General features: G+C 36.2%; 1 protein-coding gene across 2 annotated transcripts; it reads left to right on the top strand.

The window, feature by feature from the left end:
• Positions 1-18,923: 18,923 nt before the first annotated feature.
• LOC145680773 (uncharacterized) lies at positions 18,924-66,212 on the top strand. 2 transcript variants are annotated; one of them, XM_081751766.1, is made up of 4 exons: positions 18,924-19,065; positions 31,790-31,956; positions 51,425-52,289; positions 63,686-66,212. In XM_081751766.1, the coding sequence occupies exons 2-4, from the start codon at positions 31,796-31,798 to the stop codon at positions 63,986-63,988; spliced, it is 1,329 nt and encodes a 442-aa protein (XP_081607892.1). In that variant the 5' UTR covers positions 18,924-19,065; positions 31,790-31,795; the 3' UTR covers positions 63,989-66,212. The 2 variants fall into 2 exon arrangements, with proteins under 2 accessions (XP_081607892.1, XP_081607893.1); XM_081751767.1 differs by lacking the exon at positions 18,924-19,065 and adding an exon at positions 19,359-19,377.
• Positions 66,213-72,089: the final 5,877 nt, after the last annotated feature.

Below are 72,089 nucleotides of genomic sequence, written 5' to 3'. Positions count from 1 at the left end.
AAAGCCAAGTAGTACGTCCTATTGCTATTATTAAAATTTCAAATATCAATATCCAAAAGTGCGTGAAGTTTCTTTTTGACAGATATACTCATCTCAGGTATAATAATAATAATAATAATAATAATAATAATAATAATAATAATAATAATAATAATAATAATAATAATAATAATAATAATAATAAATAAAAAGGAAGAAAAATGACGGCCTTAAAAGTAAAACGCAGACAAATTCACCAGTACTCAGAAGATACTGTCTACAATGCACTAAGAAAAGTGGGTCGGTGAGTTCCAGTGAGTCGGTGGGTTAGGGTGGATAATGTGTAGCAAGTTGGTCACGTTCTGTTGACCCACGATCCACTCACTCACTCACAAATCTTGACCCACTTCATCTCTGCTACACAGTGAAACTTATAGATTTGTGGTGTTAGGATAAAGGTAACCAAGAAAGTTCTGTCGCTTTTTACCCACGACCTTTGAACATCGGTATGTCACCTAAGACATACCTGGAAGATCAAAAATACTCCCCGTCAGCATCGACGAACTTCTGCCAACGTTCTGGAAGGCCATGGATTCCATCGCAGTAGAACTTGGTGGGCCGTGAAGCGAAGAAAGTATCAAGTGAATTTTGCACCTCTACTAGTGATTTGAATTGGCGCCCTCTAAGGTGGTTGTCCAAGGAATGGAACAAGTGATAATCGGAAGTGCAACGTCTGGGGAGTATGGCGGTTACAATTGTCTACCATCCATACGGTATCCCGGGTCATCATAGCCACGTGGGGCTTAGCGTTGTTCTGTAACAGGAGAACCCCGTTGCGATTCAAAATGCTGGATCCAGAGCTTTTTCCTTGAACACGGCTCAACTACTAACACTACACAATTGCATTGATGCTCTGAGCAGCTGGTAGCAGTTCCAGATGCACGATGTCGCAAGCAGTCCACCAAATACACAGGAATAATTTCTTTTGGTGCAGTGGAGGTTTCCACTGTTTTGGAATCTGTTTATGGGATGCTAACCAATGATGACCGCGCCGTGGAGCTTCGTACAGGACCCACTTCTCATCACATATGAACGCTCTCTCCAGAAATGGCTCCTTCCTCAGACGAGATAGCAAAGAAACACAGGTGTCTGCTGGCGTTGCCTTCTGGCCCCAGAGTCAAAACATGTGGATGTAAGACCCATGGACCCAACTTGTAGTGCCTCCCAAGTTGATGGAGGTGCTGCCGAGTGGTTTCTCGACTCACACTGAATTGTAGTCCCAGTTCCTCACATGTCTGCCCACTGTTCGCCTCAATTGCTGCCTGAAGTTCTTAATTTTGTACATGTGTTGGTCTTGCGGCACGTGGTGCGTCTTCGAGGGTTTTGTTACCGTCTTTAAACTTCTTGAATCACCACTGCACTGTCCGCATAGTCACAACACTTTCACCAATAGTCTGGCATATCTTCTGCCCCGCTGCAGCGGCGTTTGAGCCCAGTTTGAACTCGCACAGCATATACGCCCTTATGACGCTCTGTGGAGATCCCATATTAACTCTGTCCTTAGGCAATTTCCCGATATAACTTAACTTCCACAACCAGTTAACCAGGTAGTATGTTTGATATTCCCACACCAGCAACTGACCTTCGCCTTATCTTCATTCGCATTCAACTTACGGCGTGGGGGCCAATCGAACACAGACTTCCACAAAAAGCGACAGAACTTTCTGGTTACCTCTATACATCTATGTGTACATACGTTACTTCACTCGAGAACTCTTGAGCGGATTCGATTTTTTCAATTCTGTTTTTCGCAGTAGCTAGCTAGAATGAGTAGTTTGGTAGATCCGTTAACAATTAGTGCGTAACATTGGCTTAATTGTTGCTATATATGTCCCACATCCAGGGCCAGATTTAACGTTTTGCCATCTCTAGTCCGAAAGATGTTTGCCGTTTCTCACCCTGACGTACAAATTTTTCACATAACACGATTTTTTCTAAAAATAAACTTGTTTTGCATACCTTTGTTGGAAAATGTATAAATTTTAATGAATTTTGAATATTGTGATAGGATGTTGTGAGCCGTGCACCAGTACAACAGCGTCATCATTCTTGCCATAGACCTCCTACTTTAAATACAACGTTAAAGTTCCGCTCAACTTAAACTACCAGACTTAAGCCAGGTGTCCTTAAAGCAATTATTACCTGGAGGGCGTTTACTCTGGCTTTAATCATTTTTATTATTATTACTCGTATTATTATATTATTCAACTTTCCATCTTTTTAGCCTTCCTTATTAAGTTCTCTCTAGTTATTGCTTTCCTAGGACCGGTCTTAGTGGTAAATTCGGCCCTGCCCATATGCAAGGGCCCCAACCCCCATATATTTTTATGAATAAGTAATTTTTATTGTTATTTGAATTTCTTATGAATATAACATATTTGGCATAATTTAAATTCAATTTGTCTTAAAATTCTCATATATGCCTTCTTAGACCATCTGAATGGTCTACCACCAAACACACATCTGAATGAGCCTCCCAAAACTAGAGAGAAATTGGCACCCTTGCCCATAACTCATACATAAAACCGAATTCTTGATTATTTTTTCTTTTCTTTCTTTCTTACTTTCTTTCTTTCTTTTTTTCTTTTCTTTTTTTTTGCAATAGATATCTAGAACAACTATTGCAATCGATTCTTGCGCATTGTCTGCTTTGAATCAAACCTTTTCAGTAATTCATAATATTATTTTCTTCTTAAAATACAAAGAAAATACCACCCATAGTTTAAACGTTAATAAATGCCCTTCATTGTGTTCATATAATCCCTTTTTCTATTTCTAGTTTTTATCCTATTTACCATTTAATTCAGTTTCTGAGATATAAGACTTCGGTGAACTAGGGGGTTATTCTGTGCCGGCCTTCGCAAAATTTAAGAGGCATAACGCAACACAAAGTGTGCTAAAATCAATTATAACTGCTATGCCAATTACTGAAAACTAAAACCAGATTTTGCGTTGTGCTGACGCGAACTACTACGGAATGGGGCTCTTAATATTGTCCACGTGACTTGAGACATATCTCGTCTCGTCTCGAATTTGAACATGTTCTCCTTGTTTCGGTTCTCGTCTAATTTCCGAGACGAGACGAGACGTACCCCTGCCCTCATGGGCGCCCGAAGAGGAGGGCAGGGTGGGACTCGGGCCCCCCTCTGGCTCACGAAAATTTATACGCAATATAGCAAAGCATGCATATTAAATACCAGACGTAATATAGCAACTATGTAGATGGACCCCTCGCTAGAAAATTTTCTTCGGGCGCCACTGCCTGCCCTCCAAGTCAAGTTTAGACACAACATTCGAAATAATTGTTAAAAAACTATAATTCTTTGAGTATTTTCCTTCTCGTAGCCATTCAATAGGTTTGCATTTGGTGACTTGACAATACTCCACTTATTACAGATGAAGTTTAACGCTGAAAATTTTCAATCCTTGTCAATTTACGTATAAATATAGCGTCCAAACACGTGACATAAACCGTACAATGCAAGAACATAAACCAATCTGTATTAGGTGATCACTGAAAAACACGAATTGTATCTGAGCCGGAACAGTGCTTCGTTGGTGATTCCACGCGTTAGCGCGGCGAAGTGTCCAAGTAGAGAAGGAGCGTTAGCGACTTTGGATATATGTGTAAGCAATGGCTGTGGGAAGATGTAGGTTTTATCAGTGATAGGCCCTACAATTCCCGACAGCGCTTGTAATTGTTTCACAAAACGAACGCTACACTTGTAAACAAAAATACACTTTTTGTCTACTGTGCAGAAATACTCCTCCGACAGAAAATAGGTGCTAATAGAGTTATCTTTCATATGCATCAATTTTTTTTGTAACCGTTATTAAGCACTAGTAACCATACGCTTCTAAACATAAAATTCAGCTGTATTACTTAGTATTTAATTCTGCCGTCTATAGCAATTTATTACTTATAAACGTCTTTCCATGAAGAGTATTGAATTTTATCTGTAAATTTTGTAAAATGTGTATGCCTAAAGTTGACGAGCCCTCTCCTTGTTATGGGACGGCATAATCCATTGTCATTTTGAATCTTGCGGTGAATTATAATATTGATTTGCATGATCGCAGTGCAATATTTGCAAGAAACGGCGTTAAATACAGGGTGTCCAGAATGGGACTGACGGTAGTAGATGGGCGGCACCTGACCTACACTATCCTAAAAATCGCCCTTTTGTCAGGGCCTCCTGAGAGCAAGAACTCAATTTTCCAGTGTCGCACAATACGTAATGCCACGCGTATCGCCCAGTTATGGAAACGGCCTTTTTTCAGGGGATACTCGTTCCCTTTTATGAGCACTTTTTTCAATCCCTATTTTAACATACCAGATATTACTAAATACCTTACCAACTGGCGCTACAGCTCTTAGATATTACTAAATAAAATGAAAATATAATCCAATCAGAAAGTACACAGAGACTACGAACAACAGGCATGCAACATAGCAGAGCTAATAAAAGACTATCGACACATTTTCCAACCCTTATGTAACAACAAAAACTATATAAGACTAGGAACACGTAGCAGGGCTAATAAGAGAGTTTGGGTTATTTTTCCACCCCAATTTAAAATAGCAAGAGTTACATAAGACTATGAGCACATTTTCTAACCCTTATGTAACATAACAGAAATTACATAAGAATATGAACCAATAGCCGGGGTGTACACGTTCTCTTTTTCAACCCATATTTAAACATAGCAAGAGTTACATAAGACAGTAAACACAGAGACTACGAACTCATATTTTAGCAGCCTCCTTCGTAACTTAGCAAAGACTACTAACATAACAGAGAATAATGGAGGTGTATTCGTACTCTTTTATGACCATTTTTCAACCCCTATATACATAGGAGAAATTACATAAGACAGTGAACACAGATGCTACGAGCAACTATTTTCGCAACCCCTCATGTATAAAGGAGTATGTCCTATTTTTAACCACTATTTAACATAGCACAGATTACAACCCTTATTTAATACAGGAGAGAATATGAACCAATAGCAGGAGTGTACTCGTTCCCTTTTATCAACCCCTATGTAACATAGCAGAAATTACACAAGTATTCATCTAGTACTACATGTCCTAAAAGTACTGACCATCGAGGTCAAAGGTCAAATATTTAAACCTGAATAACTCGTAAACGGAGCCACAGATTGAGGTGAGTTTCCACATTTAGTAATAAGTCATCAAGTACTACATGCATCAAAAGTGCTGATCATCGAGGTCAAAGGTCAAATATTTAAATTCGAATAACTCGTAAACAGAGCCACAGATTGAGGTGCAATTTCCACATTTAGTAATAGGTCATCTAGCACTACAAATCCCAAAAGTACTGACCATCGAGCTCAAAGGTCATATATTTAAGCCTTAATAACTTCTAAGCAGAGCGACGGATACATTTGTGTGACCTATTCAGTTTTGTACCAAGCACAAAAAAGTGAAGAATGAATAAATTTGGGTATCCTATTTACTTCTGGACCAAACAGGAAAAAGCAAAGATGTGCCATTTTAACTAACTGAGAACTTTATATCATCTTGTGTTATTTAAACAAACGAAGGGATAAATTTGAGTGACGTATTCAATTTTGTACCAACGAGGAATGCCATTTTAACTAGCTCAGAATTTATGTACCTTTTCTACTACTCAAATAAACGAAAGAATAAATTTGGGTGTTCTACTGTTTTGTACCAACGAGAAATACCATTTTAACTAGGTGAATATTTTGTACCATTTTCTACTATTTAAATAAACAAAGGAATAAGTTTGTAGACACCACAGAAAGCGGAAAAGGACCATTTTTAAGTAGCTCAGAATTTATGTATCATTTGTAGTACTCGAATGAACAAAGGAATAAATTTGGGTGCTCTATTTTATGTGTCAACCAGAAGAAGGTCCATTTTAACTAAACTTAGAATTTCTATACCATTTTGTACCATTCAAATAAACGAAGAAATAAATTTCAGTAACATGTTTACTTTTTTACCAACGACAAAAAGAGAAAAAATGCTATTTTAACTAGCTCAGTAGTTCTGTACCAGTTTGTACTACTCAGATAAACGTAGGAATAAATTTAGCTGGATTATTCAATTTTGGACCAAGCAGAAAAAAGCAAAGAAATATCATTTTAACTAACTCAGAATTTCTATACCATTTTGTGTTATTCAAATAAACGAAGAGATAAGTTTGAGGGAGCTATTTAATTTTGTAACAACCAGAAGAAAACAAAAGAAGGACCATTTTAAGTAGCTCAAAAAACAGGAATGAATTTGTACTAACCAGAAAAGGTAAAAACGGACCATTTTTAACTAGCCCAAAATTTAGGTACCATTTTTACTGCTGAAATATACAAAGGAATAAATTTGAGTGCTCTGTTTTTTGTGTCAACCAGAAGAAGGTTCATTTCAACTAACTCAGAATTTCTATACCATTTTGTACCATTCAAATAAACGAAGAAATAAATTTGGATGGAGTATTAGGTTTGGACGAACCAGAAAAAGTGAAGAATGAATAAATTTGGTGGACTATTTGCTTTTGTGCCAACTGGAAAAAGTGAAGTGCCATTATAGCTTTTGCACTATTCAAATAAACGAAGGAATAAATTTAGGTTTCCTATTTTTTGTACCAACGAGAAATGCCATTTAACTAGCTAAGATTTTCTATACCTTCTTCGTACAAATAAAGGGAGAAATAAATTCGGGTGGAGTATTTAGAACCAGAAAAAGTGAATAAAGAGTAAAATTTGGGTGGAGTATTTTGTTTTGTACAAACTGGAAAAAGTGAATGGCCATTATAACTTTTGTACTACTCAAATAAACGAAGGAATAAATTTGAGTGACCTATTGGATTTTCTATCACGCAGAAAAAGTGAAGAAGGTTCATTTTAACTAACTCAGCATGTTATACCTTTATGTACCATGTAAATAAACTGAGGATAATTTGGGTGGTCTATTTAGTTTTGTATTAACCAGAAAAAACAAAGAAGGGCAATTTTAAATAACTCCAATTTTATATCATTTTGTAGTACTCAAATAAACGAAGTAATAAATTTGAGTGGGATATTTAATTTTGTAAAAAGAAAAACGAAGAAGGTCCATTCTAACCAGCTCAGAATTTTATACCCTCTGTACTCTTTAAACAGACGAAGGAATAAATTTGCATAACCTAAAAAAGGGCGAAGAAGGACCATTTTAACTAGCTGAGCATTTTATACAGTTTTGGGGGTTTCAAATAAACGGAGGAATAAATTTGAGTGGCCTATTTAGTTGTGGTGCTAGATTTTGCATTATTTTGTATATTTTTGTGTCACCCAGAGAAAAGGCCACTTTGAAGTTTTGCAGACAAATTTTTGTACAACGAGAGCCTTATTACTATGTTTGTGCACTTTTTGTATACCATTCAAAATAATTGAAGAATTGTCAATTTTTAAATTCGAATCTTTTGTACCAACAGAAAAAATATTCCGTTTTAAATAAGCAACACACTATTGTGATATATCGTGTGTGGTAAAACTGTAGGGTCATAGAACAAAATGCTAAACAAGTTGCATTGTGAAATAAATTTTAATTGCCTCTCCAGTCACATATAAAAATGCACCATATAGGAAGCTTCTGCACAATGAAAGTATACTATAAAAATAATGTTAATAGGCGTTTGTCTTCCATCCTAATAAGGCGCCTTATGTTATATAAAGAAACGAATTTGCGGACCCCCACTATACTAACAATACAAAGGTTAGGTAACACATTCGTAACGTTTCTTTGTTTTATTATTTTATTTAAAGTGTATTAATATTGTGATGACAGTAGTACAAAATGGTATGAAATACTTAGATAGTTCAAATGAACCTTCTTCACTTTTTCGGTTTGGTACAAAATTGAATAGGTAACTCAAATTTATTCCTTCGTTTATTTAAATAGTACAAAAGCTATAATGGAACTTCACTTTTTCCATTTGGTTCAAAACTAAATACTTCACATGAACCTTCTTCTAGTTGACACAAAACATACAGAACTCAAATTTATTCCTTTGTTTATTTGAGTAGTACAAACGGTAAATTGTTTCTTTGTTGTTTATTTAAATAGTTCAAAATGGTATAAAATACTCAGCTAGTTAAAAATGGTCCTTTTTATCTTTTCTAGTTAGTACAAATTTATTCCTTTGTTTTTTGAGCTACTTAAAGTGGCCCTTCTTCCGTTTTTCCTGGTTGTTACAAAATTAAATAGCCCCCTCGAACTTATTTCTTCGTGTATTTGAATAGCACAAAATGGTATAAAAATTCTGAGTTAGCTAAAATATCATTTCTTTGTTTTTTCTTGTTGGTCCAAAATTGAATAGTCCAGCTAAATTTATTCCTACGTTTATTTGAGTAGTACAAAATGGTATAGAAATTCTACGTTAGTTAAAATGGACCTTCTTCTGGTTGACACATAAAATAGAGCACCCAAATTTATTCCTTTGTTCATTTGAGAACTACAAATGGTACATAAATTCTGAGCTAGTTAAAAATGGTCCTTTTCCGCTTTCTGTGGTGTCTACAAAATTATTCCTTTGTTTATTTAAATAGTAGGAAATGATACAAAATGCTCACCTAGTTAAAGTGGCATTTCTCGTTGGTACAAAAAGTAGAACACCCAAATTTATTCTTTCGTTTATTTGAGTAGTAGAAAAGGTACATAAATTCTGAGCTAGTTAAAATTGCATTTTTCGTTGGTACAAAATTGAATAGGTCACTCAAATTTATCCCTTCGTTTGTTTAAATAATACAAGATAATATAAAGTTCTCATCTAGTTAAAATGACATATCTTTGTTTTTTCCTGTTTGGTCCAGAAGTAAATAGGATACCCAAATTTATTCATTCTTCACTTTTTTGTGCTTGGTACAAAACTGAATAGGTCACACAAATGTATCCGTCGCTCCGCTTACAAGTTATTAAGGCTTAAATATATTACCTTTGAGCTCGATGGTCAGTACTTTTGGTACATGTAGTACTAGATGAATGCTTGTGTAATTTCTGCTATGTTACATAAGGGTTTCATAGTTTTTTGTTAGTTCTGCTATGTTGCATACTTGTGTTCGTAATCTCTGAGCACTTTCTGATTGGATTATATGTTCATTGTATTAAGTAATTTCTGCTATGTTAAAATGGGGGTTGAAAAATTGCTCATAAAATGGAGCAAGTATACTCCTATAAAGGGGTCGTAAAAGGGAGAGAGTTTTCGGAGTGTTCGATATTCCGTAGCTGGGCGATACGAATGGTATTGCGTATCCTGTGATACTGGAAAATTGAGTCGTTGCTCTCAGGAAACCGTGAAAAAGGCGAATTTTAGCGTAGTGTAGGTCACGTGCCGCCCATCTTCTGACGGTTTTTAAAGTGTATAGTTTTAATATGGTGAGAAATCAGAAGTAAAACATGCATTTGAAAGGGAAACTCAGTTTATTTGGTCTTACTTACAAATCATTCTAACTCAGCGTAACCCCAAGTGAGCAACTCTTGCAAAATCTAGCCTGAACTCAATCTCTCTCCACGTATTCTGTAACATCTGAGGGGTTACTGAAGCAATCGCGTTCGTAATACGGTTCTTCAGTTCATGTGGTTACGCACCTTTTCAGCAAAATACACGATGTCTTTCACATACCCCCACAGGAAGAGGTCCAGGGGTAACATCAGGACAGCGTGGAGGCCACCTAATTGGCCCATCACGGCCTATCCGACGGCCAGGAAATTCACTATCAATTTACTCCCTAACTTGTAGGCTCCAATGTGACGGGGCACCATCCTATTGGACTATCACTTGAGGTTGTAAATGTTGTAACTGGGGAACAGCGAAGTGTTGAAGCAGGTCTAAGAATACATTTCCTGTTATGGTTTGCTCTATGAAAAAGAAGGGCCATATAACAGCATGTTCTGTTAAAGCACATTCAATTTGGGACTGTCTCTAGAATGTTCTATGTACGCATGCGGATTCTCAGATCCCCATATACTAACATTGTTTCTGTTAACACAGCCAAGCAAGTGAAAAGTTGCCTCATCAGGGAAAACAACGTTCAATAGGAAATTATGGTCATAATCAATCTTTCCAGAATTTCAGTAGCAAATGCTGCTCTCTGTGGCTTATCACTGGGCTTAATTTCCTTCAACAATTGAACCTTGCGCGCGCGCGCGCAAACGTAATTATTTGTGTACTACATCGTGCATTGTTGACTTTGGAATTGCCAATTGCCTGCTCGCTGCGCAAATTGACTTCCTCGGGCTACGTGAGAAACACTCTCTTATTGCTTTTACATTTTCTTGTGACCCACGCGATTTTCCACCGCTGTGTTGTTTCACTACACTGCCCGTTGATAAAAATTGATCCTTCCACGCCTGGATACTGTTGCGTGTTGGAGGATCCTTGTGGTAAACACGTCGAAATTTTCATTGAATTTGAACAATATTTTTTGTCTCTGCAAACCATCACACGCATTGCGCCTTCGTTTATCGATGATATTAGCGCCGTCACCGGTAGTTGTTCAAGTATGAAAATTTCCTGAACAAAACTTTTTGAGTTTTCTCTCAAATTGATTTTTCTTCTGTATCTCTGACCGTAGTAAAAATATACTCTTTAAAAAACCGTCATTCCAATTTCGGACACCCTGTATATTTTTTCGGAATTTGCGTAGTGACATCAGTCGTAAGATTTTGCGATCTTGAAGCAAAATTTTCTATTATATTGAAGTTTTTGAATTCAAATTTTTGTACAAAATATCTGAAGAAAAATACCATCTACTTTGTGATATTTGTTTGCAAAAAGCAAGAAAAGAGCTAAAACTGATGCATTATGCAATCAAGAACTCCATAAAAGAACACGATGTTCCAGAGATCGTGCAGATTTAAAATATGAACACCACTTAACTAACGTATTTTACGTCACATTTGCTTTAAGTAATATTTCAATATATTTTAAAGTTTTAGGTTCTTGGCACATGTGCAAATAACGGCCTACAAATTTATAATATGCAGGCAAATTGATATGCCAAAAAAGAAGTAGGGGAGACCGGGACTGGTTCTCACAGTTTTTGGTTTTTGGAATGTAACTTCGCAGGAAAGAAAGTTATGAAAGTATCAATTGTTCTGTGTTAACTTTGGTACCTCTTTCATACAATAACATTGTTTTATTGATAAATGTTTTTTATTTTATTTTATTTATTTATTTATTTATTTTTTTTTTAGAAAGAGGCATTTTTGAAGTTTGAAAGGTGTCTTCCATATGTGGCAACCTACCCCGTCTCTGGGTTGGTTGTCTCACTGAACAGGGTTGGTTGTCTCGCTAAACAGAGTTGCTTGTCCCTGCTAATTTAAAAAGAAAATACAGTAAATTTAACTTCAACCAAAATAATTTATTTCAAAAGTGCACCAAAGAAAACTCAGAAAATTGCTCATCTGTAAGAAATTTAAAACTATAAAACAATACAAAATACGCACTTTGTGCAAGGTCAGTTGTTTCAGATGTTAGAGATCTTAAAATTGAACTTAATCTTTATTATTGCAATAATGGAAAAATGTGCTTCGAGGAAACAAAAAATTGTAGGCCTATAATAATAATAAATATGAATTACACATAATATAGAACTACAAATAATGCATATTAGAATTTAAAGGCAAAATAACTTGGTGTTACCTTATTCATAGGCCTACTAACGTAACTGAAATATACGGATGAAAGGCTGTGATTTAGCCCATTCGTCAGATTCTGCGCAAGAAATAGAGAACTCACAGTTAAGAGAAACATAAGTACTAGACCCTGGATCAAGGATACACTGGTCGTGCGAACATTCTTTACATTTAATGAATTGTACCCAACCTTCTTTGGGCAAACTATTTGAAAATGGTTCTAGAAAACTAAACAACATTCTTCTTCATCACTTTCAGAGTCAATGTCATTGCCATGTATGGGTTTGTCCTTCTAGGTCTACCTCGTCTGCCTGAAGTGGCTGCAGATTTACGTATATGAACGTTCATTTTCAGAAAACAACTGTTTTTTTTTAACGCCGTTGTAAAGTTATAGCCATTCTTTCTTTGATTTATTTTCCTTATTCATTGAAGATGTATAATTTCAATCCTTTTATTTTTGTGTTCTCTTTTCTTTTGTTCATCTTCCAATTTTCTTTTCACTGGAGTGTCTGTCAAGATAGCGGTTTCTATTTTGCGAGTTTTTTCTTTGTACTACGTTGGTCTACTTTTTGCAGTGACCAAATCGTTTCAGGGCAAATTTTTATTTGTTGGCTAAATTACATTATTAGGGCTTCCAACTGCACTGGTTACCTTAGGACAAATTACATCAGACTGTAGGCCTATGTATTTCAGACTTGTTCGTAGGTTGAGGTTGATCTTTAGGATATGCCTGGATGTCAGGGTTGTCATCAGTTGAAAAATCAGGATTAGATTCAACGTCAAAATCAATTTGGTAGGAAGTATTATGAGGTAACTTCATTTGTGATTGAGGTCGATCAGTAACATGCGGTGGAGGGAATTCGGCTTCAGGAAAAAATATGTTCATTATAAGGGTAAATGCCAGTGCATTGAAAACCAGATTGAATGTTTACTGGTGTCAAAGCAACGGGATAAAAAGTAGCCATTATTTTAGGTATGTCATAAACAGTCGTCGCCTTACAAGGACTGTTGAGCATCCGAGAATCTCATGCAGAAGTAATGTATTTTTTTAGTGGTCCAAACACAGTTCTGTCCAAGGACTGTAGGCGGTGGGAACAATGTGGAAGGAACGATAACATGTTTACATCGTATTCCTTTGCGAAGCCAAGATTTTCAATGTTTAGGGGAAAGTGTGGTTGTCCAGGAGCAACAAAATTGGTTTCTCACTTGAGCATCGAACTATAGAATCAAAGTTAAAGAAATGTAAAAGAGCAGTCAAAGAGCTTCTTCAAAAGAGCAGTCAACCAATCCGCACAAGCCATTTTATTTTCATGCCAATTTGAAGGCATTTCAAGGTTATTTGCTTCAGCAACTTGAAATGCCAATTTACAAACTTCTCTTGTGCTCAATCTAAAAGTAAATACCGGCGGTACGTAGCAAGTATTAAGTTAATTGTTCTGCAACATCTGAAAAAACTTAGCGGTTTTTATGTATACAGTGGGTATTGTTGGTGCCAATACATTCTTATCACAAAGATTACTGTCGGGGATTTTCCGTACGTATTGAGCCAAAGTCCTATAATTCACATTAGTCTCTGGCAGCCTGTCGAATTGAACATCCTTCAAATTGAACACTTCTAGCTGCTGTTAACATCAGGCGGAACTTCTCCTTTGTTAGTTGATTTTTTGCAATCCGAATCATTGTGCTCTGAAAAGAGTCACATGAAACAACCAAACCCATTCACAACCAACGCAATTCAGTACGTGACAACCAAGCCCACTTTCCATGTTTATTTTTTGTACGACCTCCATGGAACATAGAACGATATCCAAAAAATATAAATTATTAAAATTATAGCATTATAAACAAATATTTATAATACCTTATTGAAACTTCAAAGCTTCTTAGGTGAAAAGCAAAATACAACTCGCAATTTAAGCCACAAAAATTACTTGAACACTCTCAAAACACTTTTTCTCGTCTCACTCAAATACTTTTGGCGTCTTCCTGCCACAAATAACTCACAATGCACTTTGGGCAGTTACAAGCACCGAAAAAGTGACACAGATTCATGCGCCATCTATGAACTGAATAATTGCTGTTGTGACTAACAACCCGTGTGACAACCAGTCCCCGCCCTCCCCTATTATCACTTTCCATAATGTGATAGGTGATTTCAAAAGCAAGACTTTTATCTAAACCGGTTTATGGCAGGATTAAACTGGCAAGTCTACGTTTGTAGGGAGCAGGCATGTCTGCTATGCACATGATTTCTTTCTTAGTTTCTTTCTTTTCGTTTCAGTCAAAATACAAAAGAAAAATGCTTGCAAATTAGTTGTACATCTAAACTTACATAAGAATAGTAAATGAATCTGGAATTTTTAATTTTTTCTACATTCTGCAACTACTACTACAGCTATTATAGTAAATGTCTAGACGTGATGTTTCCTTGTATGCAAAACTTGGAAAACTCAAAATTTTAATCTTCCTGAACTTAAATGGATTTTTCTTTCAATTTACTCTTCGTCTTCTGTTTCTCTATTGACTTAAATGGAATTCTCTACTTAAAATCGAAATAAGCAACCAAAATAGAGGAAAGAAAAAATATATCTCATTGTGAAACAAAATGAAAGGGGTGCTGTGTACAAACAGGGATATTGAGTAACATTTAGATTTTTTCTAAATCAGGAGTGGGATGTTAACAAATTATCTTCTAGGACATAGTAAGTAAATCAACCACGTGATGTATCTGATGCAACGACGAAGGAGCATGCGACATCTTTTTCCAAACCACCTACTACGAGAAAGCCATCATTGTTAATCGACTCTCATAATCAGATGGATAGATCCGTCATTGGATGCAACAACGTTTCTCCGTCAATAGTCATGAGATAGCAGATAGAAGAGACCTTTTTATATGAACGAGACCACCTCATATACTCTAAAATTCTTCGGTATAGTCTCTCCTTTTTTTTCCTGGAAAGGAGCTCTGATGAGTTCAGTACTATATTCTGTGCATCGTCATTTTCTGATCTGTTTTGTGTCCTGTTATGTCTAATACAGATTGTGTAATACATCTCTTGTGAATCCAGTTTCTGCAACGAAGAAAGAACTGCCCTAAACACAATTCAATTTGGTCTTAAAATACTCAGTCATATACGGCAGATATCATATTCGTCTCTTGTAACTGGATGGACTTTTATTCCTAGAAGATGGTTTAACACTATCCGCTCAACAAAGCTCAAGAGCTCAACAGGTCCATAATTAACTATAACACAACCATCTGACAAAATCCAGATCAATGAGAAGAGCGGATGTCCCACTCCAGTCCTTTCCAAATACAGCAACACTGTTTGAGGCAGGATCATGATACACTTCCAGTTGATTGCAAAAGACATACGGTAACCTTTGGTCATCAAACTGTTCTGGGGAGAAGGATGGCAATACGGAAAGATTGCCCATTGTCTTCATAGCAGGGGCGTCATTTAGAGGGGCAGGGAGGGTCAATTGCCCCCCTGAGTTTGATATTTCTATAGATTTTATCAATAAAATAGTAGTAAATCAGTGAAATACGCAAAATTTTACTTATATCAAGAAGTTTTTGCCCCCCCCTCCAAGCAAAATCTGAAATGACGCTCCTGCTTCATAGCATTGCTTCTCCAAAAAATGTTATCAAGCGATAGGAAGAACATAAACTCTGGTGTACAAAAGACCATCTCAAAATATCTATTTTCTTCTTCCATAATTTTCTTCGTTCTCTAGCCACCAGAAGGTTATTTAGTGAGAAACTACATTCTAGTGGTTCTGAGATCACTGTTAGCTTTCGAATTCATGTCATGATTTACTACAAGCGTAGATCTTCTACTAGCATTTTCTTGCTCCTTCATAGCTTCGTCGACCAAAAACTTCGCGTTCTCACTCGGAGGCAACGAGTACGAGTGAAAATCCAACTACATAGTATTTCATATTCATTCGCAGATCTGTTGAGGTTCCCCATATGAGTTGCAGTTGTAGATTTATCAGAATTCAAACGTATGTGAGATTCAGTTGGGTGTAAACATGTAAGTGCTTATATAGGACGAACCAACAAGGAGTCACGAGGTAGCATCTCTGAAAGTTGTGGGTTAAAAGATGTGCTTGGAAGTCATTTGCAGTTTCAGTCTTTTAAAAACACGTCCACTTTAAAAGACTCCGTTCGCTCATCTGTTGCTTGGAGATTTTGATTTTACGAACTATAACAATTCACTATTGCTTCTACTGTATTAATTATTGGTAAAGAAATAGTAAGTAATAGTCAAGTTGCGAACAGTTCAATCTTTATTGTTGATGTGTCACACATTGTTACATCTCGTTAAACGAAAACTATTTAAAAAATATACACTAGTTTATTTATGACAAAGTAAACAACAGTGAACGTACATCATTACAGTCTTGGACACCGATTCTGGGGATGCCGAGGGGGCTCGGGCTGTGTGAAGTTTGATTGGGCTATACACATATATTAAAACCCTTATTGATGTCTTGTTAGATGATATTTGACAAACCAGAATTGACCTCCAAAAGGTATAAGAAATCGCGATCTACAATGTTCAAAACCAACAATAGGATTGAAAACGATATAACACATCATAAAGCATATAACATCCAAATTCAATATTAAATTATATTTAACACAGGGAACAATATTAAAAGACAAAATTTCTAAATTAGAATTCTTCTTTACACGTCTTTCCTTGATTTCAGCTCACTCTGCCTTTTACCTACTACGTGCCTCATTGTCCATGCCAAGGCTGCTATACTTTCTTCGCTGTGCTCCTTCTTGGCGGGATGCTAATCTACTGGAATGCTATGACACCACCTTGAAAACCGGTCTAGAATCTATCCTGAATTGTTCACTCAACAATAACTCTTGGTTGCAGGCGTCCCTTCCTGTTAACCACGGAGGTCTCGGCATTTGTCGCGCCATGGATCTGGCTAGTTCATCCTTCCTGTCTTCATTCTATGGCGCTAAGCCATTGATCGAGACCATTCTCCAACAAGATCTTAGCCTAGTATCGGATTCGCATGTCAACGATAGCATTGCTAAGTGGTCATCTATAGTGGGATCAGATCTACCTGACCTTGATAAGATAGGACTACAATCCTCTTGGGACGATCCTCTTATAAGTCATCACTTTTCAGCTCTACTTCAGTCATCCGATAACCCAGAAGATAAGGCCAGACTTCTAGCTACATCATCTCCAGAAGCAGGCGCTTGGCTTCATGCTATCCCGTCACCTTCTTTAGGATTACATCTTCCCAATGACAGTTTTCGAATTGCCAGTGCAATGCGTTTGGGAGCAGATGTTTGCGAGCAACACAGATGTCCTGCCTGTAGAAGTGTCGTAGACAAGAAGGGCCTTCATGGATTCTCCTGTGCCAATAGTGCGGGCAGACATTCACGCCACTCCAGCGTGAATGACATTATCATGAGGGCACTAATTTCAGCAGGCGTTCCTTCTATATGTGAACCGTTGGGATGCAGTCGTGCAGACGGCAAGAGGCCAGATGGTATGACCCTAATACTGTGGAAGAAAGGAAAAAGCACTTCTATGGGATTTTACTTATTCCGACACCTTCGCCCCTTCAAATTTACATTCTTCCTCAGCACAAGCTGGCAACGTGGCTGCTCGCCGAGAAACAGAAAAACGCAGGAAGTATAGCAATTTACTCGACAAATATCATTTTGTCGCTATAGCTATTGAATCGGGTGGTTCATGGGGTCCCGAAGGCCTTAACTTTATAAAAGAAGTTGGTCACCGCATTTCTTTATCGTCAGGAGATGCTAGAGCAACCTCTTTTCTACTGCAACGCATCAGCATGGCAGTACAAAGAGGGAACGTTGCATCAGTTTTGGGAACGCTACCCTCTGGTAAGGAACTGGAGAAAGATCTTTTGTCTGTAATCTCGGCGAAGGTTTGAGGATGCTGTTGCGAGGCTTATCACAATAACGTGTAAAAAAAAAAAAAAAAAAGATTAATGATCTTTGTGTAACATGAGATAATCGTGCTATATGTCAATCAGATAACCCACACAAGAAGAATTTGGAAGTTTCCAGATCTTTTTAATGCAGTTCTTTTCATTTGTGTGTGTGTCTGGGTAGTGTGGTGTTGGAAAAACAGAAGTGGATTTTGAATAATTTCAGTTTTTAAGCGAAGTGTTTTTAAATCAAATAATGGGACTGATTTGTGCATTTACAATTATCATAAGATTTTCTTTTCTTTTTAATGTAACTGTTTTTCGTTTGTATAGCCTATATGTAATTACCCAAATGTAGTGTTGAAATATTAGAGCTATCTACATCATTTTTCCATATGTATTGTTTATATAATTTAAAATTATATAATAAACAATACTAGCATCACATCCAAATCCCGACAATAATAAAATATTTTCACAATCCATATCGTTGATGGATGATGGTAATTAAGAAAAGTAAAGTTCAGCACTTTTCTATTGCAATCCCACAATATTTAAGGCTTTTAACGATAAAAAGAATGTCGAAAGTTCAGGCATGTAAATGAAATTTAATTTTTATATTAACGTCCATCTGTTATGCAGCGACGCAAATACGCTAGTTGTGACCCGGGGCAAGAACTTGCCTTAGCGCCTCCTGAGCAACCAAACCAAAACGCTCCCCCTAAGATTTGCACAATTTTGCGCTCTCTCAATCCGGCGCCAGGGGCAAAAGCCCCGCTTGCCCCCTAGTTACGTTACTGCTGTTATGCCCTTTAAACTAAAGGAGACGGATGATTAATGAGACTAGATCGTTATGAAATTAAATTTTCGTACTTTCCCTTAGGAATCGAACCCAGGACTACGTGAACGAAAAAGACACATTAGCGGGAAAGGCTAGGATCAGAGACATTTACCAATAAAATGAAAGATGTGATATTTCTGCTTAACTTAATAATTATTCCCTTTAGGTTAGGGAAGACGGCCAATTTACCAATTAAAATAGATCTCAGTAGACAACATGACATTCGTTACTGCAGTATAGCTCGTGTGTATTTTTATTTGAGCAATTTGAGAAAAAAAAAATATTTTGTAAACATAAAAATTGATAATGAGCGAAACTCAAGCAGTCCATTAATGTGAGACTGATACTGAAGTATACCTTCTTGAACCTATTCATTATGATATAAGCATATGGTTAATGAGATCTGTGGGCCTTATGTCATTGTTAGTAGGTACTTTCCGATGTTTAGTAAGTTTCTGGTAAGTTATTGGAAAACTTTAATGATCGACTGGCAGCACTGAAATTGTCTTGTTTTAACAAGTACAGGGAATTTCAAAATACGTAGTGAAAGTGCTTGTATATTTGATGATAATTGAGTAAAAGAAAAGTATGTATGTTACATTCATAATGTTACTTAATAGTATTTTTATTATAGTTTTGTTTTTGGTATGCCTAGAGTTGGATTTAAAATTGAAAACTTCTGTACAACTCTCCGTGTTTCATGTTCAATATCAGGGCAGGGATTCTTTTGACACTGGCTACGTTAATTCTAACCGTTCATGTTTGCGGTAATAGAGTCTATTATAATTTATAATCAATTTGAAATTTATTTCTATCGCTGTTATACAACCGGCTACTAGTAGATTATCGAACACAATTTTTGTTAATTTTGGCGACCTACATTTTTTACCCGTTAACGGTAGGTCCAAGTTGATTTTAGACCTCAAGGAATTTAGTAAGTTTACAATTAAAATTTGTTGCATAGGTGAAAGCTATATATGTATCGTTATCATTCCATTAGCATATAAATTTACTTCATGAATATAAAGTGATAATAAGTATAGAGATTAATTCTAATTATGGGGGCCAGATTTTGTTTCCATAACTATAACCTAATTTTGGTTAGGTTAGGAGTGCTGGTGTAATTGTAGCATCCTTATTTCGTAAGATCTACAGGTAAAATTCAATACTTTGAATAAAAAGACGTTTTTAAGGAATAAATTTCTGCAGGCGACATAAATACAAAGTAATAAGCTGTATTTCAGGCTTAGAAATGTAGGGTTGATAGTGTAAAATCGTAACAAGTGTTTTACGATGGATAAAATAAGTAAGATCCTATTTTCTACCGGCGATATATTTCTGCACATTGTACAGAATCTGTATTTTAAGTTTACAAATACAGCGTTACTAGTATGAAACCATGACAATTGCTATTGAAACTAGAATCATTACCAAAACCCACTTCTTTTCATTACCTTCCCTCACGCGCCAGCTCCCTTCGGACGCAGCCTCGCGCGGGCCCTCATGATTAGCCCTAGCCTGACTTTGTTAGATAGCATTCGTGCTTTTCACTGGCCACCTAGCGCATGCTGGTTTGTTTTTTCCAATGGAGGTTTTATGCCGCACGTCCGTAAGCTGTATTTATACGCAAATCTCAAAAGGATTGTAAATTTGCAACAATACTTCCGGTGGCACCCTTGAATTTTATCTATATCAAGGTAGATATTTTCATTTCTCCAAGCGAAAACATTTTGCTGGACAATAACAAGGAAATCAGTGAAAAAAAAAATTGGGTTCACTCGAACAGACGGTTCTACGAAATATAAAATTTATAGGTAAAATACGTCCTGAAATATTTTTTTTTTTTTTTTGAAGGAATGAGAGTGTGAATATAAGTAATTACTATCAGTACCCAGCATATTGAAATTAGTTTTGAGTGGTAGTGACAGTTTTGTACGTGTAAATGTGCTTTTCGAGTATCCTTGTTTATGCGTACATTCTCCGTCGGCGACGCGCCTGCTCCCTACGGACACACCCCCTCGCTTACGCTGCGCTCCTGCCGTAACTCAGATTAAAATGGCGTTTTTTTCTTTGTGGCCACGTAGTACAAGTTTGTTCGTGTTTTATGAGCTGTAGTTTTTATTCCATACGCCCACACTGTATTTATATTAACCCTTCCTAAAGTCAATCTACAAGTAGTAATTAGCTCATTTACTGTATGGTCTGCTAAAAGAAATACAAAGCTCTAACCTAACCTGAACATGTAAGAAATGTGTTATAATTGGGTAGAACTGTCTGCTCGAGTAATGCAAAAAAAAAAAAAAAAAAAAAAAAAAAATCAACAATTCTTCCTAGTAATTCGCCAAAAGTAAGTCAGTACGAGGTTAGGTTAGGTTAAGTTTGGTTACATTACGTTCTACTTACCTATATGATTTGTATAGATCGACAGAGGCTTTCAAAAGGGTGTGCACTATGCTCTCTTGTTTCCATATTGTTTCTCCATTTCATACACTGTATTTCTATTCCATTTACTTACGTTTCACTACCAACAACTTATTTCTTCTCTAAAATGTATGTTCTTTTAGCTACTTTTGTACCCCCGCGATTAGAATTAACCCTGAGTACAGTTATGATGTCGTATGTGGTGGAAGGGGAATGTATTCGTATCAGGATGATTTAGATAAGTTTACTTTAATATGAAGTTTACGGCTGTATGGAAAATGCTGGTCATATGTTGAAGTACTTAAAAGAAAATTTAGAGTTAGCCAGATACTCTGAAATAAGCCGTCAACATTACACAGATAGAATTTGATATACAGACCTGTATGTTTTTGGCCTTAAATTATAGTTATTGATAGTGTGAATTTATTCAAATCACTTAATTTTTTTAAAAAAAATAAAAATCGTTGATTAAAGTGAAAATAAGTAAAATCCCATTTCTGTTCGGTTATTTCGAATATGGAAGGTGATAATCATAATAGAATGAGACTCAAATGTACAGCACAATATGAAAATGAGTGTCGTGCAGAGGACGATTAGGGAAAATCCCGTTTTGAAGTTGATCGTCCCTCTGGTTTTCGACAAAAGGCGTAAGATTAGCTTATGCCAGAGATAAATGAGCATGCTGACAAAATATTAGCTTCTTTGCTGTACGTGACGTTTGGGCGCGAAGCCATTTGGGCCCCAGACGTTTGGGCGTGAGTTAAATTAAAAAGTCATTATGTTAGGCGCTGAGTACTAAGTTCGAGTCAAGATATCACAAGGTGTCTACTGTAGTGGAATTCCTTGAATTATGCGGAATTTTGTTTTACATACTAGAAATACTGGAATTTGAAAATTCTAAAAACTGAATTAACAATTAAATTTTGTAAATTTAAGTTTCAACCAAAGTTAAGTGTGCTTTTTATTTCATAACTTTTCAAGCCAAAGGTAAGTAGACCAGACTAGATATGATTGACTGCATTACGTACATAGCAGGGTGGAAAGAAATCATGATTTTTTAAAAAAAATCATTTTTGTTGATTTTTTTGATTTAAATCGATTTTTTTGATTTAAATCAAATCTTTCTCCTCGTATAATACAAGTCGCGAACTGAAGAAAAAGCATTAGGAATTAGTATTAAATGCTAATTATGCCATTTAAGTGAAAGTATTGGGGTTGCATTTTGAATATCCCCAATCGTTAACCTATATCAATCCAAAACAATGTTTCTTAACAATTTTAAATTATGGCTCTTTTTAAAGGTAAATTATAGACTTTCAGTCAAACAGCTACAGCACCATCCCTATTTATCCTAGGATCATGGTACATACATCACTCTCTTTAGAATAGAACAGCTTCTGAAACGGTAACATTCGCATTTCCTTATGTCCCTGAAGCGGGAAATTTTGAGAGTAATCGGCATATTTTTTTAAACTTTTTTTTTTAATTTTGATCCCCTCGGGATACCCCTGTGTTATCGCACAGATCTCAAAATTAACTGGGAAATAGTAAGGGGTGTACTAAATTTCAAGCTTCTATCTTCAGTAGTAAGGGTGAGGAAACTATTTAACAATGAGCTACGAGCATTCCCACAATGCCCCAGATGACCCGGATGTAATATAAAAATTTCCTCAGACATCCCTATTTATCCTAGGATAATGATTTGTACATTATTCTCTTCAGAATAAAACAAATTTTCAAACGGTACCCTTCAAATGCCTCCATCATGTATCTGGGGCGGGTAAATCACGAAAAAAAAAAAAGGAATTTTCTGTTAAAAATATTTTTTTTTTTTAATTTTTACCTCTGTGGACTCCTCCCCGTGTTTTAAAGCAGATATCTGAAACAAATCTGAAAAATACTGAAAGGTTCACTGAGTAAATGTGCGAAATTTCAATCTTGTCGGTGCAAAAGTAAGCCCACGAAAAATTATATTCTCCAAATACCTCAGATTCCCGGATAAAACAGAATCTCAGGTAACAGTTTTCTGAGACATCCCTATTTATCCTAGGAGCATAGTACGTACATCATTTTCTTGAGAATAAAACAGCCTTTCAAATGGTACCATTCATACTACTCCATCTGAGACGGGAAAATCACGAAAAAAGCTATTTTTTGTTAAAAATATCATTTTCTTTAAAACATTTTTGCCCCTCTGGACCCCGCTGTTTCCACGAAGAGATCTAACAACATCTGAAAATTATTAAGGGATACACTGAACGAGTGTGCAAAATTTCAGTCTTCTGAATGCAAAATGTAACCCGCCAAAAAGTAATAATACGCATACCAAAAAATATATTTTTAAATTTATGACGTCATCACACACTATGCCTCAACGCAGAAAGGCGTGAAAGCATATGTAACGTGTTCTAAAATGCCTGCAGTCTTGAAAAAAACCAAGTAAAGAGCCTTATTGGTACTTTTTTAATCGAATAATGAAGATTCTACCCTATCACCTAAAAACAGGTTATATAATTTAAAAGGTTAAGCATTACGGAAAAAGTACAGCAACATTTATCAAAATGACACTTTTTATCACGAAAGTTACTGATATTTGGCAGGGGCCTATTTTTAAAAACTCAGAACTAGCTTGCGGCATGAAATACATAAATTTCGCCTAAAATTATAAAATGAACAAAGAAAAGTGGAGAGGGAATAGGACCCTTCTAAATACGCCCTATTATCTGGCAACAAACAAACGGACACGCACAAAAAAGAATTTTCGTCTTAAATGTCGATGGTGATTTCCCCGTTGGAATAGTTAACGATTTTAAAACCCAAACCCAATGTTACGAAAAGAAGAAAGCAGAACTACTCAGTTACCTGTTCAAAACGGGATTTTCCCTAATCATCCTCTGCATGACACTTGTTTTCATGCTATACTGTACATTTGAGTCTCATTGTATTATGATTATTAACTTCCATAATCGAAATAACAGAACAGAAACGGGATTTTACTTATTTTCACTTTAAATTAATTTATTTCGGAATTCGATTTAAATCAACGATTTTTATTAAAAAAATCAAGTGATTTAAATCTTGATTTAAATCGTGATTTAAATCAGACTGATTTAAATCAATCCACCCTGGTACATAGTGAGCCTATTCCATTAAAAAACTTACAGCAGAACTTCTACTGTAGTTATGCAATAAGTGTGAATGTCAAACACATTTCTAGTGGCTAAGGACCAATATATGTACACTTAACTATTATTTTTCACGTTGAAATCGTTCTTTTTTTCCTTTCGCCACTTTCTTTAGTGCAGATTAAATGCTTAAAATGGGACGAAAAAAAAAGTGTGTTAAGTTTTGATTTTTATATTGGAATGTTAATAAAAAAAAGTGATACCAGAAATACGGCATACTACAGTTCCTAAACTCAATGTCTTAGACATCCTGTATTAACATCTTTCCCACAACTCGATTAGCATTTTTAGATTTCTGGGCTCTCGGCATCTAAGGCTATTTAGCCCGTCACGTTTGAGGGGGCACACTATCCGGGGAAAGGGAAGGAAGGAAGCGGCCTGGACCTATAAATTAGGTACCACCTCGGCATTTGCCTGGTGTGAATGAGGAAAACCTCATTCAGGGTGGCTGGCATGAAAGAGCGTGTTACACTTTTTCGACCCAGTGCCCCTACCGGGAATAGAACCCGGGACCGAAGGCGAGAGCGTTAGCGACTACGCTACGCGGGGCCACTTCTCAACTATAGTGCGCGGAAATCTTTTATTGGTAGATTTTTATTGGACTTAAGGAAGAGAAGAGTTTGGCAAACGTAATACGAAAGAAAACAAATTTTAATATTCATAAGTATGTAATTACTACCTTTTTCAAAAAAAATACAAAAATTAAATCATTATCTTTTAATTAACATTAAGAAAATTATTATTAGTTCGTGTTTCCTTCATTTCCTAGCTTTCTTATATAATACAAAAATTAGATCAACATTAGATCAGAAGTACAAGAATCGTGAACAACCGAAATATCAATCCATGACGAGGTTAGGCAACAAGTGTCACAAACGCATTAAACTATTTAATTTAGATGAATAAATAAGATAGAAAATAGATAGATAAATGAGGTGAGATAAAGATAGAAGTGTAGGAAATGTATATGTATCTTGATTCGCGCTTAGTTTTCAGTACCTAGCTTACTTTACATTTCGTAAATTGTGATTTTTACTATGCACCTCGCGCCCAAACGTCCTGTCCCGCTTCTTTGCTGTCTTCCGCCAGTAGCACCTTTCACCGTGTGACTTACCGCTAAATTGAAAACTTTCTCCACGTTTCTTTAGGTACTTGCTTACCGCACTTCGTGTACTTTGTTGTTAGATTTATTAATCCATGAGTTTCATACATTTTTAAAAAATTATACTCATTATCACTGCTTGATAACATTTACTCATATTACAAACCATCTAGAAAAGTATTTTCTACATATGTATAGGATATGTGTGAATAGTTCAAAGCCAAAGTCATCTGAAACAATTCATTTCTTATATATATTGATACGGCATGCAAACTGAATTAAATCGCTGTATTTCTGATTCAGTACACTAACTTGGATTAAATTAAATCCAGTGTACTCTGTAATTTTTTTTTTTCTTTTTGGAATTGTCCATTTGTTTTAGTAATGTGCGTAAGTCTCCAATGATATGTATGCAGTTGAGTATCTTTTTGTCCTTCTCAAATGACTCTTAAAATGGTTACAAGCAGGGTGCATTGATTTAAATCAGTCTGATTTAAATCGAATTCCGAAATAAATTAATTTAAAGTGAAAATAAGTAAAATTCCGTTTCTGTTCTGTTATTTCGATTATGGAAGTTAGTAATCGTAATACAATGAGACTCAAATGTACAGTACGGTATGGTATGAAAAGTGTCATGCAGAGGATGATTAGGGAAAATCCCGTAACGGAGCAATCCGCTTTATTCTTTTCGTAACATTGGGTTTGGGTTTCAAAATCGTTAACTATTCCAGCGGGGAAATCACCATCGACATTTAAGACGAAAATTCTTTTTTGTGCGTGTCTGTTTGTTTGTTCCCAAATAATAGGGCGTATTTAGAGGGGTGCTATCCCCTCTCCAGATTTTTTTTTTTTTTTGTTAATTTTATAACTTTAGGCGAAATTTATGTATTCCATGCCGCAAGCTAGTTCTGAGTTTTTAAAAGTAGGCCCCTGCCAAATATCAGTAACTTTTGTGAAAAAAAGTGTGATTTTGATAAACGTTGCTGTACTTTTTCCTTAATGCTTAACTTTTTAAATTATATCACCTATTTTTAGGTGATAGGAATCTTCATTATTCGATTTAAAAAGTACCAATAAGGCTTTTTAATTCGTTTTCTTCAAAATGGAGGCATTTTAGAACATGTTGCATATGCTTTCACGCCTTTCTGCGTTGAGGCATAGTGTGTGATGACGTCATAAATTTAAAAAGATATTTTTTGTTATGCGTATTATTATTATTTTTTAGCGGTTACATTTCGCATTCAGAAGACTGAAATTTTGGACACTCGTTCAGTGCACCCCTTAATAATTTTCAGATGTTTTCATATCTGCGTGGAAACCGCGGGGTCCGGAGGGGCAAAAATGTTTTTTAAGAAAAGGATATTTTTAACAAAAATACTTTCTTCGCGATTTTCCTGCCTCAGATGGAGACATATGAATGGTACCATTTGAAGGGCTGTTCTATTCTGAAGAAAATGATGTACGTACTATGCTCCTAGGATGAATAGGGATGTCTCAGGAAACTGTTATCTGAGATCCTGTTTTATACGGGAATCTGGGGTATTTGGGGAATATTATTTTTCGCGGGCTTACTTTTGGACCTACAAGATTGAAATTTTGCACATTTAGTCAGTGCACCCCTCAGTAATTTTCAGATTTGTTTCAGATCTCTGCCTTAAAACAGGTGGAGGGGTCCACACAGGTAAGAATTTAAAAAAAAAAAAAAAAAAAAAAAAAAAAACGATATTCTTAACAGGAAATTTCTTTTTTCGTGATTTACCCGTTCCAGGTACATAATGGAGACATTTGAAGGGTACCGTTTGAAAATTTGTTTTATTCTGAAGAGAATAATGTACAAATCATGATCCTAGGATAAATAGAGATGTCTGAGGAAATTTTTATATTACATCCGGGTCATCTGGGGCATTGTGGGAAAGTTCTTAGCTCATTGTTAAATAGTTTTCTCACCCTTACTACTCAAGATAGAAGCTTGAAATTTAGTACACCCCTTAGTATTTCCCAGTTGATTTTGAGATCTGTGCGTTAACACAGGGAAATCCAGAGGGGATCAAACTTTTTAAAAAAAAAGTTAAAAAAATGCCGATTACTCTCAAAATTTCCCGCTTCAGGGACATGATAGAGAAATGTGAATGTTACCGTTTCAAAAGCTGTTCTATTCTAAAGAGAGTGATGTATGTACCATGATCCTAGGATAAATAGGGATGATGCTATAGCTACTTGACTGAAAGTCTATAATTTACCTTTAAAAAGACCCATAATTTAAGAGTCTTAAGAAACATTGTTTGGGGTTGATATAGTTTAACGATTGGGGATAATTCAAAATTCAACCCCAATACTTTCACTTAAATTGCATAATTAGCATTTAATACTAATTCCTAATGCTTTTTCTTCAGTTCGCGACTTGTATTATACGAGGAGAAAGATTTGATTTAAATTAAAAAAAAAAAAACATGATTTTTTCCCACCCTGGTTACAAGTGGATCAGTACAACGTATTTCTACGAATTGTCTTTCGTGGATAAGTCGGTAGATTCATCGCCTTTCTAATCAAGTTCGAGTCCAGATGAGGGATAATTTCTCTTGGGTGCAAGCCGAGTAATGGTTCGGATTCCACTGTAAGCCTACGGGAGCCCATGTGGTTTGGACTCCACTTTAATCAGTAGGTCCCGTCCCAAAAGAATCTTTATTAAACATAATTTTTGCCAGTCCTGTTAATAGATAAGATCTTCAAACTTTTCTATTTTTCTATTGTAGTAGTTGATATCGTGCTTCTCTGGTGTTTGTCATTTGTTTATTGAGGTTTAGAATACATTTTCAGCATTCAGACTTCTCTGGGATGTAGACCCACTGTAAAATCCTAATCATTGTAGCGCATTTCTACCAGAAACGAACCAAAAATGAGCGCGCTTATCCACCAGACTAGAGAGGAGGACTGTTTTGCGTTTGAATATATTAGTTTATGGGTAAGACAAGATTTGAGTATAATTTGCTTCGAACCTCAATTTTATTGATCACTTAGTAATAGGAAAAACACACGATTGCCGTCTCGGGACGGTAGCTTTTTAAGATGTCATCGAATCAGACATCACCCTAATCGGTTCATAAAACAGGTACTAGCTCAGCTCGAATTATCCAATTTTAACATTTTTATAAATGAAAAGCTTTTGTATTGAATGAATGCGTTCATCACTCTGAGTCCAGACATGTGACTTACGATTTCCTTTCACAGAGATGGTTTGATTTGACCATTCTTCTGTTTTCTGTAAATTTCTTCTGTTTTCTCTTTGAGCAACAGGATGAGAGTTGTTGATGTGTATAACTTCATCACTCTTGTAAAATCCTCAGCATTCCGAATTGTAGCTGTACGTGGCTGGAAAGAGTATGATTTGTAGCATTGTGTTTCAACAGGCTTCCTACACCATCACAGAGATCCTTCTCTGACCAGCAGCACTGTATACCTGCTCCATTGACATAAACAATTCCGTCAATTCATACAGTTGGTAACGATTTTTGAAGTGGCTAGTGACACCTCAGAAATAATGATTTTTCTGCCTGTGATTGCAGCTGTTGAAGAATTTTGCGTATTGCTAACAATGCATGTGCTAAGTCATGCCCTATGTCATCTTATAACTGCATCACTTATTGTCTTGTTTTGAAAATTTGTGACTCTTGTTAAAATTGAAACTCGATCATTACTCCAGTGACACTCTTGTACTTCTTGTAGCAGAATCACAGACCAATCATTCTCTTCTGAAGATGGAATTTCTACTTTAACGGGTTTGGTCAGTTATGATTTGGTGTACTTACACACAGTTGTCTGGATGATTGCAAATGACATTTAACTCCAGAAGAATGGAAATATTGCATGAATTTCAAGTTTATTTAATTTATTGTTTTTATTCCATTACATTGAACACATTGATTCGAGAATGATTTTGTTTTCTTTTTACACAAAACCATTATGAAAAATTCCAAAACCAAACTGATATGTACTCCTTTTAAGGATATATATATAATACTCTTGGGGACAACTCTGTAAAATTCTTAGAATTTTTGGGATTAGTGTTTCTTAGACAAAGAAATAATAATAATGATAAAAAATACTGCAATCAAGGCATTAGCCACGGTAACTTCCTAACGAACATTATTTGTAAAACCTGTTAAATTCAAAAGTGGAACTTCTGCTTTCCAGGGAATTTGGTATTGCATGATATTAATCAACAATAAAATATAATTAAAAAATTGGATTGGAAATTTTGAAAATATATTTATTTTTGATTTTAAAAAAAATCAGAGGGCTACAACATTGAGAATTTGGTCACACATTTTCAAACGAAAGATATCTTTGAATCAGGTTATTATCTTTCAAACAAAACAAAACAAAACAAAACAAAACAAAAAAAAAAAAAAAAGCAACAAAGTATGTCGAATCTTTCCAGAGATAGAATGTTTTAATATTTTTTCAAAAATGACAAGTGAGAAATGGCGCCTAAGGCGTCATCTTTGGCGGCCCGTATGTTGGGCCAAGAATTTTTTGGGACAAAAAAAGAGTCCCAAAATTTCTCTTAAATATCAGTTTCGCTTTAATAGGTGTAATGTTATTGAGCCTATTATTGTTGTCCACAAATAACATTTTTTTATCAAAATACATATTCATTTTTGTAGATTTTCTTGAAAAGTACACGTAAGGTTTTATTCCCACGCATGTCATTTTCTTCAGTTCAATGGGATTTATGCATCGATAATGTATATCTCATCTTTGGATAATTATTGTAAACTAATTCTTTTGTGGAATTTAGTGATAATACAGTTTTTCAGAAGTATATTAATGTGAACATTTTATAAATGTTTTAACTAGATTATTACACACAATAATAATAATAAATAAGAATAATGTAAAATTTCCTGTAGTTACATTCTTCTGTCAATTTCAGTGTAAACAGGAATGAAAGTCAGCTTATGGAAGAAAATATTCTTGCTGGGATAATTTTAACGGCAAATTCTTCCCTGTGAAAACGCGTTGTATTATACTTCATTTTGTAAAACATTGAGAATTTTCACGACATTTTACTTTTTTTTTTCAATGCTTTACCTTAATTTATATGTAAATACAGACTACTATCAAAATACTGTACTCGGTGTTCGAATTACTGGGGAGATGAGGGAAATACCTACTTCTGTGAAGAAACAAAGGTATCTCAGAGAATAGGGTTTTACGTGAGCTGCAAAATACTTATCTTCAAGAGTTGCAATTTCCTTCTTTACTATTTGTCATTCTCGCGTACTTCGCATACTGACTGTACCAAAAGTAAAAATAATGTAATAAAAACATTCAATATTATGATTATTACTGAAAAACTATAGTGGACATGGAAAAGAAATTAATTTCACCATGCAACTGTTGTGGATACAAGTCCACTTACGGTACATTTTACGGGAAAGAAATATTCTCCCTGCTGTAATACATCACAGATTTACTACTTTCAAATTATAGAGAAAGTCTTGCTGTGTTAAGTACAAATAAAAAGAGGATACATATGAGAGATTAATAAACCTATGAAACAAAGACAGTACGTATCCGTAAAAAGAGAGCTCTCTCCCGTAGTAATTAATAGGCTAGCTTGTTGCCTGAAAGAATATCTTGCTTCAGTTATTGAAGAGAGTGCAGCAAGCTTTTACCATTTGATTCGACCGGGATTTCTGTCTGTCTGTCTGTTCCACGAGAACTCTCGTAAAAATTATCTAATTCAAATGAAACTTAGTATATACTTTCCTTCAACCTTCCTAAATAAGCTTAATTTTTAGGGTTGCAGTCTATGTAGGATAAAGGGTAAGAGACGGATCAAAGTCATCTCATGTTGTGAACATTAACAAAAGAAAAAAAAATCAGGTTAAGATATGTGAAAATTAGTCGATTTTGGTAAAACATAATGTAAGGGATTCCGATGATACATTAAAATTTGACAAGAATGAAAGTGTGAATTTGTACCTCATTTAAAAAAGTGTTCTATTAGAATTTTCGTTTTTTAAAAAGTAAGTTTGATGCAATTTGATGTAAGTAAGATTGCACTCCAAAAAGAGGTGTTCGATAGTGAGCTAAGCGTGGAGCTGAATCTGAATAACAACAACTCATTTTGTATGTTGTTTGATCCGATTTCCATTTTAGAATTGAAGATTTCTATTGCGTTTTAATACAGTTTTGACTTTTGAGTTTAGCATCCCTTTCAGAAGCGAGGCTATATGAAACGTGGGATCCGAACCACATGAATCCCACCGGGAATCAATACCATAATCATGCAGTATGCAGTATGCATCCATATTCGGAAAAAGTGTACTCGAATCCAGAACCTAAAATCAGGTAACCGGTTCCAGAACCTGGAATTGAGTACTGGTTCTAGAACTTAGAATCGGGCACCCGGTTCCAGAACTGCGAAGCTGATACCCGGATCTATTATTACCCGAGATCGGGGTATTTCAGGAGCCGATTCTAGCTATCCCTAAAATACATCGGTACTGTATTTTTAGTTATAAAATTTAGTAAGAAAAATGTATCCGACGATATTTTTTTATTTCATTTTAATTATCGTTCATATCTACTTCTAGAGCATCATGAGTGTTTCTGAAGATCCAACTATGGAACGCCACTTGCGTGGCCACAAAGAATCAGTGACAGCACTATCTTTTAATCCTACTATGAAACAGCTTGCTTCCAGCAGCTACGATGGATCAATCATGTTGTGGAACCTCCGACAGTCGATCAGAGCATACAGGTAAGGCTATAATTTCTGTAATTTATAATTCTTCGAACATAAATATAGAATGAGAAAATATAGAATTTAACGTCGCATTCACAATATTATCATAATAGGAAACTTGAGATCAGTTTCGGGATACTGTTTCACGGAACAAGAAAACACTTTGCTCAGCTTCGAAAGATGTGACCAGAATCGGTACTCGAAAGGAAGGCAAAATGAAACAATGAAACTCTACAGAATATGACGAAGTTAATTATTAAAAATGGCAAGTAAAAACTTGAAGTGAGGTGATTTCTTCTGTAACAGTTTCCATGTATGCTTTCGGCTTCTGATGTGATATTTGTCAGGTCATGCAATGGACATAGTGGAATGTACTGGAATTTCAACTCTTCATATAGGGATATTATCTGAATTGAGACATCCTACCATGCGATTATGCCCTATAGTTAAGACGGTCTTATTGGGAATCTAATCTAGATCAGAACAACACACGCAAGCAAGTTAACCTTCAGCGATATGCAAACTGTCTTCTTTCTATGAAGTGTTATGATAAAGGTAGAGGTAGTATCAAAGGCTACAGCGTCATTGGTCGAAACTGTACAGGAAAACTTACACATACAACCAACTGGGTTATTGTTTTCACTTACGTTTTAAATAATTGCTTAAAAGTGCTTCAATTTCTGTCTTTAAGTAAAAGACTAAGTTAAAATTAATAGCAGTGGTTAGGAAAATGTGATAGTGAAAGAAGTCTGAAGATATTCTGATTTAAGACATACAAAATTCAGAATTAAAAACTGGAGCTAATAAATTCACAGGTGATTGCATTGAATAATATAACAAGCCGAGGTATACCAAACTCGTGATCTCCTGGGATCAAAGCTGTGGAACACAGCCTCTCTTACCGAACCGAATCTGTCTGTGGCCGAGTTCGGCACCAAATTTAGTTATCTTTATTCCTCAGACGATGGGCTACTTGCAGGGTTTGAAAAAACCCGGGTATTTTTGAAAAAACCCAACCCACCTGGACCCATGTGGGTTTTTTCGGGTTTTATTGGGTTTAATTGGGTTTTTTCGAAATATTTCAATCTCTTTGGGGTAAAAATGTTAAAATATGATTTACATTTCATGTGTGTCATTGTCAGAACTTGCAACAACTTTCTATTCACTGCTGTTTTTAAAAAATTGCCGCCATTTTGAAATTTTATATTGGATCTCCGAAAAAATCTATACAGCAAATTTAGAATGTCTTGTGCTTCTACCTTCAAAATATCAACTTAAAAAGTCCGAAAATTGCACCTTGTAGCATGGATACCCGCTATTTTAAAAAATGGCCGCCATTTTGAAACTTTAGGCCGCCAAAATATGTACAGCTAATTTAGTCTCTCGTGCTTCTACTTTGAAAATTTCAACTTGAAAGACCTAAAGTTGCGCTTTGTAGCGTGGATATCAGCAGCGGCGGAAATTTGTCTTCAACATTGGGGGACGGGTAAGACGGTATATATACATGGTGGTAGGTAACTCCACTGACAAACTTTGGGAGGTGATTCCTTATATGAAACGAAAGATAAAAGTTCTGATAAACATAGGTCGAGAAACGTCTCCTTTCAAAGTTATGAACCGCCGAAAATTCGAAAAATCATGTTCCGAAAGCTCTGCCTTAGAAACTATAGGAACTATCCCTAGCGGTTTAAGGAATTACACAGGAACTAGTATGCGATCTATCTAAATATCCATGTTTTAACATCCTCCGTTATCGGCGAAACGAACGCGCCATTAGTACTTAAAGGATTATCCCAATACCTCAACTTCCTTTTTACGGTTCGTTTTGCCAATAACAGACCACGGTAGAACATTGATATTTAGATAGAGTGCATACTATTTCCTTTGTAATTCCTTAAACCGCTTGGGATCGGTCGTGTAGTTTCTAAGACAGAGCGTTTCGAAACGTGAATTTTCGAATTTTCGGCGACTCATAACTCTGAAAAGAGACGTTTTTCATCCCATGTTTATTACAACTTATTTCTTTCATTTCATATAAGGAATCGCCTCACAAAGTTTGTCGGTGGAGTTACCTACCACCCTGTATATATATATATTAGGGATGGCCAATTCCGGAATTTTTATTTTCCGGAATCCGGAAAGTAAAATCGAAAAATACCGGATTTCGGAAAAAATCCGGATTTCAGAATAATTCCGGATTTCAGAATAATTCCGGAATTCGGAAAAATTATTTTTTCTTTTTGTAATCCTAAGAATTTTGTTCAAATGCAAACGAACAAATTTCGTTTTTGTAATCCTAAGAATGTATGATGCAAGTTAAGCTGAAACTTACATCCTAAAGTATACACTACTCAATCTTCCCATGGTTAATGAGATGTAGTCCAAAAGTACGATACACTCCTAATATTTAATTTTTGTTTTACTGTGATATTGTCCAGAGGTAATACATATATCACACTGAGATAAACAACTTGACAGAATGAAGATGATATACGTAGTTTTCCAGAAAATCGTGAGAAACGAATTTTTATGAAGTTAAAATATGCGTCGCTTGTTGCCAGTGTGATGCAATTGATACCGCAAAAAGAGGGGAAAATGCGCCGGCTATATATTTGCACTGGGATGTTAGCGCCCTACAATTCAACTTATTTTTGTATTGTGTAAAGTAACTTCCACTCACACTTGAACTAGGCTTGCCTCTCATCGTCTCAGTGAGTTACTCCATCCGTTATAATATTCCGAACAAATGAAAAAAATACAATTTTAGTTCACTAAAGGGCAATCCATACAAATACAATTTTTCATTATACTACAAAATTTACAATAAAAGTATAAATGACTGATATATAATTATTTATTAATATAATCAAAGAGTATAATTTAATCTACAAAAGGCTGTTTGGTTCTACCCAGATATCTCTGTTCACAATCCTTGCGAGTTGTTTGGCTTTTTAGGACACAAAATATAGAAAAGAAAATGTAAAGTGAATGTAAAATCAGTTCAGTAATATTATCAAGAAAACTATGTACAGTGTGTTTACTTGCTGGAATTACACTTCAAACACACAATTGCGTTCAGTCGTTCTTTCAGAAAAAATGTTCCGGGGGGCACACTTAGTATTCCGGAGGGGGTCACTGCTGGTACTATTCTATTTATTATTATATTATAGACGTATTATTTTGATCTCCTCCGAGGGGGCACTCTGAGAGCTCTGGGGAGGCCAGTGTTCCCCCAAAATCATCTCTGGAAGAAGCAGTGATTGCGTTGATCCGTTGTGTTCTTTTGGCTTATATTGAAGTTTATTCTCCCCTTGTATAGCCACAATGAAAATAAATCACAAATGGCATGGTTGTGGGGGGAGGATTGTTTGTGCTGTAATGTCAGCCCCTCCGAGCAAATGCGTAAGCTCCAATAGGTTCTTTTATTTCGCAGGGCTCAAACTTCCCGGTGGAGGTACATCGCAGGCGCAATTTTCCCTGTTCTTGAGGTATCGCGCAAATTTCCCAGACGCAAAATTCTCGACACCGTTCGAATGACCTCGGAAGACTATATCTTTTTCAATACTTTTTTATATTTTTTTTACTCGAGATTTCTTCATAGCTTCTTATTAAAATACTTACTAATATATCCTCATTTTATTGTCCTAACCAATCAATATGGGTATGTTGTCAGTAAAATATTTAGATTGATCGAGCCTCTGGTGTGTAACCACAGTATTTCATATCATCCCTCCATTAGAAATCTTGGCTAAACGAACCAATATATGTTGCCAATAAAATAGTTTAGAATTATTGAGCCCCGGGTAAATAACCACAGTATTTAGTGACAGACCCCCCCTTCCTATTACCATATTCTAGCTACGTGCCTGACTCAGCTAATTCTCTACATTCTTTACCAAGCACACATTTTCTAAAGCGGAAAATGCTCTCTAAATACCTAAGTTCATTATTTTCAGCAGATGCACAAATTGGGTAACATTCTATCTATATGAATGTTATATATGTCGATTACTGGAAACCGCTTCTCGCTATCTATTACCATATTTACTATATAATGATTAACGTTAAAATCGGAAATGGTTGATTTGTACCGCTTCCGGTTTGAATATTACATTCATCAGGGAACTCGATTCTTAACTATTGACTCTGTACATCGTGGCCAAAATTGATGGTAATCCATCAGATAGTTCTTGAGACTGTTTGTTTCACTGACGGACAGAATGAATATATGGCTATAGAGTTTCGATAAACTAAATTCGTTAATGAGTGATGATGGAACAAATAAAAGAAAGGGGACCAAGAGTAGGCCTACCACCGGAAAAATTTTCGAACACAAAATTAGCCATCGAAAACCCACATGTCCTGGGTTAGAATACCATAGATGAAAACTCTACCACTGAGTCATCAATCACCCGCTTATTAGTTTTATTAATTATTATATTAATATAAATTAATGAATGCCTGCTTATTTTAATTATTGAACAATTACATTGTATACTTCGTAAAGTCAAAAATTGTAAATTTGTATTTACTGTACATACAGTGAGCGCAGAAAGTGTTCGTACACCTATGCTATTGAAACGAGAATGCCTGCGAAAAAGAAACAGAAAATTTAAGAAGTGTAATAACACACACAATTTGAATAATGAAAACTAAGCTTTATGAATATATCAATAAAGAACCACAAAGACAAGTTTAATGGTCAGAAAGTAAATAAATTCCGTAGAAAGTGTATAGAGTAGACGCAAAAAGAGATCGTACACCTGACGTACGAATACGAAACAAAGATACCACAACTGGGGTTCACTAGTATTCACCTGAGTATATACCTCTGTATAGCATGACGAGTAACAGAATGAGTTTAGTTGTGAATAGGAGTGAAAAAACTGCACGGTGGGCTGTCAAAATGGGAAGCAACCGAACAGAAACAAATGAGGAGACAAGAAAAGTAATTATTAAATTGCATAAGAAAGGTAAATCTTTGAGAAAGATAGCAAACCTTGCAGACAGGCCTCGTTCAACAGTACAAACAATAATTGCGATGTATAATGTTTCTATCACTGTGCGAAAAAAAAAAAAAAAAAACTAGAAGACCAAGAGTATTGAGTGAACAAGATAAACGTTACATTATTAGGGAAAGAAAAAAAGTTCCGAAAAGTAGTGCTGTGCAATTGGCAACGGATCTGGAAACACGCGGTGTTAAAGTATCAGCCAGTACAGTGCGGAATATTTGCAGGGTATCATGGTCGGATAGCCAGGAAAATGTTCTGGGTGAACAAGACAAATCGTATAAAGAGACTAAAGTTTGAAAAAGAATATAAAGATAAGGGATCAGGCTTCTTTCTGGAATAGGGTCATATTTTCGGACGAAAGTAAATTTAATCTTATCGAATCCAATGGGAGGCGTATGGTATGACGCAAGGTGAATACAGAGATGAATCCTCAAAATCTCGTCCCTAAAGTAAGACACGGAGGAGGGTCCGTGCTCGTCTGGGGTTGTATGAGTGCCTCAAGAGTGGGTCGTCTCCACTTTATCGATGGAGTGATGATCCACAAAGTGTATATTAACATATTAAAGAAAAATCTCCATACTAGTGCGCAGAAAACAATTTATTGTTCAGCAAGGCAACAACTCCAAACATACAGCGGAAAATACTCGATTGTGGCTACTCTATAATACCTTGAAACAGCTTCGCACACCTCCCCAATCCTCAGACATAACCCCATAGAACATCTATGGTCTGTTCTGGAGACAAGAATCAGAAGGCACAGCTTCTCTATTAAAGAAGGCCTGAGAAAAGCTATTCAAGAAGAATGGGACATAATCAGTCCCAAAGCTACTTAACTACGAACTACTACAGGTGAAATCAATGCCACGAAGACTACAGACAATCATTAACGCACAGGGTAATCCCACAAAATATTAAATAACGTAATATACTTTATAAGCATTAATTCAATCATAAGTGTACGGTGACTTTTTGCGTTTACAAAAGAGGAATTCTCTCTTTTCTTCTGAACAAAACAGTGATTGTCTTTGTTTGGCCTTTCTCTTGTATATAGAAATAAAATGTATGAATGTGTAGTCTTCATTCTGGTTATATATATATATTCCACCTCCAGTTCTCATGCTAGCTGTTTTCAATATAAAGTATGCACGGTGTACGAACACTTTCTGCGCTCACTGTAGGTATGTTGACAATAAGCGAATGTTATTAGAATATTTGTTGAGATTTCTTTTCCTTCACTGCCTTTCGCCTGGTTAAAAAGTAGTTTGCAGTGCTTTGGAGCAGCTGCAGGTGGGAACGCGATAATGTTTGAGACATACCGGCGACTTTTTTGTGTGTGAAAATAAGACCTTCCTCATAAAGCAGTAAATAACTGCAGTAGCAATTGTCTACGTAAATGATAAAGACATATCCAACTACAAGAAACTAATACAGTATATGTATTCATTATTGTGTTTCTCTTTTAACAGCTATTAGCTAGGGATGGCCAATTCCAGAAATTTTACTTTCCGGAATCCGGAAAGTAAAATCGGAAAAATTCCGGATTTTTTCCGAAATCCGGATTTTTTCTGAATTCCGGAATTTTTCCGAAATCCGGATTTTTTCTGAATTCCGAAATTTTTCCGAATTCCGGAAAGTAAATTTTTCGATTCCGGAAAACAAAATTTCCGGAATCCGGATTCCGGAAAATTTTGGCCATCCCTAATATATATATATGCGATGTACAAAATATTTACGAAGGCGAAAAACAATGCTGAGGAGGATTACCCATGTCGGTCCCGGCGTCCTCCACAGGGGACATAAAATATGACGATATTATTATTGCTTTACAACTTTAAAATCAGACTGGCAACATTGAAAACTGTTTACAAGGGATGATCCAAATATGATCATTATCTGTAAACAGTTTTCAATGTTGCCAGTCTGATTTTAAAGTTGTAAAGCAATAATAATATCGTCATATTTTGTCCCCTTTGTGGGACTCCGGGACAACATGGGTAGAGGATCAGACTTGTCTTCAACACTAGGAGACGGTCAGATTTGAGGTTTATTCTGGGAAGTATCAATTTCCTCTCACTTTCCTTTGTGACAGTTGGACCCAAATCATCACATTTCTTCCTAAAAGACACATTTCCAATCGGATTATTGAGGGGGAAGTTCCAAGATTGTAGGGGATATATTCCCATCATCCCCCCGGGTTTTTCGCCAGTGGATATCAGCTATTTTTAAAAAAAGCGCGCCATTTTGTAATTTTACGTTAGTATGCTGCCAAAATCTAAACAGAAAATTTAGAGTGTCTCTGGTTTGTATCCTGAAAATTTAAAAGACCGAAAGTTGAACACTGTGTGGTAAAGGCAGACAAACTAACAAATGTAGATCGAGTCATCCTAGGAGCTTCAGTGACGTTCGCCAAATATGAATACCAAATAGCTATATTAATTTAAAACAAAGACATAATTCATCAAAATGTCTTAAATATTCTATTTTTCTATGTCTATTTTGTTTATTTTTCAACATAAAATAAATGGTCTTATTGTTGAAGTTCACTTTCGATCCTTTGTGGGTTCAATTGCGGGAATTTCCCGAACACTTCTTTCACGACGGGTTTTCCCTGAAAATGCAGCTTGCTTCACTGTACATCGAAACTTCCATTAATACTGAAGTTTGAATGCAGCACTTGAAATAGTAAGCGTTACGTAGTCTTCGGAGCTCCGAGCATTAAGCTTCTTAATTTTGACAATAATTTTTACGTTTTTCCTAGTGTTGATTCTACAGAATGCTTATTTGAAGTCTAGCAACAAATGACTGAACTTAACTGTTGTTGGAAAACCAAATTTTACTGAATACTTTTGTTACCATCAAAGGTAAGAAACAATACTAATAGTTTTACTAATGTATTTACATATTTACTGTTAGTACCGGCACCTATGACCTTAAACCCGTCAACGTATGAGGGATAACGTCCCTCGGCGGCGCCGAATCAGGAAACGCACTATTCACGGAAAGTATTTTCTAAAATATACAATCGCTTACTTTACTTCAAATAGGCTATAAGCATAATCCGCACATTAATTTGTTCTACAATTATCTCAAGCTAAGGTGAGGTTTTTTATTTATTCATTCATTCATTCATTCATTCAGTGCATTTAGAGCTTTATAAAGTTCTTATGTTGAATATTGTTGTCTATCTTAACATAAAAGCGTATAATTCGCCCAAAGAAAGTTTAAAATCTGATAAAAATAACTTTCAATGTGATCACCTTAGTTATACCAATAATACACTAACAAAAAAGTCAAAAACCCAGGTGGGTTTTAAGATGGGTTTTTTCAGGTGGGTCCAACCCGAAAAAACCCGGTGGGCCCACTTGGGCAAACCCTGGCTACTTGCCCACCAAATTTGCTTTAAATCCAACCAATAGTTACGATGAAATAAAGTACTACATACAAGTCGAGCCGAGCCGAGCCTCTCCCTGGCTGAACTCGGCCACCAAATATAGGGAACTTTGTTCCTTAGAGAATGGCTTAATTGTTCACTAAATTTCATTCAGTTCTGAACAATAGTTACGGAGATACAAAGTGCAACATACAATTCGAGACTGTCCCTGCGCGAGCTCAACTACTAAATATAGCGAGCTTTATATTTTAGACGATGGGCTACTTGCCCATCAAATTTGGTTCGGATCCAGCCAATAGTTACCGAGAAATAAAGTACCACACCCTCACACATACACATTTGGAGTGAAACTACGTGCTTCCTTATCCTTACACCGAGAACTATTATACAAATAATAGTTCTCGGTGTTATAGTAATACAAATAATAATAAAATTGGTAGCAAGTGAGTCAACACATATTCATCGGAACACAAATAATTGCTTCTGTTAGTTCTGGAGCACCTGTCTGAGAATGAATAGTGGATTTATCGTTAGACTGTTTTATAAGTTTTATAAGGATTGAGAGAAAGAAAAAAAATATTTCCTAATTTGGTTGACGTAACGAAACAGATCTGCAAACATGGTTTTTGCAACGTACTAGTTTAATATAATCTGGCAACATATCTTGCTCCATCTTGAACATCTTCACGTCGGGCTACGCTCGACCATATTGCTCCACTGCGTGACTAACGAGATATTGTTTCTTGCCTCGTGACAATCTCACGGCGATAAGTTGCGCGTGCGTGGTTCAGTTGCACATTGCTTCGACTCAATATAAATGAATCAACCTCTGTAACCCGATGGCAGAACTTCGTTTGTCTTTCTGCGATGAGCTTTTGTAAGTCAAAAGTCTGCGGGAAAAAACACTCGTGATTCTTAAGAGATATGCTTTACGCGACGTAAAAAACAGTTCAAACTATATTTATGCGAGTAGTCCGTGCACTTAAGATATCTTCACATAGGAGGCTGCTTTTGTACTTTTCTATTGACCTTTTTTGTCCTCTGGCAATTTTTCTGCACAGGCATGGCAAATTTTCTGCGATCACATCGCAGATCGCAACATGTTCTGCTATGGGGCTTTGTAATAGTATGCTGCGAGGCAAAAGTACATATCCAAGGCAACACAAAAGAAATATACTAAGAAAAATACTAACTAGCCAGAAATTCCTTAATATAACTAGATTTTCGGCATTAAAAAAAAAAAAAAAAAAAAAAAGTGAAATTGATATATGCATTCGGAAAGCGAAGTCTAACTACTACATCGAACTTGGAAATAATCTTAAAGTAGCAAATATCTTAGATTTAAAAAAAAAAAAAAAAAAAAAGTTACCTTGCCGGCTATTTGATTCAGAATTGCAAGTCCATTGCAAAGCAAATCTGTTTCTCACACTTACCACGCGTAATTATAGATTGTGGCCGATTTCATATGTTTTTATTTACGATTCACTTTTCATTTTTCTTTCACTGAGGTGCAATGACACGACACTTTAAGATAAGCATGATCACAAATACGTATTTTCTTCTACGGGTGATTCCTCCGTACTGGACTCTGCGAGAAATCGTTTAAGTTCTGAAGACATTTAAACATGAAAAAGGACGGTAATCTTCTGATGTACAAAAAAGAAATAGAAGAAAGTGGCAATCTGCCTTGCCCCTGAGAAGTCAAGATATTTATTTATTTATTTATTTATTTTAGTAACATTGTATCGAAAGAAGTAAAAATCACGATAGCATAAGAATAAACAAGGGGCTTATGGTGGATAAACTCCAGCCCATATTATTGTCCCATTGTTATTGATATACTCTTCGACATTAGTAGTCTTTCCTTTTTGTAAGAGTGTCACCTTTACCAGGCTATTCTTATGCCATCGTGATTTTTACTTCTCCCAGTCGAGGATACAATGTTACTACATAAATAAATATCTTGACTTCTCAGGGTCAAGGCAGATTGCCACTTTCTTGTTTCTTCTTTGTGCACCAGAAGATTATCGTCCTTTTTTCATGTTTAAATGTTTAACGTTCCAAGTTTATGCTCCGAGCCTAAGGGAGACATGATGATGATGATAAGGAAATGGTAGAATGAAGGAAATGGAGGAAATAGGAGAACCCTGAGAAAATCTACCACTTGAAGTTTGTCCACCACAAGCCCAATTGTCTATATTTATGCATTCTTCATTTATTCACTCACATTTCCTAATGTTTCTTACAAGTTTTTTTTTTCCTTTTCTGCCGTCAGTGCGATGTCATTTGCATATCATATTGTACTGAACAATGCCGTTAATCTAGACACCATTTTCCCAATGAAAGGAAGAATTCTTTTGTTATCTGTAGTACTGAAAGGTAGATTCCTCGGTCTTTTCCCTGTTTTATATTTTTTCTTTTCCCTGTAAGTGCATTTATTTGGTTTCTTTTCCCTATATCTGCATTTATTTTCTGTATAGTTTATATAGCATTGTTTCTGTAATCAACTCGTAGTACTTTGAATATCACATTCAGATCTACAGAAGGTTTATATTGGATCAATTTTGAAAGATACTCACTTTACGAGAAATCTCGCCGCCACCATCAATGGTATTCTGACCTCAACATTATGGACTATCTCCCGACATCAGAGTATACTTCAACGAAACATGAGCAAGGAAGTTTGATCCCACTGCTCCTTACAATGTTTCCAGAGACCAGCGAGGTTGTGCGGACGCCTTTTCAAAACGGAAAGACATGAATCCCTAATTCCCGTTCAGTTTCCTGATAAAAACGCAGAGATGTTTTGACGATATGACTTGAAGCCTTGTCCATATGAATTCTCATCTGTTCGGTATTCGCACCGTACCCTTGTGAGATATCGATCCGAAAGCTAGGTGTTATACTAGATTTCTGGTAGTATCTTGCACTCACTTTCACATTTTTATCAGTCCTGCTTATCAGTAACTTCCCTCCACTACTGTATCCCGTAACAGTCATAAGCCCACGTGAGAAACTTTAAGGTCACTAATTAACAAAGTTGGAGCGACCCTTGACATCTTTGGTACGGTATGCCAACATACGTAATACCGACACACACATGAATGTGTACATACCACCGACACATTTTCAGCCTTATTTTTGGCATTATTTATTCATCATCAATATGAGACTTTAATAAATTTTGTATGCAGTTTGCAACATTTTCCAGGTCTAGTTTGGAAATCGTCAGTACCAAAATCTATCTCCAAGGAGAACAGTAGATATATTTAATCGAGTGTAAGAATTATGTATTCCAAGATTTCTCATATGACAGTTTCAACGAAATCAGTGACAGCGCCCACCATGTGATTTAATTAACCAATACAGTTCGTAATTTCAATCAGGGAGTAACCACGCCATTCCTCTTTTCTCTGTGACAGTCTCAGCTGCGCACCTATTTCGACTCACGCCAGCCACGTGAATGTTGAGCCTATAAATTTGCAGCAATGTAGTTCATTGCACAGCTAAACACGCATTCGAAATAGTATTTAGCTTATTAAGTGAAGAAAGAAGGGCAGTGACAGGCCAATCCCCACAACGCAACCAATAGGATTTTCGTATATTTTTATCTAACAAATTTCCTACGAAAGTTTGGAAGGAAAGCTATTTTTCGTACATTTGTGGATATGTCGTGAATCCCAGGAGCTTAGACTATTTCTGACAGTGTCCCGTGGAAGAAAATATTTGTGACCAGGATTATCTTGAAGTGTCCTGTCACAGCACCTAAGTAAAAGAAAGATGAAAAGTGAATCGTAAATAAAAACGTATGAAATCGGCCATACTCTATAATTACGCGTGGTAAGTGTAAGGAATACATTTGCTTTACAATGGACTTGCAATTCTAAATCAAATAGCCGGCAAGGTAACATTTTTTTTTTTTCAGTCCAAGAAATCTAAGATATTTGCTATTTTAAGACTATTTTCAAGTTCGATGTAGTAGTTAGACTTCGTTTTCCGAATGCATATATCAATTACACTGTAATTATTATTATTATTATTATTTTTTTTTTTGAAGTGCCGAAAATTAGTTATATTAAGGAATTTCTGGCTAGTTAGTATTTTTCTTAGTATATTTCTTTTGTGTTGCCTTGGGATATGTACTTTTGCCTCGCAGCATACATATTACAGAGGTTAATTCATTTATATTGAGTCGAAGTCAATGTGCAACTGAACCGCGTATGCGAAACTTGCTACGAGGCAAGCAACAATATCTCGTTAATCACACAGTAGAACAGTGTGATCGAGCGCAATCCGATGTTAGCGAAATTGAACAGATTCTGGGAGGGATTCATTGTGCCCTATTCCGACACTAAGTTGACGGCGTCGCGTATCTTAGAAATCTATAAAGTGCTTAATTTTCGTGTAGGTCGTTCCACTGTGAATCTTATTATGAGGAACTATGCGGTACAGAGTCCTAGGCCCACCATATTAACAGGAGCATCTAGAAGCCGGCCTCTTGTGAAGAGGACCCCGCCTTTATTGCGTGTAGCTTCCGAAAATCCCCTTACGCAGCGCGATGGTCAGCAAATGCTGCACATAGCAAGCGATAATCAACCACGTCATCCACAGGGCTTTATTTTATTTATCAACACAACAGGCATATGCCCAATTTAAGTGTTGAAATATAATTCATCTTTACAACAGTTTTTCAGTGCTTTACAGGACGTTGTACATATATCATTTTCGTCATGTTTTTGACATAATTTATTATAGAAAGAACAGATCGGTGACTTCAACATTTTTTTTTTTTTTTTTTTTTTTTTTGGTTCTAGCCTTTTTGCAATAAAAGAGCCCTGTATTGTTAGATCTAGTTCTAACTGAAGGAACATGGAAGTATAATGAAGATATAAAGTTTTGAACAATCGAATTCATTTTGAACTATTTTTTGGAGGAATACCAGATCAGCAATATTACGCCTTTGTTCTAATGAGTAAATATTAAAATTGTCTATCAGTGTACTATAGCTCTCAAGTGAGGGGTAAATTCCAGTTATTTTTGTATATCAAATATCTTAGAAATTTAGATTGAACTCTCTTAATTTGTTGGCGATATTTTCCCTGTGCAGGGATCCAAATCACAACAGCATATTCCAACTTGGTGCGTACATATGAATAATACATTTTCAAGAGAGTTTTTCTGAAGTCCTTACCTATTGAGTATATGATCTGGAAGATCGTTAATAAATAATAGAAATAGTAAAGGGCCTAGGTTGGAGCCTTGTGGAACTCCTAATAACGCGGAATACTCACCTGACTTCAACTCTTTATAGACAACTGTGTGCTACATTCACTGAGATATGATGAAAAGAAAATGTTTAGGGCTGAAGAAAATTTACACCTTAAAGTCGTTCGCAAGAGCAGTGTGCACTCCCTGAAACCATGTCATTTAGCTGAACGAAAAAGGAACTGCAGGAGGCTGTATGAACGTCATTTCGCAGGTGATCGGTTTAAGTTTGTTGTTACCCTTGAAAGTTCTTGCCATTTCATAGTGACCTGTTGACGCCAAGAGTGGAAACACGTTCTTCCACCAATGCGCAGAGTTTCCCCCCAAAAGGATTCGTGACTGTGGGCGGTTTCTTGTACAGGGGGAAACTGCGTCTCCAAAAAATGGAGCTAAACGTCAAAATCAATGCTACGTACTACCAGACTCATGTGCTGACTGAAATATACCAGCTTGAAATGCCATCATTTTACGTATAAGACGTGAATCAGATTGAACTGCACCAATACAAGATATCCTGCCACACGGCGAAAACATCGCGGGAATTCTGTTGCCGTATGGAATAGGAAACTGTAATTTCGGTAATTTCCTTCTCTAACATACCTGTCAATAGTCCAGATGCCGGTTCAATGGACTATTGTGCTTTCGGACTCGCCAAGCGGCACCCGTCCCATCATGGAGTCCGCTCCGTTTTCGGCATGAGGCAAACCTGTAAAGAAGAGTGGGATTCAATATTCATAGTTCAGCTGCAACGTAGTCTTCTGCAATGGAAAATCCGATACCGGACAATATTTAGAAGTGGCCTGCAGATCGAACGCAACTGGGGGTGGAAACACATTTCATAGGTAAGTAGCACATTCAAATTTGGCTCAATATAAAAGAATCAACCTCTGTAAGTTCAGAGTACAACAGGAAAAGGATTATTTGAAATGAACCATTGTGACGACTATCTGCTCTTTGAGCTTCGCCAGGTCTTTTTATATAATTTCCAGTAGTTTGTTTTTCATTTTTGCAGTGAGGCGCGGGATCATATGGTGTACGCAGACCTTACGGACGCTTACAAATTCTTATATTCACAATTCGAGATCTCATGTTGAATCGCTAACCCATTGCACGTTGGGTCGGTGAATTTCCTTACACGCCAATTAACATTTCCTATAGCATGAGATATTACTTTCCTTTTAGTCATCTTTCTGGTGCTTTTCGTGAGTAACTTTTCGCCACGGAGTCCTGGTTTGTGTAACTGCTCTAACGTCTTTCTCAGTAATCTCCCTGGGTGTGAGGACCGCTATTTCAGTATGCTTATATAGGAATCACGAACGTCGAGAAGGCCATAACACACAGTTTCAGTAACGATTTAATTTAGTAGACATCATTTGACCACACTTACCTACTTCAGACACTACTGCTCACCATAAACGCGTCATTCTAGCGTCTTTACTCAGATGACAGTGATCCTATATAAACCGAACAATCTTCTGTACATGGTCAAATGCTTTCCCAATATTGAAAAATATTGGAACATCTTTCATAATTCAAAAACGTTTTTTCAGTATTGTTTATTGATTTCTCTTCCTCTGTAAATGCAAATCAGGTCTCCGGTAGATTGTTTCTTTAGTGGTCTTAACTTTCGCAGTGTATTTTTTGTAATTGCAATTATGACTTTCTTTTCAAAGTTATTGGACATTTCTCCTGTCATACGTGCTTTATTTAATATTTTAAACAGTTCACTTATACAGTGCATTCAAATAGTCGCTCCTCGTGGATGTAAATATTTGTTATTGTGAGAAAAGGATTGAAACATCCACTTCTCTTCTTAAACATGTGTATGTTATGTTATGCAATTGTCCGACACAGACAGAACGAAACTTTAGTTTAACTTACAACTCAACAGAAATGTATACTGCACAATAAAGACGGTTTGTATTACATTGTAACCAGTTACTGTGCTCAAAGGTCGGTCAGAGTTCTGTTGAATATCGAGTAACACAGGTTTGTGTTACAATGTTAACAATGAAGCATCAAGTGCTTTTTAGTCGAACATGTGTTTGTGCGAGTAACAAGTATAGAGAACATGTGAAACACTATCTATTGAAAAGTGATTTAACAGTATTCATTGAACAGTATCACGATTCACCCAAAACTATTAAAGTACGAGGGACGCTATCACATGTAAAGTACATTTATCGATCAACAATCTTTATTTCAAGTGTTCTCAAAAATGTGTAGGAGAATTGACCTGTGCCTTCAAGCTTAAAATGAACCATTTTAAACACGTACTGTAGTGGAATATTTCTATGTATCTCTTTGCCATAACCTACTGCGTTGCGACGTTTTGAGCGCACTGTTGTTGTTTCTAATCCTAGAAATGATTCATCGTATTTATGGTCTCTTCATGTGTCTTATAGCTTCCTTATCTCTCTACCTTCCCAGCTTTCTTGCACACTTCATCATTATTTTATATAGTTTTTCTTCTTTAAGTTCAATTTCACCGTATCCAATATCTATATGATATATATCTTGTTTACATACACATTATTTGCTATTGTTGAGATTCCTTTCTTCATTCTTTCCCATTTTGATTTGATGCTTCTATATGTTATTACTTTTTTCTCGTCGCTGCTTGAAATTAATTTCTGAATATTCCTATCTGATTTGAAATATTTGCATTCTTTAATCATAATTTATTTTTTAGTAGTTGAATATACCCATGCTTCGCACGGGAGCTGTATTTGGAAGTCAACGCCTCTGGGAGTATCACCATTGATCTCAGCGACCACGAAAACTATGGATTTAATACTAATATCGGTCATTTTGGGCTATTTTTTCCATGTCTCGGTATCCCGGCCCGCATTCTATTGTAACTAAATTTACGTCATCGCTAATGGAAGCGTTACCTTGATTTCAGCGACCGCGAAAATTATGGATTTGACACTAATATCGGTCATTTTGGATTACTTTTATATGTCTCGGTATCTACCCCCCTTCCCCGGTGACCCCCGGCCCGGAGCCGAATAGCGTGAATTTGGAAGTTAATGCGATCGGAGTTTCACCATTGATTTCTGCGACCGCGAAAACTATGAATTCGACACTAATGTCGGTCATTTTCTACTACTTTTACATGTCCCGGTAAACGCCCCCCCCCCTGGTTCGAATTTTGACAAAAAGGTTTAACTCTGGTTTGGAGCCTGGACCAAGGTATTCGTGACTTAAATTTGGTAACTCTCGGTCAATTTGTCTGGTTCCCAAGCCGGTTCCGGTAAACGCCCTCCTGAGACTCCCTGGTTCGACATTTGAAAAAAGGGCTTCGTCTTGATCTGGGGCCTGGGCCAAGGTACCCCTGACCAAAATTTGGTAACTCTCGGTCCACTCGTCTGGTCCTCAGGCCGCACACAGATAGACAGACAAACACACAAACAAACTCTTTATTTATATTAGAAGATTACTAGAGAATGCGATTTTTACTGTAAATAATAATAATAATAATAATAATAATAATAATAATAATAATAATAATAATAATAATAATAATAATAATAATAATAATAATAAGTTGTTGCAAGGAACTAAATTTAATATACATTGTGTTACAGCTCAGAGCATTTTAGAAAAATACCGATGCCTTCCTTTTTTTTTATCCATGTCTTACCAAGGAATGTCATTGAATACAAGTTTTTTTGAGGGGGGCGCGGTGGCTCAGTGGTAGAGCGTTCACCTCTGGTGCTTGGGGTCCCGGGTTCGATCCCAGCCCCCGCCAAGTGAACTTTGTGGTGGACAAACACCGTGCTCGTGAGTTTTCTCGGGGTTCTCCCGTTTCCTCCCATTTTCTTCATTCCACCATTTCACACATCTCTCATAATCACCGTCTCCTTTAGCCTAACCGGCATAACCGTGGGACGTAAAACTTAAAGATTTCATTTCATTTCATTTCAAGTTTTTTTGAAAATCGTGTCTGCGAGATGGTCACTGTTGCTGCGAACACATTACTGAAGACTGTCTTGAAAGTTGTGCATAACCCTATGTAGAGTTGCCTAAGTAGTTCCGGATCGCTACGTGTGGATGTCTGTCGGGCGGGTTTTGGAAACCTTACTTTGCATGTAACTAACTCCAGAGGAAAAAATCTCATGCATTCAAATCATGGGATTTTGAGAGTCACTCAGTGTCTCCTTGATATGAGATCTCCTTGTTCTGGAACAGGTTACGAAGTAGTCATGGATTGAATATACGTATGGGCCATGGCATTTTGGATACCAAATTTATGGGGATTATAACAATGTCGATGCAATTCAGGTTCGACAAACGTGGTTAACATGTTGGTGTATTGCACTGAATTCACTGTCTTGGAGTTACCCTGATAGTCTTTAAAAGGTAAGGACCATCACCAAACACCAAACACAAAAACATCAAACCACACAATAAGCTTTGGACTATGCAGAAGCTTTTCGTGCACTCACTTGGCAAGGGATTTTCTTCTACCCATTACCGGCAGTTCTGTGTATGGACATCATCATGAAAAATAAATAAATAAAATGGTCTGTTGCAAAATGATGACTTGAGTCATCATCTGTCAATGCTCGTATTAAACGAGTACGACCAACGTGATTGAAACAGGAAAATCTTATAATGTATTTCTATACACAGGGTAGGCGAAAAATCCAAATACATTGTTGTTTCTAGTTATTTATTTTCTAGTTACAATTACAAATTGACAGTTACATTGCAAAGTAATAGCAAATGGAAATATATCTAGGACGTCAATATGATTTCTAAGTTGTGTGTTCTCTTTTGCATTTTCGGATCTTCATCATCATAACCTTGTGATGAAGGCTTTCTTTATTTGTTTGTTTGTTCTACTACTTCAACAAGTTAGCTCTGGTCGGTGATGCTTTTACCAAATCGAGCCTCGAAATTCTGTTTGATGTTATGGGACCTTATGAACCCGTACGACACCCATAAATTTCTCCTCCACAGTGAAAATTGTCAAGTTTACCATTCCGAACTCTTCACGATAGCATTCAGTTCCAGAATGTATCAAATGCCTCCCGTAATTAACGCTAAGTTTCTCTCTATCTCATACGAAAGTCTCATGAGCATTACCAACACAACTTCCATGCAGAAGTTAGTTTTTCAATGGGGGGAGGGGGGACGAAAGACAATAGGTGTATTGGAACTTTTTACCCACACTGTACGTAAATATATGCTATTATGTAGTCCCCGATGCAAGTATCTAATATAATCATCAGTATAATCACCAGAATAGTGGATATCTATATTATTTAGTTTGTAACTTCGAAATGAGGATAACTCTTTTAGTACAGGTTTCTGTAATTGTTCCTCAAGTCACGACATACTGTGCTCAAATTGATCCACATACTTCCTGAGTTTTTAAAAAAAAGAACTTATGTAGGTGGATGGTGGTATGCTACTGTTACCTAATTGTAAAATTGTAAATTTCTTGAAATAAAATTTCGCCTTGGTGCGTTTAATTTACTATTCGTTTGATCAATCAGAGTTTTGTTCATTATCCTCCAGTCTCTTACAAAAATTTTCTTCACATACGTAAAGAAACAGACTATTGTTAATAGGATGTAATTATTTGAATTGGTTCGTAAGTTGTTGAATTCATGACCACGTTGTATTTCAAAGACCTTCGTCTTTACTACCATGGGTAATATGGAAACAAGATCTAGTCAACAAAAGTCAATGTCATTTTCGAATTCACACATTCGAAAATCTGTAAAGAATGACCATTTTTGTTTATGAAATAACAAAATTGTATAATGTAGTCAAGAGATATAAATACTTTGTTTCTTTTCAGATTCGTAGGTCATAGCGATGCAGTTCTGGATGTCTGTTTTTCACCAACAGGACATTTAATGGCAACAGCTTCACGTGATCGTACAGTAAGGCTTTGGACGCCAACAATTAAAGGAGACTCAACAGAATTTAAGGCACATGCTGCCTCCGTTCGATCAGTGCACTTCTCTCCAGATGGCTTGCAGTTATTAACAGCATCTGATGACAAATCAGTGAAGATGTGGTCAGTTCCGCGTCACAAGTTTATTAAATCCATAATCGAACACAATAATTGGGTACGATGTGCTCGATTCTCTCAAGATGGGCGTTTAATTGCTTCTTGTTCAGATGACAAAACTGTGAAATTACACGATCAAATTAGCGGACAACTCATTCACAGTTTTAGTGAACTAAAAGCATTTCCAAGCTATGTGGAATTTCATCCTACAGGCACATGTGTGGGCGCTGCCCTTTCAAACAATGCTGTGAAAGTGTATGATGTGCGTATGTATAAGTTGTTACAACATTATAAGTGTCATGAATGTGCAGTGAACAAGTTATCTTTCCATCCTGGTGGCAATTATCTTATATCAGCTTCTCAGGATGGTACAATGAAAGTCCTTGATTTGCTGGAAGGCCGCCCAATATATACTCTGAGGGGCCACGAAGGACCTGTCACAGCCGTGACGTTTTCTAATAATGGAGAATTTTTTGCTTCAGGTGGAGCTGACAAGCAGGTGTTTGTTTGGCGCACGAATTTCGATAAAGAGGAGAGGTTAAATCACCCTCGACCGAGCCTTCGCGTACCGGCAAATGAAGCTGAAACAGAAACTTATGAGGTTGATGCACGATCCACAGTCTCTGACACTCAGCAATCAGACATTCAGGTTTGTTTTTCTATTGTGATACGTTTAGAGTAAGGTTTTAAAATTATTTTTATTGTGTGCTTGTAGTAAATTGATTTCCTTTGGGAATCAAATGTTGATGCATATTGATCAATAATGAGCGTGATAACGTACGTATCGTCTAAGCACAGTAGCGAATTGTGGTAATTGATCTCGACTCGGCTTTGGGATACAATATTTAGTAGTAAAATTGAAATAAATCACCGTATATACAGTAATGGAAAAATTAATAGGAACTCCATGTAATTTTATGCGTTTACAGGATTTAATAAAAAGTGTCTATACAAGTATAAACATACAATGAAATATACATAAATTTAAAGGAAATTTTATTCAGAATGCAAATTAAGTTACTGAGTACTTTATAAAATATAACAGCCATTGTTAACGAAAGTTAAATTTAGGTTTGTAAAGAATAACTTTGACTTGAGCTAATTCTTAACTGGATATCCACACGATTTGATAACTAGATTGCATCGTTATGGCTTATTCACCAAGTTTTGCAGTTTTTGTGAATGCAATGTTGCCACACATCGTTTATTGCTTCAATTAACATTTGTTGTAGGTGTCCTTGCATTAACCACAACCTTCAAATTACGTCATTCAGACTTCCGGTTTGTATTTCTATTGTGATACTTTTCTAGAGTAAGATTTTAAAATTATTTTTATTGCGTGCTTGTAGTAAATTAATCTCCTTTGGGAATCAAATGTTAAGGCACATTGATTAATAGTGAGGGTGCCTATTGTCTAAGCATAGTAGCGTGTTGGGATAGTTGATCCCGACTTGACTTTTGGGTACTGGTATATTAAGAGTCCTGTTTAGTAGCAAAATTGGAATAAATCGCCATGTATACAGCAATAGAAAAATTAATAGCAACTCCATGTAATTTTATGCATTTGCAAGGTTTAATAAGAAGTATATACATACAAGAAGGTTTACAAGTATAAACATACAATGAGATATACATCAATTTAAAGGAAATTTTATGCAGAATGAATTACGATATATCTTCAACAATGGGTGATACTTCATAAAATATGACAGCCATTGTTAACGGAAGTTAAATTTAGGTTTGTAAAGAATGACTTTGACTTGAGCTAATACCTAATTGGATATCCACGCGATTTGATAACTAGATTGCATCATTATGGCTTAGTTCACTAAGTTTTGCAGTCTATGTGAATGCAATGTTACCATACGTCGTTTATTGTTTCAATTAACTGATTTCTTGTTGTAAGTGTCCTTGTACTACCCATAACCTTCAAGTTACGTTATAAATTTTCAGTAAGGTTTAAGTCCGGCGAATTACCGGGCCAAAGAAGTGATCTAACATGCCGTAAGGACAGAATATAATCTTTTATAACTCAGGCACGGTGACAAGGGGCAAAATCGTCTTGAAAGATAAAGGGTTTAGCGTTGAATAAATCTCTTCTCGAAGGTATCATTTTAGTCTGAATCATTTTGTATGTTTGTCTATTACAAATATAGATTCTACCGACCACACCTGAAAAACATCTCCAAATCATGACACTTATACTAACTTTCTTTAATGGCCAATCGCCAGATGAGAATCTGTATTTTGACTTTTCTTCCTAGATACGACGTGTACTTAGAGACAGTGGATATGCATTTTGCAAAGTGTGTGCGAAGTCTTTCAAGCTTAGTAACATGGGTCGTAGAACAGTGTCATCTCATGCTAAAGGACCTCAGCATATTAAGAACTTAAAAACTTAGTTTATGCAGCTGCTGTCACTATGCTTGTGTCTTCTACTGCAATAATACAATTATCAGTTACAGGTAACGGTAGTTAGGAATGAGAGAAAATTGTTTAATCCTGAGGATCATCGTCCAGAATCAAGTGGAAGAAATGAAATCAATTGCAAAAAGAATGAACATGGTTTACATTCATACCCACAAATTGAAGATGTTACGAAGGCCAAAATAATATGGATTTTGGAGTTGGTTGGAAAGAGAATATCCCGGAATGCTTTCCAGAACATTAGCCAAACTTTCCAGTTGATGTTTTCTGACAGTCCATTGCTTACATTTTTTATTTTATTTTTTTTAATATAAAGCATCTTAATGTAATGAACTATGACTTGGCTTCATATTTCAGAGATTTGCAAATTGTGTCATATGTTTTAACGAATTTCTCACTAAAATAGTTCATAGGGACCAGATTGACCTAGTCATAAGTTTCTGGGATGTAAATAAAAAAAAAAGTTTCTACATAGTGTCTAAATAGTGACGGGCAAGAGCTGATGAGTATTGGAAAAATTCAGAGAGAAGCTAGGTCTTCCACTAGACAGTTTACTGCAGGTTTTCATAAATGGACCAAACGTAAATCTCAGCTTCGGAGAAAAACAGAAAAGTGAAATGTGTTAACAAAATCTCAATGGAAAGACTTCGATTGACACTGGTGTATGTGGACTACATGCTTTGTATGGTGCTATGAAGAATGGCCTACACGTATTTAAACGAGACTCTTAGAGGCACGTATCACCTTTTTAAATAACAGCTCAGCTCGCCGTGCAGAGTATACTGCCATTACAGGATCTCCTGAATACCAAAGAATTTCTGTTTCGTCAGATGTCTTGAGAATGCAGGTTGTTTGGAAAACGCAGCGAAAATTTATGACAATGTGAAGAAATTCATATAACATTGTACACTGCCTAATTGTCGGCAGCAATCTTCTTAAAAGGAACAAATGTAAGAACCTCTCTTGAAGAGCAAGTAGCAAGTTTCAAAGTTGTTTCAGCAGAATGTGAAGTGTTTCTTCAAGATTTCAGTCTCGAAAGCCACTAATACCTTTCTTGCACACAGCACTTTCGGACTTATTGGTCCGTTGGCCCGATGTTTGAAACAAGAAATGTTGCAGCAAGCTGACTCTGATTAGAAGCTGATGTCTTTAGAATTGTCAAATGAGAAACTTCTTCCTATTGGCGTTGATTTACTGCGAGAAAAGTATTAAAGGAATATATATATACAGGAATATATATAGTATATATACAGGAAGAAACTAGAATTCAAACTTAAGTTTTGCAAATTAGAGGTTCAGTTCAAAAGTTACGTGAAAGAAGCCCACTGAAGTTCAAATTCGTGCGTGGTGTCAATTCTTTTGTACCAAATAATATTGTGGAGCGACCTTCTCTAGCAAGAAAAAGAACGGAAATTGTTTTTGAAGATCTTCATGGGGCAAACAGGATTTCATCAGATGTGGCTGAACAGGCAAAGAAACAGTTTTATGTATTGTGTGTTGAAGCACAGGGTTCCTTGAAATCATATTTTTGCGAGTTTACTGAAATACGATGATTTTGTGGGATTAGATGAGTTTTACTACAAGATGCTAAAGGATGATGCCAAGTTCGCTAACTTCTTAGAAATTGTCAAAATTTCCTTGATAATGTTACATGGCAATTCATCCGTTGAAAGTGGTTTCTCTATCAACAAGTCACTACTTGTAGAAAATCTTCTAGAAAACACTGTGATGTTTCAAAGGCTTGTGTATTATGCTATACAGCAGTGCTGGGTGTAACCACTATATCCATCAGCATAATCAGGAGGTTCTTATAGTGTAAAATGTTCCAGACAAAGGTACCAAGACTATCTTTTAAAATGTATGTTGTTACTACTGCTTATAGTACAAAAGAAATGACTGTCAAAGCATACTATTTTTATATATGGGGTTTGTTGATTTTGCATTTCCATGTTGTGAGGATGTGCATGTCCTGAAGTGTTCTTAATGGTTCTCTCTTTGTCTTATTATTATTATTATTATTATTATTATTATTATTATTATTATTATTATTATTATTATTATTATTAATAATAATAATACTTATGACTGTATAACTTAACCATAGTTATTCATGTCAATACATTCTTCCTATTGTACAGAAGAAATGACTTTTTTCAAACCATACTATTTTCAGTGTTTTAATGCTTTATAAGTCTTACAACGCATTAATACTAGTAGAATTTGTAATTTATAATTGTAACTTAATAATTCTTTGTATACATTTGTAATCTTGTGTATATAATGCAAATCTTGTGTAATCTTGTAAAAAAGTAATATATGTACAGCAGAAAAGGTGAGAGTTTGCTGGCTATGGGGATGGTGGAGGCTAGTAAAACTCAGGGAAAAGTTGGGAACGCAGTCAGGGAAAATCAGAAATTGGGAAGCAAATTTCTGTGAACACCTTGGCATTGTACGTTGTTCTTATGTAAGTCATAGCTTCTTGACAGCCCTGTTTGAACGCAAATGCATGGATTTCAACTTGCTTCCCACTGACACCGCGAACAAACATTGACACCAGATGTTTCCCGCCAACTCGTTGCAAGGTCTTGTGATGATTGAAATCTGTCTGTAAGATACAATCGCCTCAATGCACTGTTTCGTCTAGGCAGGGATGTCACTTTTCGACCACACTCCACTTTTTATGGACTTCCATAATCCGTGCGATTTCAACATCGATTTTGCCACACTCACTTCATATTTGAATTTTACTGGCGTTTGTCACACCCTTCCTCATTCTATGTCAGATATAAATGAATTATATGACTTTTCCTGTAAATTGCACTCAGTGCAAACATTTATGAAAAACGGGATTTCTAGGGTATAGGTTTGGATTTCAGACCTGACAACAAGTTTCATTACACGTTTGACAACTTAAAAACTCCATCTGCGTAGCCCTAAACACCTGCACAACAAGAATAGACAGAAGAATGGAACGGCACGATTGAAGAGTTAAGGAAGATGTGAATAAGAAAAAGCACGCACAGGGATTCAGGAAACGGTTGTACGTATTTGTTTACCCTGTCTGTTTTGGTAAAACCATTAGCTATATCGGTTCCTTTCATCAGTGGGAAGCTTTAGTAATTCCGGAAAATTCTCAAGGTTAAAGCTCAATTGTCATTTATTGTCAAATTTTACAATCAAGTAATACTAGAAATCCTATGCTAAAAATACACAAATCACATTTATTTTCTGTAAGTTGGCCACTTTTGGATGGAACCGATGGTGGCCAACATAGACAGGTTTCACTGTATATATGTATGCGTAGGTGTTTATGCAACCCGTAACGCTAAAATCCATAATTCCACTCGCCTAGTAGTACTTCGGTGCCTTTTCCGTAAACATTGTGTGTCAAAGAGCTGTGATCAAAAACTACTTTTGGTTCTTTTGTGCGCTTGTTTTCCCTCATACTGCTTTGTTTATTAGTATTACTTGCTTATTTATCTTTAAATGGATATTGCCGTTTTCATTCTATCTGTTTTATCACCGAAAATACTGCAAAATGTAAGGAAAAGATAACAGTACCATTATATGGCTAAAACGAGTTAATTGTACCGTATTTACATTAATTTCAGTGAGAGAAATAATTTTGTTTTACGAACATGGTTGCGCAATAGATTAAGCTTGTTACTCGTAGATCTACTATACTTAGTTTCCACTACCGAAGTCCCGAATAAGAGCGCAGGTTTAATATCGTGTAGTTAATACTGAAAATTTACTAGAAAAAATCGATTTAGAGTAAATAGTTCTTTACGCCCGTGACGTAATTATCGTATCATCTCTCTGGTATTGTTTTTGCTGTTGTTTGTTTACATTGTGTACCATGATTCATGTAAATAAAGTGGTAAAAGTAAGCTACTACTTTGTAAGAGAATCACAAAATATGTAAATTTCCAAATGTTTTCATTTCTCGTAATTGCCATCAGCGGAATTGATGTCAGTTCTACAAACGTTCAGTTTAATGTACATTTCCACTGATTTGTTTTTATTGCTCTGAAAAAAAAAAAAAAAAAAAAAAAAACTTCAGAGATACTTGATTACGGAGAACACTTTCTTTCGCTCATGCGACGATTCTAACTAGTCGAAATTTGCGATTGAATTCGTCTGCCATCCGTGCACTTAAAACAATTACCACCATGTTTGTACGTCACAGGTCGGTACAGGGGAAAAGGTCTGCGCCGTTCACTAGGGAAATGGCTTAGCGAAAGATACGATGCATGTTTTTCAAATGTATACGACGTTGCTAAGAACACAAAGAACAAGAAAAGTAACAGAATTTAAGGTTTATTTAAAAAGCAAGCTATTTATTTATTTATTTATGTATTTATTTATTACCAATTTGAATATATTTGAGTATTCTAGGACAAAGTTGAGGTGTACTAATTTGCTATATTATTGATATTGTTTGCAGCCTGAGGTAAGAAACTAATTAAAATTCTCAACTTGCGATCACCGACCAACCTTACGAAGCGAATTTTATTCATTCTTAAGAAAAAATCAACAATATAAAAGCATAGTTTCTTGATAGTAAAGTGCTAATTTCTTATATGCAAGTTCATCGTGAATTCGATAGTTATGCGCTCAGGGGGAAGCCCAAGGAAATTAATACATGAAAAAAAAAAACATTTCTCCAAGTAAAAATAATCTAAATTCTTTATTGAATTCAACACAAGGACGAACAAACTTATGATTATAATTATGTTCGTGAGCATTCTGAGAATTTACCAGTGCTATTATCGAACTACTTTACACATTAGCAATATTATTTCATTATAATATCAGCGCGCTTACTGTCGTTTTCTTTGTCCATGGAACATACTCGTAAATTGTTTATATTAGTCCATGTGAACATTTACAAATTGGCTGAAGTGTTTTGAGCACATGAGTTAACATTTAAATCAGCAAATAAACAGATGTGATCTCACAGTAATGATAACAAACTAGTTATAGTGGCTTATTACTGACTAAAATAAAATGAAATTTCCACTTTTATGTTCCACGAATATGTCCTGTAAGTAAAGGGAGAGATGATTAATGAGAGTGAATGATTATAAAAGAATCGGTGAAATGGTCATGTGAGAGGAAACGTCTGAATTGCGAGAAAACACACGGACACGATATTGTTCACCACAGATTCGCATGGCTTGACTTCGAACCAGGTACCCCTCACACTAGAGGTGAGCGCTCCACTATTGATCCACAGTGTCCTTTAATAATGAATGTTTGTGATATGTCATGACAGGTAATGAACATAATATTCTGTTTCAGTGAGTGAAACAATATAAGAGAAATCAGTCTACTGGACGAAACTTAACAAAGGCTACTCTTCAAACGTTTGCTTTTTTTTAAATTTATTTATTTATTTTTTTTAATTTAATACTTGTGGACTTCAGAACACAAAACGCAGTACTTTCACGATCATAGGCGTGCGCAACGTGGGTGCCTTGGAACCCCCATTAGACAAACTTTTTTTTATGTAGAATTATTACAATCAGAAGAGATTACGTGTAAATTATTTCCCGTCTGTAAGTGTAGCCGTGCGTCGCCGACGCAGCGTCGGGTGCAATGACGCTATCATTTGTTAAGGGAAACGGGGGAAAGGACGACATTCCAAATGGTGATACTTTAGATCTGGAACCCACATTCCCAATATCCTGCGCACGCTAGTGTTCACGATATAATATTTTCAAATGTACCACTGTATACTAAACATTAATTATCTCAGAGCTGAGGGCAGGCTTTTAGCCACCCCAAAAATGTAGGGGGCCCGATAGAAGTTAGGGGCTAATCCAACCATATTATAGTTCTATTATAGTTTATTTGCAAGCCAACCTTGAAAATTTTAGGGGGCCAGTAAAAATTTAGGCCTGAAGGGGAGAAAGAATATAAATAAACCTGTTTGTATACTTAGAGACACTATTTCGTGTGAGGTTATTGAAAAAGCTGAAGTTTCAAAGTAACAACATAAGTAACACATAATGAATTTCTGTCAATATTCCTCTTGATCAGGTTCGAAAAATCCTGGACGCCAGGTAGTCCAGGCGATAGGAAATAGGAGTCTGGATTCTAAATAAGTTAAATCAAAAATAAAATTATGAAGGTCCATGTATGAAATTGTATTATTATGGTGCCTATTTTTGAGAACCGACGCCTAGGTCACAAGAAAAATTCTTGATCACTTATCTTGTTTATGATGATCTTTTGGCAGCCTAACGATCTGTCTTCCTGTATTCGCTACAGCTTTCTTCAGCTTCAAACCACGGCGGTGACCACAAAAGCATTTCCTTTGTTTGTAGAAATATAGTAAGAAAGTAAAGCGCTATATAATACGATTCTTGTAGCATTAAAATAAGAATAGTTGTAGCAATGGTGGGGGGTGGCCAATTGCTAATATGCAGAGTAAATAGTAGAAAAAATAAAAAGATGTAATGGGATATGAATATTTTTAAAGGGATTAAGAGCTTTTTGGTGCAGGAAGTGCTTATTTGTAGCCGTAGTATAATAGCATGAAGATTCACGCCAAATCTTCAAAATAAAGGAAAGCTATAATATGATGGCCTAGATATTCTCAATCTACGCATGACTTAATTTGAACTGATACACTGCTTAGACTCTAGTGTTTTTGGGGTAATACAATAGTAAAGTAATCCTGCTTAAGCGTACAAATATCTAAAATATTTGTAATAATAAAACATTACAAATAACCATTAATGTATTTCAATCTAGGAAAATAGGTCTTATTAACACGTTACGTTTATATACTGTAAGTGTATTACTTATTTTGCCATTTTTCCTTTCACTATTCTTCTAAATTTATTTGTAGTTTGCAGTAAGAAACTGTAATATGAAAAGATTCCCTGAAGCTTCCAATGCGACTCACAGCGATATCTATCTGTGACGTCATGCCCAAACCCTTCTGTTGCTGTGACGTAAGCAGCTCTTTTTCCATTGTTTGAAGCGTTGTATCTCTGTAACGAAGAAATATTTTTCTTAGATTTTTGGTATATGGTATATTGAAGAATAGTTGTACACGATGGCGTCTTTAAATTATAACCTTTGGTCAAGAAGGAAATGTCCATTTAGTGTTAGTAAAGGTGGATTGTAATTATTTCGCAGTTACGAAAGCTATCACTTTTGTATAAGTTGCAGAGTACTACTTTTCGTAATGACAAGGTCCCGTGTGGTGTCCCTGTTCTGTGCTTACGTATTGCTTTTACATATATATTCATCTAAAATTTGTACTGCAAATAGGTCGTAATTGATGCACTGTTTTCGCAGACGTCAGGCGTATAGAAGGACTGATATTTATAGCTCTGTAGTAAGTCGAATAGGGTTGTAAAAAACTATATAATACTTAAAAAAAAAGCACATTAGTCTGTGTGTAACGCTAACATGAAAACTTAAAAACATTTAAGATGTACTGGTTGCATAGACATGTCTTTCACCCTGTTTCTTCTCTTTACGAGAGTTGACACTTTCTATTCTTCCAAGAATTCCTTTTTGAACAAAAGTATCACCTCTTATATCAGCGGTAAGGCTAACAATATCACTCACCCTTAAAGGGATCGGCACGTTGTAAATATAAATACACGTTTGAAACAGTTTGCCTTGCTTGGCTATTTAATGGACTGCCACCTCTATATAATCGAAAATAACACGCAGGTAAATAGACACACTGAATTTCCCTTGCACAGGACGCCATATTGCACCAGTACAGCAGAAAACAAGCTATTTTATATATATGCATTAATTATTTTACTTCACAGATATATTGTAGATCTTTTACCAATTCATAACTGCATAATTTGTTCTACATAAAGGGTAATCTTTTAAATGTGGAATTATTTGTTTGCGCGCATCGACAAACCGCATTGCTTGTTACAGAAAATGTTGCAGCCCTGTATTCGTTTCTATAACTTAAGATCATTGCGTATTTGCGAGCATGCATTAGGTATATATTAACTATTTGTTACTTCAAAGTACTAATATTTAACTATGTGCAGGTAAATCTAAAAAATGAGGTTCTGTAGTAGGAAACTTTTTCATAATGGTGCAGTTCCAACATTACTTGGAATTACGTATGGTTAGTGATTTGGAGCTACTGAAATTACGTCACTGAAAACTTATGTTGGCCACGAGTATAGTTACATGTTCTAGTATAGGTAAAATGTACATGCAGCATTTCAGTTGGAATGGTAGAACAGACTGCAGTAATACGGCGTTTCATATCGTCGGGAGTCGTTGGTATGTCTTTGTGCTTGTACACAATGTTCTTTACCATTCCCCACAGAAAAGAATTTGAAGGTCAAATCGGAGAAACGGCCTGACTAATTGACAGATCCTCTTCTTCCAATCCATATCCAGATGATGATGGATGACATAACTCATGGCAAAACAACATCGGCAAAGGATAGCACTGATCTTAAGAGGAGTCTCAGTAACAACGATCCAGGTATTTGAAGAGAATTGTCATCTATGAGCGTGGAGCGAATGCAACAAAAGTGACTTCGGAATTAATGCAATACGAAGCGAGTTAAATGACCTAAACACGTGCGTCACAATTTCCAGACCATTGATCTCAACTTACAGTGTTTTAGTGCGAAGAAAATGTGTCGAGAATAAGCAAAGTAGACATTCGATAATTGGATACGCGTAATATGGTCCACACTCTATTATTTCCAGCAGCAGGATTTGTTATGTATGCGGACACCCAAAGCAACTTATGGCTCCAGGCTGTCTTCTTTACATCGTAAAATATGGTAGCGGCTCTGTGATGCTGTGGATTGCAATTCTCTGATATTCCTTAGATCCTGTGACGTTCAAAGGACACATTTTCACCAGTATTGTTTGGTCATTTTCGGTGACCACCTGCATCCTATGGTCCACCTTTGGTCTCCAGCTAATATAACGATTTTTCAAAATGACAATGCACAATTCATAGTGCTGTTGAGGCGTGTTTCACAAACATCGGGATGAACTAAAATACCTCTCCTGGCTTTCCCAATCCCCAGATCTCAACATTACTAAACATCTGTGGTCTGTTCTGGAGCTCAAATTTGGAAGCGAATACCTTCATCCTCTCGAGTTCCTCACTGCATGAAAAATGATACAATACTCATCTGGAAACCATTCATGAGTTGCATGCCTCCATTCCATGTGCTGTAGGCTAGCGATAGTGTCACGCCGCAATAAGTTGATTTTTCTCCACATACTTTCCTTAACTTGATAACTATCTGTAAATATTATTTAGAAAATATTATGGGGGAAGAAAAGAATATATAACAAGCACTTAAATAATTCGAGTTCAAGTACTCGTATATGAATGTTATGCACGATATGCTGGTATCCACTGTTCTCATCATAGATTATCCACTAAACTACATGTAACGAATCCAGCTCCACTCGCTGTGCCTTTATTGTCAACACATATTTCCTATGTAGCAAAACTATAATTCTGTCAAGCACAAAAATGTAGAAAAGTGAAAAGAAAGCAGAGATCCCACAGAAAAAAAATCCTTTATTTACGAATATGCTAACTGTAAAGTGTTGCAACATTCTTAAATGATTATTCTTGTATTCTAGGTTACTAATGTTGGTATACATTATACAGAACGTGATTCGGCAGGAGGTGATGGGGAAGGAGAGACTGATGTAAAAGAATATTATTCAACACAAAGAGTGCCAGGAGTGCAAGGAAAACAGTGTAATGAGTTCGCGTATCCTTCGTCTCATACTGTAGACGAGAGAAATAGAGATATCCCTCCAAGTCTTGCTGCAACATTGGAGAACGTCCACGCACAAGTGGAGACCTTAAGAAGAACTATGGTGCTAATGGAACAGAGGCTAACACTCATTGAAGATAAAGTAAAAGAATTGTGTAAATAGCTGACCGGTAGACAAGTTTGTTTACATGAATTGTAGGTATCAGTAACAGTGTTTCACATGTACAGTATTAATGTTTATGTTAGGAGAGAACACGTGTAGTCAAGAGATGTACATATAATGTACTCCAAATAGAAAACACAAGCGGTAGCTTATTCTCCATGTATATTTTTGCGTGTGTATTACTTGGTTCTCAGCAGTGAGGTTTTCCTCTTTACAGCGTGTAAAAGTATCGTTGTGTCATGCACAGTTCAATTCTGACGGAGCGTATTAACATTGTAACTGAAAAGCTTGGAAATTCATAAACATATGACAAACCTTACCTTGTAGCAGCACATATTAGATGAGGTACGCTTTATCATAGGGAGGTAATTATTTTAAGAATGTAACAATTACAGCATTATATTTATCATTGTAATTCATGTACAAGGCATGAGCATGCCATATTGTTTCTTAAGTCTTTAGTGGTTATGCGTCCAAGTAAGTTGAAGGCCTACGTACAGTTATAGTTACTTCTTAAAAATCAAGCCTTTGCTTTGATGTTGTGTAATTACTGTTATTATTATTTTTAAAGAAAAAGAAAATTAGAATGCCAATTACAATTTACATTTGGCTAAAGACCTTAAAGTTTGAGAGAGCCAAGTAATAATTCGTGAACATATTAATTTATATTTTATCAATTGAAAATGCAGTTATTTTTGGTTTAAGCTAAAATAATTCTTATTCATAATTTTGAGCTTTATTAATTTTATGAATTCTGTTTTAATAGTATTTGTGTATTATTTACATTTTTATTTTAATTTTTATTAAGCATATGTTTAGTATAGTTTAGCTTCTAGATACAGAAAAATTCTTATTTAGAAAGTTATTTAATTGCTTAAGAGTGTGTTTTACTATTTCCCGTCAGTATTTTTATTATTAATAATGATAACTGTCGCGTTCTTTTTGCATTATACTAAATTCTGTAGTCTCAGTGTGTAAGTTCCGACTTATTTAAATATTCCAGAAACAAAATATTTCCTTTCAAAATAAAAGAGCTTTTTTTAACAAGACTTAATTTATTTCCTTAACGACAAATACAGAATAACTAGAATGCTTAAACAAATATATTTGGTTTCAGAAAATTCGGTGTAATATAAAATTCGGTAGTAGTCGGTGTGAAAATTATAACGAGTAACGAATGATTTTATGTGTAAATATGTTTGGGTTAAAATTCAATGCATTTAGTTTTCTGGAATCTGGAAGTACAACTCAGCCTGTAAATGCTTCAAATAGTGCATTATTTGTATATTTTGAACCACTAAATTATACGTTATTTCATTAATAAATAATTCAAACAATAAAACAACATTTCTGTTCTAAAGTTATTTCGTCTTCTTGTAATACTAATGTGTTTGAAAGAAAGTTGGAAGAACACAGAAAATTGATCTCTGAACTGTCAAGGAATGAAACTGGGGATTCTGCTTGCTGTGTGGATACTTATACCACTGAGCTTCCTCAGTTAACAGATCAGAGTTAAGATACAAAATATATGCAATCAAACGGATCGTGTTTCTGGTAGCACAGTGGAAATATTCTGCTTAGTCAAATGATCACTTTTTTTCCTATTGTTGTTGGTAATGTTTAGAATAAATAAATAATTATTTAATGTCTGGACCATACAGTATACTAATTTTCCTGGTGATGCTAAAAATATCAATATAGTAGCTTTATAAAAATTGAAGGCTACTTGCCAGCTTGCTTCCTTTGGTCGACCCGCAATCGACCATCAGTTTCAATTCGCACAAAAAGCTACTGTAACATATGTTATAGCAGAATAATTACTAGATGAAATGAAAAGAGTAATAACAAGGGAAAATAAAACACAGTTGGATAAGAGAATGGACTTTAAGAAGGGTATATTAAAATCATCATGTATTTGAATGAAAGAAATTTCAATAGTACTCAAAACAACCGTAAAATACTCCAACCCATTTTAACTAACCTCTATTCAACGCTATCAATTTTACTTTTGAATAATTCGGATAATTCTTATGTCGAGATGAATAGGTTAACTGCAGAACAAAGTGCAGAAAAACAGAATCCAAAAGCACATTTTAGACACATGGTTCCTACCCTGAACATAATTTTGTTTATTGCAGGTAAAATAATTTTAAAAAACAGAATTTTATAAAATAAAACTCAACAGCATATTATGTATTTAAAATAAAGCATAATTCTTGGGAAATTAACTGCCTATTAAATTGTGGGTCTAATTAATGTAACTAAGAATTAAATGTATTAATTTTGAGTTTTATTTCCAGCAACAATAAAAAAGTGTGCATGTAATTAAAACAAATGTGTATAATTAACTAAACTAATGGAATCTTCAAGTGACGGATGTGCTTCGCAAGCTGGAAAGATGCCCAATTTTACAAATAGTGATTCAGTGTCAAGTGCTAGTGATGGTAACTGTTTGCCGGGTGCTTCTAGAACTACTAATGCATTGCCTTGCCCCCATTGCGAAAATATTATATTAGTGCTATACATATTGGTAAGAAACATCGGGTAGCGGGTAATGATGTTTGCTCTGATATCACCAATAATGGCTGTCTTCAGGGTAAAACTGCTACCGACGCTAACAGCAGTAACAACAACACAAGTTTTGACGATTTTTAACCTGGGCAAGATATTAATGCCACTAGGGTTCTCTACACATATTTTAAGACGTGTTCTACGAGGTGCTTGATCAACGGTAGCTGATGCACTGACGGAGGTGTTAAATCTAATAACAATTTTAAATGATTCAAAAGACTGAATCAACCTATGTCTTTTTCCATTTGTTGCTTTAAGTGCTCCCAACCAATCAGATAATATTAAGAATCTGACTTGGGTGAAGCAGCGAGTTTGCCTCTGGTGCAATATTGGTCATGACGCTTTAACTTTGCCTTCAACAAAGATGAAGAGATCTTGATGAAACCGAAGATTTTCCAATTTCAAGATTATAGAGAATAAACTTGCCGATCTTGACATTCGTGGAGCAGTCCGTCTTTTAATTTCTAATAATATGGTAGGGGTTCCAGATACATTTCAATTGGAGACCATGTTGAAGACACATTCATTTCACCTTGGCAGTTTCATTGCGCCGAATCTTCTTGATGATCAACAGATTTTTCAGAGTTTCGACTATTGAGGTTCAAAACAAAATTAACTCCTTTCTGTTAGGTAGCGCGGGAGGACTAGATGGGCTTCGTCTTTCAATTCTCAAAGACTTCTTTCTTGTTAAATACTGTAATCGAAGTAAAAACTCCTAAAATTCTTTTTTGATCTGTTTAATCATTTGTGGAAAAGTACACTCATGTCCAAAATTATTGTCGTATGTCTTTAAATATGTTGTTGTAGGAATATAATTTGTTAACGAATTCGCTCGATATTTCTTATAATGTTAGTATGTGTATAATTGGCAAAGACATATATGTGGCAAATTTCATGTCAAAAGAGCAGTAAATAAGAACAATAACATGAAAATAAAACTTTCTTGTCGATTTAGCAACATTTTGTTTTACTCATTTTAATTTTCGTATTTATAATTCGTTTCCTATGAAATTTACCACAGATATACAATTTCCGATTATCAGTATTAAAAGTACCCTGCAAAATCAGTATCAAATTATATTCTTACAAGAAGACAGTTATAGATATGCGACAATCATTTTGGACATGAGTGTACCTATGGAAGTTCGCTCGTTGTTTATCGGTGCCAAACTTACAGCGCTGAGAAAAAAGAATGGTGGTGTTCGGCCCTTAGCAGTTGGGAATGTTTGGCACAGAATATGAGCAAAAATTGTATGCTTTAGAATACGTGAGCCGGTTATCCCCCTATCAGCTTGGTGTTTGTATTCCTAATGGTGCCTAGGCAGCTGTTCAGGCAACTCGAGTTTATTTATCTTCTACCCACAGTGCTACTAAGGCGGTCGTAAAGTTGGATTTTCGTAACGTATTTAATGAGCTTCGCCGGAATACTATGCTTGCCGCAATGTTGAATGATTTTCCATCAATTTATCTGTATACTCATCAATGCTATGCTCAACCCAATGATCTGTTTTTCGGCGGAAACCCTATTTCTTCTCAGAGAAGTGTACAACAAGGTGATCCCCTGGACCTAGCACTTTCCGCTATAACTATTCGTTCTTTAGTTAAATCACTGGATACCGAATTAAACATTTGATACGTAGACGCTGAAGCAATTGGTAGTGAACTCGAAGTGGTTCTTTCTTCCTTAATACAAATAAATGAGAAGGCATCTGTTCTTGGCTTACGTCTTTTCTAAATGCGAGGTTGGTTGTCTTGGATCAGATGAAACAACATTCGACGAAATCTTTAGAAGATTTAATGAAGCTGCTTCAGGCATAGGTCCTTTAACCATTCAGAATGCTTGCCTTCTAGGTGCTGCTCTCACCTCTGAAACACTCATGTGATATTGAATAAACTGTTCTTATCTCGACTTTCCTCAATTTTAGCCTATTCATCATTTTTTCTTTTACGAGCCTCTTTATCAATCCCTCGCTTAATCTATTTTTACGATGCTTCCATCTTACATGAGACTTCATTGCTGGAAAAATTTGATATTGTCGTGAAAACTAACTTTGAATCAATTGTGAACTGCCCGTTAAATGACAACTCTTGGATGCAAGTATGTTTACCTGTTAGCTTGGGTGGTCTAGGTATTCGAAGAGGTGTGGATATGGCGATTCCTACATTCTTAGCGTCGTACCACGGATCTCTTTGTGTAGTTGAAACTCTTCTTCCACAGGGTTATTGTTTGGACCGAGATGGTTCAGTTCAGGAAGGCTGTAATAGATGAACATGCCTAGCAGGCACAAACTTCTCAAAAATTAGCAAAAGATGTTATCAGTCATCTTAGTATACACCAGGGGCGGATCCAGGACGGAGTTCTGAGGGGGGACAATCGCCCCCCCCTGGATCCGCTCCTTGTATACACCAATTGCATCTTGCTTACATAATCATCTGTTAAAATCTGTTGTTTCGGAAGAAAAAGGCAGGCTCCTTGCTGCTTCATCTCCCGAAGCAGGTGCATAGTTAATTGCTTTACCTTCCCCGCCTTTAGGCCTTCATTTGTGAAAATGAAAGCTTTCGAATTGCTGTTGCCGTACGTTTAGATTTACCTGTTTGTGAGCCTCATCGCTGTCCAGCTTGTGAAGATAAGGTTAACCAACGTGGCCTGCATGGCCTTTCATGCATGGAGAGCGCTGGTTGATACGCGCACACACCTCCGTCAATGGCATAATACAACGAGCCCTTAACACTGCTGGAATTCCTTCAATATGGGAACCTTCTGGTTACTGTCGTTTGGATGGAAAGTGACCTGATGGCATGACTTTGGTTCCATGGATGAGAGGCAAATACTTATTATGGGACTTTACATGCGCTGATATATACGCTCATTCAAGTCTCCCTTTATCTGTAATAAACGCTAGAGCTGTTGCTAATCGCAAAGAAGCTGAAAAGCAAAGAAAATACAATAACCTTTTCGAAAATTTTGTTTTCACTCCCAATTCCTATTGAGCCTAGTGGTGCTTCGGGTGCAAGAAGTCTTGAATTTATTAGGGAGGTAGGAAGGCGCATTACTTGCGTTTCCGGCGAAGTTCGTTCCATATCTTTTCTAATAGAGCGCATAGCTATTTCTATCCACCGTGGCAACGTCTCATCGGTTCGTGGCACTTTGTTACCTGGAAAGGGAGTTTATGAGGTGTTTGTACTCTAAGAATAGTTATATACAGATGGTGATCAGAAAAATGGAAACACCTGTAGTTGGCAACACGTCAGATGTATGGGTTGGCAGTGTTGTTGTGACGCCCGCAGCGCCGGACCGCTGGTGGTGGTGTGTTAGGTCGGTCTCCATACTACGTCAGGCGCAGTGGAACAGCAGTGTCCACTGGCTGCAGCAGACGGAGATAGTGTAAAATGGGAGACCTCTCAGATTTTCAAAGAGGGCAAATTGTTAGTGCGCGGTTATGTGGAGTGAGTGTGACGGCAGTGGCTACTGTGTTAGGTTTGTCGCTTGGTACAGTGTCAAAGGTGATGACGGCCTACACAACACACGGGAAAACCACATCGGGGAAGCGGAATAGTGGGCGGAAGAAAACCATGAGTGACAGGTCACGCCGGGTATTAAAGCGCATTGTCACGCAGAACCGTCGTGCCACTGTGGAGCAAGTGACGGAGGAACTCAATCAGCACCTCCCTCACCCTGTTTCGACAATCACAGTCCGCCGCGAATTACATGACATGAACTTACGGGGTCGTGTTGCACGGGCCAAACCGCTCATCAGGACCATAACGCTTTCGCACGCCGCAAATGGTGCCGCGACCATGCAACTTGGACCATTGAGGACTGGAAACGTGTGATATGGTCGGATGAGTCATCCTTCACCCTATTCACAACCACGGGCCGTGTTTATGTGTGGAGAACGCCCAAAGAAGCTTATGATCTGCAGTGTCTTCGCACAACTGTGAAACACGGCGGCGGCTCGGTGATGCTGTGGGCCATCATATCATGGTTTTCATTGGGTCCTGTGGTCACACTTAGCGGACGAATCACTGCCAACGATTATGTCGCAATTTTAGGAGACCACTTGCATCATATGGTCCGGATGTTGTTCCCGGACAATGACGCCATCTTCCAGGATGATAATGCACCTATTCACACAGCTGGCGTTGTTGCAGCGTGGTTTGAGGAACATTGGGATGAAGTTCAACACCTCCTCTGGCCTGGCCAATCCCCAGATCTCAACACAATTGAACATCTGTGGTCCATCTTGGAAACACGACTCCGGCGACGATTTCCACCTCCATCCTCTCTAACAGAACTGGCCGATGTCCTGCACGAGGAATGGTGTAAAATTCCACTTGCTACCATTCACGACCTCTATGCCTCCATCCCACGTCGCATCAAGGCTGTTCTGAAGGCGAAAGGTGGCCCGACACGATATTAATCTCGTAATTTGCAATTTCGTTCAGGTGTTTCCATTTTTCTGATCACCATCTGTGTATATATATATATATATATATATATATATATATATATATATATATATATATATATATATATATATATATATATATATATATATATAACTCTCTGGTCAATAGTTATTCTTTTACATCATTCCCAGGTAATATGAAATTCGTTCTGGCGATTTCCTTTTGTGTAGGTAGGGAAATGAATTATTTATTTGATATTTTAAACTTCGGTACATTACTTTAAATTTTATGTATTTCGATGTTTTCATAATTATATACATTCTCTAAATCCTCTAAATTGTTAGTTTAACAATATATGTTAATCGATATAAATTAAAATCAAATGATTTGAATGTCGAATAAGGTTAAAGGTTAAAAAAATAAGGTAATGTTTAAATATTATCCTTATAAGACAAGCCAACACAAATATAGAATAATTTGTAAAAGTTTGCAGGCACTTTTAAATAAATAAATGACGAAAAAGTCAGGCACTTCAATAATGAATATTTTAAAGAGTGAAAAAAATATTTTCATGCACCTACCTTGCAGACCCGCAACCAGACACAGAGGTTTGGGGGGGGGGGGAGTCATTAAAAACTCTCTTACACATAGCTAAATTGTGTTTTTTGTATTAATAATAGCATTTTGTGTTAAGGTCTAGGGGAGCCACGAAAAGTTTAGGGGGAGCCAGGCCCCCTAGCCCCCCTTTAGTTGCGGGCCTGCCTACCTGTACTGAAATTTTAAACTAACTTACTTTTAAATTTACGAATTTAAAATAAATAACTACAGTTTTGCTACAAATAAGCAGTACAACAATAAAAATATCGTTACAGCATATAAAATCTAATGGTTTCATGGTGAATGCACATTTTGAAAGGCTAAATATCTTGGGTACAGTGCGTTTTTTTGAAAATTTGAAAGATACAAAAGTTGCAGGATATCAATAGAACTATCGGATGCCCATGCCTCTCAAAATGTGTGCGGCCCTGTGTGGGCCCTACAGGGCCTATCTGTGATTTTTCAAAAAAGCCTCCATTTTAATTCCAAATTCGGTATCTACGGAACAAATTAAATCAAATAT

The sequence above is a fragment of the Thermobia domestica genome, chromosome 3 (genome assembly GCF_964235325.1).
Source record: "Thermobia domestica chromosome 3, izTheDome1.hap1.1, whole genome shotgun sequence".
Taxonomy (NCBI): Eukaryota; Metazoa; Arthropoda; class Insecta; order Zygentoma; family Lepismatidae; genus Thermobia; species Thermobia domestica.
This window is presented reverse-complemented; position numbering and strand designations above follow the sequence as displayed.

Coding starts and splice junctions, on each gene's coding strand:
- LOC145680773 (XM_081751766.1), top strand. CDS start 31,796: ATGAGTGTTTCTGAAGATCCAACTATGGAACGCCACTTGCGTGGCCAC. Junction 31,957..51,424: donor CAGTCGATCAGAGCATACAG/GTAAGGCTATAA, acceptor GTTTCTTTTCAG/ATTCGTAGGTCATAGCGATG. Junction 52,290..63,685: donor CTCAGCAATCAGACATTCAG/GTTTGTTTTTCT, acceptor CTTGTATTCTAG/GTTACTAATGTTGGTATACA.